Source organism: Oncorhynchus keta, unplaced genomic scaffold, assembly GCF_023373465.1.
Source record: "Oncorhynchus keta strain PuntledgeMale-10-30-2019 unplaced genomic scaffold, Oket_V2 Un_contig_1585_pilon_pilon, whole genome shotgun sequence".
Taxonomy (NCBI): domain Eukaryota; kingdom Metazoa; phylum Chordata; class Actinopteri; order Salmoniformes; family Salmonidae; genus Oncorhynchus; species Oncorhynchus keta.
This window is the reverse complement of record NW_026279560.1, coordinates 139875-211963: the sequence shown is the minus strand read 5'-3', so window position 1 is coordinate 211963 and position 72089 is coordinate 139875. Positions and strand designations below refer to the sequence as shown.

At 44.9% G+C, this 72089-nt stretch overlaps 1 protein-coding gene and 2 long non-coding RNA genes across 5 annotated transcripts in view; 2 read left to right on the top strand and 1 right to left on the bottom strand.

Moving 5' to 3' along the window:
- The window catches only part of LOC127919138 (plexin-B2-like), a 19999-nt gene extending 12746 nt beyond the window's left edge, over positions 1–7253 (top strand). The window contains exons 8-11 of the mRNA XM_052502551.1: positions 2255–2467; positions 2665–2740; positions 2849–2923; positions 4584–7253. Coding sequence (XP_052358511.1) covers positions 2255–2467; positions 2665–2740; positions 2849–2923; positions 4584–4688 — 469 coding nt within the window. The 3' untranslated portion in view covers positions 4689–7253. The remainder of the gene's footprint in view (positions 1–2254; positions 2468–2664; positions 2741–2848; positions 2924–4583) is intronic.
- On the bottom strand, positions 2935–4461 carry LOC127919139 (uncharacterized). 3 transcript variants are annotated; one of them, XR_008102002.1, is made up of 5 exons: positions 4276–4461; positions 3934–4218; positions 3388–3558; positions 3217–3273; positions 2935–3159 (listed from the first exon to the last, which is right to left on the bottom strand). It is a non-coding gene; the product is annotated as an uncharacterized LOC127919139 (long non-coding RNA). The 3 variants fall into 3 exon arrangements; XR_008102003.1 differs by lacking the exon at positions 3217–3273 and having other exon boundaries at positions 2935–3102; positions 3331–3558; XR_008102001.1 differs by lacking the exon at positions 3217–3273.
- Positions 7254–27125: 19872 nt separating the features above from the next.
- On the top strand, positions 27126–69873 carry LOC127919137 (uncharacterized). Its single transcript, XR_008102000.1, has 5 exons — positions 27126–27457; positions 48533–48560; positions 62463–62498; positions 62731–62807; positions 68714–69873. It is a non-coding gene; the product is annotated as an uncharacterized LOC127919137 (long non-coding RNA).
- The last annotated feature ends 2216 nt before the right edge of the window (positions 69874–72089 follow it).

Genomic DNA, 72089 nt, shown 5'->3' with positions numbered 1-72089 from the left:
GGAGATCAGATTACCCCTGCAGGCTCCCCCAGTCAGCGTGATTCAGATGGAGATCAGATTACCCCTGCAGGCTCCACCAGTCAGCGTGATTCAGATGGAGATCAGATTACCCCTGCAGGCTCCCCCAGTCAGCGTGATTCAGATGGAGATCAGATTACCCCTGCAGGCTCCACCAGTCAGCGTGATTCAGATGGAGATCAGATTACCCCTGCAGGCTCCCCCAGTCAGCGTGATTCAGATGGAGATCAGATTACCCCTGCAGGCTCCCCAGTCAGCGTGATTCAGATGGAGATCAGATTACCCCTGCAGGCTCCCCAGTCAGCGTGATTCAGATGGAGATCAGATTACCCCTGCAGGCTCCCCAGTCAGCGTGATTCAGATGGAGATCAGATTACCCCTGCAGGCTCCCCCAGTCAGCGTGATTCAGATGGAGATCAGATTACCCCTGCAGGCTCCACCAGTCAGCGTGATTCAGATGGAGATCAGATTACCCCTGCAGGCTCCCCAGTCAGCGTGATTCAGATGGAGATCAGATTACCGCTGCAGGCTCCCCCAGTCAGCGTGATTCAGATGGAGATCAGATTACCCCTGCAGGCTCCCCCAGTCAGCGTGATTCAGATGGAGATCAGATTACCCCTGCAGGCTCCCCAGTCAGCGTGATTCAGATGGAGATCAGATTACCCCTGCAGGCTCCCCAGTCAGCGTGATTCAGATGGAGATCAGATTACCCCTGCAGGCTCCCCAGTCAGCGTGATTCAGATGGAGATCAGATTACCCCTGCAGGCTCCCCAGTCAGGGTGATTCAGATGGAGATCAGATTACCCCTGCAGGCTCCCCCAGTCAGCGTGATTCAGATGGAGATCAGATTACCCCTGCAGGCTCCACCAGTCAGCGTGATTCAGATGGAGATCAGATTACCCCTGCAGGCTCCCCCAGTCAGCGTGATTCAGATGGAGATCAGATTACGCCTGCAGGCTCCCCCAGTCAGCGTGATTCAGATGGAGATCAGATTACGCCTGCAGGCTCCCCCAGTCAGCGTGATTCAGAGGTAGATGGAGATCAGATTACCCCTGCAGGCTCCCCCAGTCAGCGTGATTCAGATGGAGATCAGATTACCCCTGCAGGCTCCCCCAGTCAGCGTGATTCAGAGGTAGATGGAGATCAGATTACCCCTGCAGGCTCCCCCAGTCAGCGTGATTCAGATGGAGATCAGATTACCCCTGCAGGCTCCCCCAGTCAGCGTGATTCAGATGGAGATCAGATTACCCCTGCAGGCTCCCCCAGTCAGCGTGATTCAGATGGAGATCAGATTACCCCTGCAGGCTCCACCAGTCAGCGTGATTCAGATGGAGATCAGATTACCCCTGCAGGCTCCCCCAGTCAGCGTGATTCAGATGGAGATCAGATTACCCCTGCAGGCTCCACCAGTCAGCGTGATTCAGATGGAGATCAGATTACCCCTGCAGGCTCCCCCAGTCAGCGTGATTCAGATGGAGATCAGATTACCCCTGCAGGCTCCCCCAGTCAGCGTGATTCAGATGGAGATCAGATTACCCCTGCAGGCTCCCCCAGTCAGCGTGATTCAGATGGAGATCAGATTACCCCTGCAGGCTCCCCCAGTCAGCGTGATTCAGATGGAGATCAGATTACCCCTGCAGGCTCCCCCAGTCAGCGTGATTCAGATGGAGATCAGATTACCCCTGCAGGCTCCCCCAGTCAGCGTGATTCAGATGGAGATCAGATTACCCCTGCAGGCTCCCCCAGTCAGCGTGATTCAGATGGAGATCAGATTACCCCTGCAGGCTCCCCCAGTCAGCGTGATTCAGATGGAGATCAGATTACCCCTGCAGGCTCCCCCAGTCAGCGTGATTCAGATGGAGATCAGATTACCCCTGCAGGCTCCCCCAGTCAGTGTTTTAATAACACAGCACTTCTAGTCCTTCTCAGAGGAGGAGCATCACACCACTAACAGGATTTATTTTTGGACTGAGGCTGCTTTATTAGGCTTCATTCAGCCATACACCTGTTTAGTTGTGCTTTCCTGGGTTGAGTTCAGATGTCTGGGTTTGAGTGACTCAGCTTGTCTGTGAGGCAAAAGGAAAAGGGATCTGTGATCTTGTTAAATTAGATGGGAAGGAGTTGGCTTTTAGTTTGGATAGCCTGCGACTGTTGCACCTTGCTCTCATGCTGGGTTGCTCTGCGCGGTGCGGTGTGTGCTGGTGTGTATGCTAATGTGTGTGTTCTCTATCCCCAGCCTGCCCATGCGTTTCTGGGTGAACATCCTGAAGAACCCTCACTTCATCTTTGACGTGCACGTGACTGAGGTGGTGGACGCCTCGCTGTCCGTCATCGCTCAGACCTTCATGGACGCCTGCACCAAGACGGAACACAAACTGAGCCGGGAATCTCCCAGCAACAAGCTGCTCTATGCAAAGGAGATCTCCACCTATAAGAAGATGGTGGACGAGTGAGTTCTCTCATATTCATCCCTTTTCATGATTGACTGCCCATCAAATGAGCCGATACTGCAGTACTCTTGGCCGATATAGAGAATAGGTTGCAGTCAGAACACACCAGAAGTACTCTCTTCTCGTGCATCAGAAACAGGTAGGACCTGGCAGCCAATCAGACAGCTCATCTCTCTATCATTCTGTCTCTCCTCAGTTACTACAAGGGAATCAAGCAGATGGTCCCAGTCAGTGACCAGGACATGAACACACACCTGGCTGAGGTTTCCAGGGTACGTACACGTGACCTCACATCTGTTTGTGCTTGTGTGTGGGATGTCTTCTATTGCATCATCAGAATACAACAATAAGATTCATCCTTTCTTCTTTGTGCTCTCCAGGAACACACAGACACGCTGAATACCCAGGCAGCCTTGCACCAGCTCTACCAGTATGCCAGCAAATACTATGACGGGGTAAAAACCTTACGACTCACTTCCTTGTTTGGTGGTTTGAAGGCCCTATCCACTTGGTTAAGAACCTTAGGACTCACTTCCTTGTCTGGTGGTTTGAAGGCCCTATCCACTTGGTTAAGAACCTTAGGACTCACTTCCTTGTCTGGTGGTTTGAAGGCCCTATCCACTTGGTTAAGAACCTTAGGACTCACTTCCTTGTCTGGTGGTTTGAAGGCCCTATCCACTTGGTTAAGAACCTTAGGACTCACTTCCTTGTTTGGTGGTTTGAAGGCCCTATCCACTTGGTTAAGAACCTTAGGACTCACTTCCTTGTCTGGTGGTTTGAAGGCCCTATCCACTTGGTTAAGAACCTTAGGACTCACTTCCTTGTTTGGTGGTTTGAAGGCCCTATCCACTTGGTTAAGAACCTTAGGACTCACTTCCTTGTTTGGTGGTTTGAAGGCCCTATCCACTTGGTTAAGAACCTTAGGACTCACTTCCTTGTCTGGTGGTTTGAAGGCCCTATCCACTTGGTTAAGAACCTTAGGACTCACTTCCTTGTCTGGTGGTTTGAAGGCCCTATCCACTTGGTTAAGAACCTTAGGACTCACTTCCTTGTCTGGTGGTTTGAAGGCCCTATCCACTTGGTTAAGAACCTTAGGACTCACTTCCTTGTTTGGTGATTTGAAGGCCCGATCCACTTGGTTAAGAACCTTAGGACACACTTCCTTGTTTGGTGATTTGAAGGCCCGATCCACTTGGTTAAGAACCTTAGGACTCACTTCCTTGTTTGGTGATTTGAAGGCCCTATCCACTTGGTTAAGAACCTTAGGACTCACTTCCTTGTTTGGTGGTTTGAAGGCCCTATCCACTTGGTTAAGAACCTTAGGACTCACTTCCTTGTTTGGTGGTTTGAAGGCCCTATCCACTTGGTTAAGAACCTTAGGACTCACTTCCTTGTCTGGTGGTTTGAAGGCCCTATCCACTTGGTTAAGAACTCACTTCCTTGGACTATCCACTTGGTTAAGAACCTTAGGACTCACTTCCTTGTCTGGTGGTTTGAAGGCCCTATCCACTTGGTTAAGAACCTTAGGACTCACTTCCTTGTCTGGTGGTTTGAAGGCCCTATCCACTTGGTTAAGAACCTTAGGACTCACTTCCTTGTCTGGTGGTTTGAAGGCCCTATCCACTTGGTTAAGAACCTTAGGACTCACTTCCTTGTCTGGTGGTTTGAAGGCCCTATCCACTTGGTTAAGAACCTTAGGACTCACTTCCTTGTCTGGTGGTTTGAAGGCCCTATCCACTTGGTTAAGAACCTTAGGACTCACTTCCTTGTTTGGTGGTTTGAAGGCCCTATCCACTTGGTTAAGAACCTTAGGACTCACTTCCTTGTCTGGTGGTTTGAAGGCCCTATCCACTTGGTTAAGAACCTTAGGACTCACTTCCTTGTCTGGTGGTTTGAAGGCCCTATCCTCTTGGTTGACTACATCCTGTAGGAAATTAGACAAATTAATGTCACTTGCTGTCTCAGGAAAATCTGTTTACTAGTGTCTCTTTTGTGTCCTCTCTCATTTTTTCCCTCCCTCCCTCCCTCCCTCCCTCCCTCCCTCCCTCCCTCCCTCCCTCCCTCCCTCCCTCCCTCCCTCCCTCCCTCCCTCCCTCCCTCCCTCCCTCCCTACAGATCATCCAGTCTTTAGATGAGGACCCAGCCGCCCAGAGTAAACAGCTGACCCTGCGGCTGCAGCAGATAGCCGCCGCCCTCGAGAACAAAGTCACCGACCTTTAACCTCTGACCCCTAGAGAAAGGGGACCAAAATGAGGGGGACCGGAGACTGAGACAGACTTCAGACTATTACAGTATCAACCATGAAGAGCTACACATATCTCTTCCCCCTAGAGACATGAGAAGTTGTGGGAAACTATTGCGTTTTGGCCAAAATACTTGTAAAGGAGCAGAGCTACTGGGCCAAAGTTGGACAGGGTGATCCCTAATCATCAGTCTCCCTCTCTCTCTCTCTCTCTGACTCTATGGATCCTATAGACTGAAAGAGCAAGGGCCTTCAGTATAGTCCCTGAGTGAGCTAGCAGACTGTAAACCCAGCCTACAGAGGATATACGGTACACCACCACTGACCAACCATAGCAACTATACCCGTCAGTCCCATGATATACAACCTGGTGTTGATGACTAACAGCTTGCACAGAGAATCAGATGTTTAATGTGCTCCAGAGTAGACCCGAGTTAGGAGAGTGGTGTTGTATGTAAATATATTTTTATGGCACAGGCTTTATGCAAAAGACGCTTTACATACCAAGATGAAATTATTTTTTAAAAGGATGGATGGGCACAACTAAGTTTGTTAATTTGTGTTTTTAAAAAGTTTATAGAAGCGAAGAAGCAGGGTGTTCCATGATGTCATATCCTGTGTTTAATCGATTGTTTGCTTACTGTGTAATCTGCATTGCCATTGGCTAGTTATGACTGGTTAATCACTTTGTTTTTGTCATGATTTGTATTTGTCGCTGATATATTTTTAATGTGGGTTCTCAGTGTAGTGCATTATGCAGGGGATTAGGGTGCAGCCTTGAACCACTTCACCTGATGACTGTGTCCCTATTCAGGGTCAGCTCTCCCCTATACGGTAGTAAAACAAGCGGACTAAAAGATGAAGCACATTCATACTGTACCATTGATATCAACGTCTCACTGAAACTAACTGGTGGACATAGTTAGAGCTCTCACACACGTTAGGTTTTGGCTTCACTAAGTGCCAATACACAGTAGAGCTGAAGTTGAACATCTTTTCATTTTTATACAATAAATAAATAATTTGTCTTCATTTTTCCATCTTGGGTCCAGATGTGGAAAGTATGTGGGTACGTATGTGGAAAGATGAATCAGGGCTCTGTTTATCTGAAATAGTACTATGTGGATAGATGAATCAGGGCTCTGTTTATCTGAAATAGTACTATGTGGATAGATGAATCAGGGCTCTGTTTATCTGAAATAGTACTATGTGGATAGATGAATCAGGGCTCTGTTTATCTGAAATAGTACTATGTGGATAGATGAATCAGGGCTCTGTTTATCTGAAATAGTACTATGTGGATAGATGAATCAGGGCTCTGTTTATCTGAAATAGTACTATGTGGATAGATGAATCAGGGCTCTGTTTATCTGAAATAGTACTATGTGGATAGATGAATCAGGGCTCTGTTTATCTGAAATAGTACTATGTGGATAGATGAATCAGGGCTCTGTTTATCTGAAATAGTACTATGTGGATAGATGAATCAGGGCTCTGTTTATCTGAAATAGTACTATGTGGATAGATGAATCAGGGCTCTGTTTATCTGAAATAGTACTATGTGGATAGATGAATCAGGGCTCTGTTTATCTGAAATAGTACTATGTGGATAGATGAATCAGGGCTCTGTTTATCTGAAATAGTACTATGTGGATAGATGAATCAGGGCTCTGTTTATCTGAAATAGTACTATGTGGATAGATGAATCAGGGCTCTGTTTATCTGAAATAGTACTATGTGGATAGATGAATCAGGGCTCTGTTTATCTGAAATAGTACTATGTGGATAGATGAATCAGGGCTCTGTTTATCTGAAATAGTACTATGTGGATAGATGAATCAGGGCTCTGTTTATCTGAAATAGTACTATGTGGATAGATGAATCAGGGCTCTGTTTATCTGAAATAGTACTATGTGGATAGATGAATCAGGGCTCTGTTTATCTGAAATAGTACTATGTGGATAGATGAATCAGGGCTCTGTTTATCTGAAATAGTAATATGTGGATAGATGAATCAGGGCTCTGTTTATCTGAAATAGTACTATGTGGATAGATGAATCAGGGCTCTGTTTATCTGAAATAGTAACCACTTTAGCTCAATGCTGATAGTATAGAATGTTTGCTGGTATGTTCTATGCCATAATTGTTTTTCTGTATCATTTTTTTAAACCGTTTATTTCAAAATGGCTGTTATTGTCGTTGTAGACCATTGCCTGTGTGTGAAACATGAGACTAGATATGGAAAAGAGAAATGCTAAAATGATCATTACTTCTGTATATAATTGAATGGTACTTGTGTAAATCATTGAGCTGTGAACCACCATGACTTGTGGAGGTTGTCTACAGCACACAGGTACTGCCTTTCTCTAGTGATCCCTGTCACAACTGTCAATTCTTCTGAAACCATGACGATGGATTTCCAACATCATCCTTAAATCATTTTGCCAAATAGTTTTCACGTCGTCATCAGCTCGTTTGTTTCTTCTGCTATGCAACTGTTTCATTTTGAATCACTCCTCAAATATATTTTAATACTAAACCAATGTGTTGCTGTGTTGTCATGCTGAAGCTATAGGGGGTAGATGAATAGAATGTCTCTATGGTACATGATGTGATGCTGTGTTGTCATGCTGAAGCTATAGGGGGTAGATGAATAGAATGTCTCTATGGTACATAATGTGTTGCTGTGTTGTCATGCTGAAGCTATAGGGGGTAGATGAATAGACTGTCTCTATGGTACATGATGTGTTGCTGTGTTGTCATGCTGAAGCTATAGGGGGTAGATGAATAGACTGTCTCTATGGTACATGATGTGATGCTACATATATCCTCACATATTGACCTGGTTATGTCTTTAAGGTGCATCCAAAATGCTCCTTATATAGTGTGCTACCCCCAAAAAGTGCACTATAAAGGCAATAGTGGTATTTGGGGCGCTGCCTAAGTGTGTCTGAGTTAATCTGAGCATTGTTAGGTTGCTCCTTACTGCGTTCACCACTCATAGGGTCAAATGGGGACACTTGTGCAACTCTGATAAATATTAATGCGTCTTTTGAATTGAAGTTCAAGTCTTTCCTCAACTACAGGATTAGTCTCAGTTCATCTGAGGATGCTGGGTTCTCCTTGCTTGCCAGCTTTATGGGTGAATGAGGACCAATCCTAATATGGGATATGACTTAGCACCTAACTCAGATACTTGGTTGAATGAGGACTAATCCTAATATGGGATATGACTTAGCACCTAACTCAGATACTTGGTTGAATGAGGACTAATCCTAATATGGGATATGATTTAGCACCTAACTCAGACACTTGCACAACTCTGTCATTAATATTAACAGGAATTGAGACTCTAACGGCACCCTATTCCCTATAGGGCCCTGGTAAAAAAAATAGTGCCTTATATAGGGTGCCTAGGAGGTAGATGGCATCAGCAGACTGTCTGGTGTTGCTATGGCTGCCAGTCACATACCCCGTCTCTGCCCACTCTAGAGGACCCACACCAGCCAGACAGACGGACACAGCAGGGGAACTCCTTTGATCTCTAATTACAATCAGACTGCACAAGTCATCACTGACTGACTCATTTATGCATTCTCTCTTTTCATTTTCTTTGTCACTTTCTCTCTTGTTCTCCATGGTTCTTTCTCACTCTTCTCCTCTTATGTATGTCCCTCTCGCGTTCTCTCTCTCCTCTCTCTCTCTCTCTCGTTCTCTCTCTCCTCTCTCTCTCTCTCTCTCTCTCTCTCTCTCTTCTCTCTCTCCTCTCGTTCTCTCTCTCCTCTCGTTCTCTCTCTCCTCTCGTTCTCTCTCTCCTCTCTTGTTCTCTCTCTCCTCTCTCGTTCTCTCTCTCCTCTCTCGTTCTCTCTCTCTCCTCTCTCGTTCTCTCTCTCTCCTCTCTCGTTCTCTCTCTCTCCTCTCTCGTTCTCTCTCTCTCCTCTCTCGTTCTCTCTCTCTCCTCTCTCGTTCTCTCTTCTCTCTCTCGTTCTCTCTCCTCTCGTTCTCTCTTCTCTCTCTCGTTCTCTCTCCTCTCTTGTTCTCTCTCCTCTCGTTCTCTCTTCTCTCCTCTCTTGTTCTCTCTCCTCTCGTTCTCTCTCTTCTCTCTCATGCTGACAGTATTGCAGAGGTTTAATTCTCTTAATGAATAGAGGATTGGTGGTAATAAAGGTAGTGATGATGGGCGGAGGAAAGAGAAGAAGTGGTTATTTGATTTATTATCAGAGAATTAGGGTGTCCCTCAAATGGTACCCTGTACATTACACTGTAATGGGTAAAACCATTGACGCGGTCAACACTGTAATGGGTAAAACCATTGACACTTTCAACACTGTAATGGGTAAAACCATGTCACGGTCAACACTGTAATGGGTAAAACCCTGACACGGTCAACACTGTAATGGGTAAAACCATTGACACGGTCAACACTGTAATGGGTAAAACCCTGACACGGTCAACACTGTAATGGGTAAAACCATTGACACGGTCAACACTGTAATGGGTAAAACCATTGACACGGTCAACACTGTAATGGGTAAAACCATGACACGGTCAACACTGTAATGGGTAAAACCCTGACACGGTCAACACTGTAATGGGTAAAACCATTGACACGGTCAACACTGTAATGGGTAAAACCATTGACACCGTCAACACTGTAATGGGTAAAACCATTGACACGGTCAACACTGTAATGGGTAAAACCATTGACACGGTCAACACTGTAATGGGTAAAACCATTGACACGGTCAACACTGTAATGGGTAAAACCCTGACACGGTCAACACTGTAATGGGTAAAACCATTGACACGGTCAACACTGTAATGGGTAAAACCATTGACACGGTCAACACTGTAATGGGTAAAACCATTGACACGGTCAACACTGTAATGGGTAAAACCATTGACACGGTCAACACTAATGGTTAAAACACACACACACACACACACACACACACACACACACACTGCATCAATGTTACTGTACAGTATATTAGATTACACTATAGTAGGTTTCCCAAACTCTGTCCTGCCAGACACTGTAATGGGAGATGGCCAAAACCTGATAGAGATAGCCAGAGAGAGGGGTGGACACTGTAGAGATAGCCAGAGAGAGGGTGGACACTGTAATGGGTAAATGGCCAGAGAGAGGGTGGAACACTGATGGGAAATGGCCAGAAAACACTGATAGAGATAGCCAGAGAGAGGGGTGGACACATAGAGATAGCCAGAGAGACACACTGATGGGAAATGGCCAGAGGGAACACTGATCTGATGGGAAATGGCCAGAGAGAGGGGTGGACACTGATCTGATGGGAGATGGCCAGAGAGAGGGGTACACCAGAGATAGCCAGAGAGAGGGGTGGACACTGTCAACAGAGAGAGGGGTGGACACTGATCTGATGGGAAATGGCCAGAGGGAGGGGTGGACACTGATCTGATGGGAAATGGCCAGAGAGAGGGGTGGACACTGATAGAGATAGCCAGAGAGAGGGGTGGACACTGATCTGATGGGAGATAGCCAGAGAGAGGGGTGGACACTGATCTGATGGGAGATGGCCAGAGAGAGGGGTGGACACTGATCTGATGGGAGATGGCCAGAGGGAGGGGTGGACACTGATAGAGATAGCCAGAGAGAGGGGTGGACACTGATCTGATGGGAGATGGCCAGAGGGAGGGGTGGACACTGATAGAGATAGCCAGAGGGAGGGGTGGACACTGATAGAGATAGCCAGAGAGAGGGGTGGACACTGATCTGATGGGAGATGGCCAGAGGGAGGGGTGGACACTGATCTGATGGGAGATGGCCAGAGAGAGGGGTGGACACTGATCTGATGGGAGATGGCCAGAGAGAGGGGTGGACACTGATAGAGATAGCCAGAGGGAGGGGTGGACACTGATCGAGATAGCCAGAGAGAGGGGTGGACACTGATCTGATGGGAGATAGCCAGAGAGAGGGGTGGACACTGATCTGATGGGAGATGGCCAGAGGGAGGGGTGGACACTGATCTGATGGGAGATGGCCAGAGGGAGGGGTGGACACTGATAGAGATAGCCAGAGAGAGGGGTGGACACTGATAGAGATAGCCAGAGAGAGGGGTGGACACTGATCTGATGGGAGATGGCCAGAGAGAGGGGTGGACACTGATAGAGATAGCCAGAGAGAGGGGTGGACACTGATCTGATGGGAGATGGCCAGAGGGAGGGGTGGACACTGATAGAGATAGCCAGAGGGAGGGGTGGACACTGATATGATGGGAGATAGCCAGAGAGAGGGGTGGACACTGATCTGATGGGAGATGGCCAGAGAGAGGGGTGGACACTGATCTGATGGGAGATAGCCAGAGAGAGGGGTGGACACTGATGGAGATAGCCAGAGAGAGGGGTGGACACTGATCTGATGGGAGATGGCCAGAGGGAGGGGTGGACACTGATCTGATGGGAGATGGCCAGAGAGAGGGGTGGACACTGATAAGATGGGAGATAGCCAGAGAGAGGGGTGGACACTGTTGGAGACAGCCAGAGAGAGGGTGGACACTGATAGAGATAGCCAGAGAGAGGGGTGGACACTGTTGGAGACAGCCAGAGAGAGGGGTGGACACTGATAGAGATAGCCAGAGAGAGGGGTGGACACTGTTGGAGACAGCCAGAGAGAGGGGTGGACACTGATCTGATGGGAGATAGCCAGAGAGGGGTGGACACTGATCTGATGGGAGATGGCCAGAGAGAGGGGTGGACACTGATAGAGATAGCCAGAGAGAGGGGTGGACACTGATAGAGATAGCCAGAGAGAGGGGTGGACACTGATCTGATGGGAAATGGCCAGAGAGAGGGGTGGACACTGATCTGATGGGAAATGGCCAGAGAGAGGGTGGACACTGATAGAGATAGCCAGAGAGAGGGGTGGACACTGATAGAGATAGCCAGAGAGAGGGGTGGACACTGATCTGATGGGAAATGGCCAGAGGGAGGGGTGGACACTGATCTGATGGGAGATGGCCAGAGAGAGGGGTGGACACTGATCTGATGGGAGATGGCCAGAGAGAGGGGTGGACACTGATAGAGATAGCCAGAGAGAGGGGTGGACACTGATAGAGATAGCCAGAGAGAGGGGTGGACACTGATCTGATGGGAGATGGCCAGAGGGAGGGGTGGACACTGATCTGATGGGAGATGGCCAGAGGGAGGGGTGGACACTGATAGAGATAGCCAGAGGGAGGGGTGGACACTGATAGAGATAGCCAGAGAGAGGGGTGGACACTGATCTGATGGGAGATGGCCAGAGAGAGGGGTGGACACTGATCTGATGGGAGATGGCCAGAGAGAGGGGTGGACACTGATAGAGATAGCCAGAGAGAGGGGTGGACACTGATCTGATGGGAGATGGCCAGAGGGAGGGGTGGACACTGATAGAGATAGCCAGAGAGAGGGGTGGACACTGATGGAGATAGCCAGAGAGAGGGGTGGACACTGATCTGATGGGAGATGGCCAGAGAGAGGGGTGGACACTGATCTGATGGGAGATAGCCAGAGAGAGGGGTGGACACTGATAGAGATAGCCAGAGAGAGGGGTGGACACTGATCTGATGGGAGATAGCCAGAGGGAGGGGTGGACACTGATCTGATGGGAGATAGCCAGAGAGAGGGGTGGACACTGATGGAGATAGCCAGAGAGAGGGGTGGACACTGATGGAGACAGCCAGAGAGAGGGGTGGACACTGATAGAGATAGCCAGAGAGAGGGGTGGACACTGATGGAGATAGCCAGAGAGAGGGGTGGACACTGATGGAGATAGCCAGAGAGAGGGGTGGACACTGATGGAGATAGCCAGAGAGAGGGGTGGACACTGATCTGATGGGAGATAGCCAGAGAGAGGGGTGGACACTGATCTGATGGGAGATAGCCAGAGAGAGGGGTGGACACTGATGGAGATAGCCAGAGAGAGGGGTGGACACTGATGGAGATAGCCAGAGAGAGGGGTGGACACTGATAGAGATAGCCAGAGAGAGGGGTGGACACTGATGGAGATAGCCAGAGAGAGGGGTGGACACTGATGGAGATAGCCAGAGAGAGGGGTGGACACTGATGGAGATAGCCAGAGAGAGGGGTGGACACTGATCTGATGGGAGATGGTAGCCAGAGGGAGGGGGTGGACACTGATCTGATGGGAGATGGTAAGAGGGAGGGGTGGACACTGATCAGATGGGAGATGGCCAGAGAGAGGGGTGGACACTGATCTGATGGGAGATGGCCAGAGGGAGGGGTGGACACTGATCTGATGGGAGATGGCCAGAGAGAGGGGTGGACACTGATCTGATGGGAGATAGCCAGAGAGAGGGGTGGACACTGATCTGATGGGAGATGGCCAGAGGGAGGGGTGGACACTGATCTGATGGGAGATGGCCAGAGGGAGGGGTGGACACTGATCAGATGGGAGATGGCCAGAGAGAGGGGTGGACACTGATCTGATGGGAGATGGCCAGAGAGAGGGGTGGACACTGATCAGATGGGAGATAGCCAGAGAGAGGGGTGGACACTGATCTGATGGGAGATGGCCAGAGGGAGGGGTGGACACTGATCTGATGGGAGATGGCCAGAGGGAGGGGTGGACACTGATCTGATGGGAGATGGCCAGAGGGAGGGGTGGACACTGATCTGATGGGAGATAGCCAGAGGGAGGGGTGGACACTGATCTGATGGGAGATAGCCAGAGAGGGGTGGACACTGATCTGATGGGAGATAGCCAGAGAGAGGGGTGGACACTGATGGAGATCGCCAGAGAGAGGGGTGGACACTGATGGAGATAGCCAGAGAGAGGGGTGGACACTGATGGAGATTGCCAGAGAGAGGGGTGGCCACTGATGGAGATAGCCAGGGAAGTGGGTGACTATTGGAGGATGTCAACATCCCACCATCACAACAGCTCTCCATCTTAATAGTCACACCCTATTCCCTATGTAGTGCAGTAATTGTAGGCGCCATGTAGGGAATAGGGTGCCATTTGGAGCATAATCACTGTCATTCTCCTGCTAACTGATTTATTTCACTGCCATACCACACTAGTAAAGCACTTAGAATGAAGTAATGTATTGGTCATTCATTCTGTGCTGTCCTAGTGCGGATACTGGAATGTAGTACTTGTCTCCTTTGGAAGTCCTATGTGATCCTGAGGAGTCGCTGTTGGGAGGTTCTCTTTTCCCTCGTCAGCCCACTGATTACGACACCTCGAGAGGGAGGGCAGCATCTCTGAAGGAGTTAAGTAATCAGACCAACCCACATGAGAAATTCTTTAGTGTCTGCAGATGTGGCTTGGCTTCATCATAACAGCAGCATTGTGTGTGTGGACACCTCGAGTCACGTGGACAAGCCATAAGACCGATGAGTAGCTAATCAAATGGCTCGCCGCTGCTGCTGATGATCTATCCTGTTACCTATTCTCTTTACCCCTACCTATATGTCCATACTGTATCTACCTTCATTACCTCGTACCCCTGCACATCATCTCTTTACCCCTACCTATATGTCCATACTGTATCTACCTTCATTACCTCGTACCCCTGCACATCATCTCTTTACCCCTACCTATATGTCCATACTGTATCTACCTTCATTACCTCGTACCCCTGCACATCATCTCTTTACCCCTACCTATATGTCCATACTGTATCTACCTTCATTACCTCGTACCCCTGCACATCATCTCTTTACCCCTACCTATATGTCCATACTGTATCTACCTTCATTACCTCGTACCCCTGCACATCATCTCTTTACCCCTACCTATATGTCCATACTGTATCTACCTTCATTACCTCGTACCCCTGCACATCATCTCTTTACCCCTACCTATATGTCCATACTGTATCTACCTTCATTACCTCGTACCCCTGCACATCATCTCTTTACCCCTACCTATATGTCCATACTGTATCTACCTTCATTACCTCGTACCCCTGCACATCATCTCTTTACCCCTACCTATATGTCCATACTGTATCTACCTTCATTACCTCGTACCCCTGCACATCATCTCTTTACCCCTACCTATATGTCCATACTGTATCTACCTTCATTACCTCGTACCCCTGCACATCATCTCTTTACCCCTACCTATATGTCCATACTGTATCTACCTTCATTACCTCGTACCCCTGCACATCATCTCTTTACCCCTACCTATATGTCCATACTGTATCTACCTTCATTACCTCGTACCCCTGCACATCATCTCTTTACCCCTACCTATATGTCCATACTGTATCTACCTTCATTACCTCGTACCCCTGCACATCATCTCTTTACCCCTACCTATATGTCCATACTGTATCTACCTTCATTACCTCGTACCCCTGCACATCATCTCTTTACCCCTACCTATATGTCCATACTGTATCTACCTTCATTACCTCGTACCCCTGCACATCATCTCTTTACCCCTACCTATATGTCCATACTGTATCTACCTCATCTTTGCACATCATCTCTTTACCCCTACCTATATGTCCATACTGTATCTACCTTCATTACCTCGTACCCCTGCACATCATCTCTTTACCCCTACCTATATGTCCATACTGTATCTACCTTCATTACCTCGTACCCCTGCACATCATCTCTTTACCCCTACCTATATGTCCATACTGTATCTACCTTCATTACCTCGTACCCCTGCACATCATCTCTTTACCCCTACCTATATGTCCATACTGTATCTACCTTCATTACCTCGTACCCCTGCACATCATCTCTTTACCCCTACCTATATGTCCATACTGTATCTACCTTCATTACCTCGTACCCCTGCACATCATCTCTTTACCCCTACCTATATGTCCATACTGTATCTACCTTCATTACCTCGTCCCCTGCACATCATCTCTTTACCCCTACCTATATGTCCATACTGTATCTACCTTCATTACCTCGTACCCCTGCACATCATCTCTTTACCCCTACCTATATGTCCATACTGTATCTACCTTCATTACCTCGTACCCCTGCACATCATCTCTTTACCCCTACCTATATGTCCATACTGTATCTACCTTCATTACCTCGTACCCCTGCACATCATCTCTTTACCCCTACCTATATGTCCATACTGTATCTACCTTCATTACCTCGTACCCCTGCACATCATCTCTTTACCCCTACCTATATGTCCATACTGTATCTACCTTCATTACCTCGTACCCCTGCACATCATCTCTTTACCCCTACCTATATGTCCATACTGTATCTACCTTCATTACCTCGTACCCCTGCACATCATCTCTTTACCCCTACCTATATGTCCATACTGTATCTACCTTCATTACCTCGTACCTGCACATCATCTCTTTACCCCTACCTATATGTCCATACTGTATCTACCTTCATTACCTCGTACCCCTGCACATCATCTCTTTACCCCTACCTATATGTCCATACTGTATCTACCTTCATTACCTCGTACCCCTGCACATCATCTCTTTACCCCTACCTATATGCCCATACTGTATCTACCTTCATTACCTCGTACCCCTGCACATCATCTCTTTACCCCTACCTATATGTCCATACTGTATCTACCTTCATTACCTCGTACCTGCACATCATCTCTTTACCCCTACCTATATGTCCATACTGTATCTACCTTCATTACCTCGTACCCCTGCACATCATCTCTTTACCCCTACCTATATGTCCATACTGTATCTACCTTCATTACCTCGGCACATCATCTCTTTACCCCTACCTATATGTCCATACTGTATCTACCTTCATTACCTCGTACCCTGCACATCATCTCTTTACCCCTACCTATATGTCCATACTGTATCTACCTTCATTAACATCATCTGTATGCACATCATCTCTTTACCCCTGTCCATACTGTATCTACCTTCATTACCTCGTACCCTGCACATCATCTCTTTACCCCTACCTATATGTCCATACTGTATCTACCTTCATTACCTCGTACCCCTGCATCTCATCTCTTTACCCCTACCTATATGTCCATACTGTATCTACCTTCATTACCTCGTACCCCTGCACATCATCTCTTTACCCCTACCTATATGTCCATACTGTATCTACCTTCATTACCTCGCACCCTGCACATCATCTCTTTACCCCTACCTATATGTCCATACTGTATCTACCTTCATTACCTCGTACCCCTGCACATCATCTCTTTACCCCTACCTATATGTCCATACTGTATCTACCTTCATTACCTCGGCACATCATCTCTTTACCCCTACCTATATGTCCATACTGTATCTACCTTCATTACCTCGTACCCCTGCACATCATCTCTTTACCCCTACCTATATGCCCATACTGTATCTACCTTCATTACCTCGTACCCTGCACATCATCTCTTTACCCCTACCTATATGTCCATACTGTATCTACCTTCATTACCTCGTACCCCTGCACATCATCTCTTTACCCCTACCTATATGTCCATACTGTATCTACCTTCATTACCTCGTACCCCTGCACATCATCTCTTTACCCCTACCTATATGTCCATACTGTATCTACCTTCATTACCTCGTACCCCTGCACATCATCTCTTTACCCCTACCTATATGTCCATACTGTATCTACCTTCATTACCTCGTACCCCTGCACATCATCTCTTTACCCCTACCTATATGTCCATACTGTATCTACCTTCATTACCTCGTACCCCTGCACATCATCTCTTTACCCCTACCTATATGTCCATACTGTATCTACCTCATTACCTCGTACCCCTGCACATCATCTCTTTACCCCTACCTATATGTCCATACTGTATCTACCTTCATTACCTCGTACATCCTGCACATCATCTCTTTACCCCCTACCTATATGTCCATACTGTATCTACCTTCATTACCTCGTACCCTGCACATCATCTCTTTACCCCTACCTATATGTCCATACTGTATCTACCTTCATTACCTCGTACCCCTGCACATCATCTCTTTACCCCTACCTATATGTCCATACTGTATCTACCTTCATTACCTCGTACCCCTGCACATCATCTCTTTACCCCTACCTATATGTCCATACTGTATCTACCTTCATTACCTCGTGCCCCTGCACATCATCTCTTTACCCCTACCTATATGTCCATACTGTATCTACCTTCATTACCTCGACTGCACATCATCTCTTTACCCCTACCTATATGTCCATACTGTATCTACCTTCATTACCTCGGCACATCATCTCTTTACCCCTACCTATATGTCCATACTGTATCTACCTTCATTACCTCGTACCCCTGCACATCATCTCTTTACCCCTACCTATATGTCCATACTGTATCTACCTTCATTACCTCGTACCCCTGCACATCATCTCTTTACCCCTACCTATATGTCCATACTGTATCTACCTTCATTACCTCGTACCCCTGCACATCATCTCTTTACCCCTACCTATATGTCCATACTGTATCTACCTTCATTACCTCGTACCCCTGCACATCATCTCTTTACCCCTACCTATATGTCCATACTGTATCTACCTTCATTACCTCGTACCCCTGCACATCATCTCTTTACCCCTACCTATATGTCCATACTGTATCTACCTTCATTACCTCGTACCCCTGCACATCATCTCTTTACCCCTACCTATATGTCCATACTGTATCTACCTTCATTACCTCGTACCCCTGCACATCATCTCTTTACCCCTACCTATATGTCCATACTGTATCTACCTTCATTACCTCGTACCCCTCTCTCTTTACCCCTACCTATATGTCCATACTGTATCTACCTTCATTACCTCGTACCCCTGCACATCATCTCTTTACCCCTACCTATATGTCCATACTGTATCTACCTTCATTACCTCGTACCCTGCACATCATCTCTTTACCCCTACCTATATGTCCATACTGTATCTACCTTCATTACCTCGTACCCCTGCACATCATCTCTTTACCCCTACCTATATGTCCATACTGTATCTACCTTCATTACCTCGTACCCTGCACATCATCTCTTTACCCCTACCTATATGTCCATACTGTATCACTTCATTACTTTGTTATCATCTCTTTACCCCTACCTATATGTCCATACTGTATCTACCTTCATTACCTCGTACCCCTGCACATCATCTCTTTACCCCTACCTATGTCCATACTGTATCTACCTTCATTACCTCGTACCCCTGCACATCATCTCTTTACCCCTCCTATCCATCTTATCTACCTTCATTACCTACCATTCCATACTGTATCTACCTTCATTACCTCGTTATGTACATCATCTCTTTACCCCTACCTATATGTCCATAAGAAGTCAGTCGTTGCACATCATCTCTTTACCCCTACCTATATGTCCATACTGTATCTATAGTTAGATACATCATCTTTACCCCTACCTATTATTATGCAAGATTTGTCAAAAAGCACTCACAAACTTCTACAGATGCACAATCGAGAGCATCCTGTCGGGCTGTATCACCGCCTGGTACGGCAACTGCTCCGCCTCAACCGTAAGGCTCTCCAGAGGGTAGTGAGGTCTGCACAACGCATCACCGTACCTGTGACCTCCAGGACACCTACACCACCCGATGTTACAGGAAGGCCATAAAGATCATCAAGGACATCAACCACCCGAACCACTGCCTGTTCACCCCGCTATCATCCAGAAGGCGAGGTCAGTACAGGTGCATCAAAGCTGGGACCGAGAGACTGAAAAACAGCTTCTATCTCAAGGCCATCAGACTGTTAAACAGCCACCACTAACATTGAGTGGCTGGCCAACACACTGTCATTGACACTGACCCAACTCCAGCCACTTTAATAATGGGAATTGATGGGAAATGATGTAAATATATCACTAGCCACTTTAAACAATGCTACCTTATATAATGTTACTTACCCTACATTATTCATCTCATATGCATACGTATATACTGTACTCTACATCATCGACTGCATCCTTATGTAATACATGTATCACTAGCCACTTTAACTATGCCACTTTGTTTACTTTGTTGTATATACTGTACTCGATACCATCTACTGTATGCTGCTCTGTACCATCACTCATTCATATATCCTTATGTACATATTCTTTATCCCCTTACACTGTGTATAAGACAGTAGTTTTGGAATTGTTAGTTAGATTACTTGTTGGTTATCACAAGCATTTCGCTACACTCGCATTAACATCTGCTAACCATGTGTATGTGACAAATAACATTTGATTTGATTTGTAGTTGGGTCTCTCGTAGGGCTGGTGTGGGTGTAGATGTAGTTGGGTCTCTCGTAGGGCTGGTGTAGATGTCGTTGGGTCTCTGGGTGGGGCTGGTGTGGGTGTAGATGTAGTTGGGTCTCTGGGTAGGGCTGGTGTGGTTGTAGATGTAGTTGGGTCTCTCGTAGGGCTGGTGCGGGTGTAGATGTAGTTGGGTCTCTCGTAGGGCTGGTGGAGATGTAGTTGGGTCCCTCGGTAGGGCTGGTGTGGGTGTAGATGTAGTTGGGTCTCTCATAGGGCTGGTGTGGTTGTAGATGTAGTTGGGTCTCTCGGTAGGGCCTGTGTGGGTGTAGATGTAGTTGGGTCCCTCGGTAGGGCTGGTGTGGGTGTAGATGTAGCTGGGTCTCTCGTAGGGCTGGTGTAGATGAAGTTGCTTGACAAAGCTGCCCTCACATGGTCAAAAGTAGAATAACAACCAACAATCACTGCCATGGACATACATACTCCAAGTCCATTTTACATGAGCAAATGAATGACTCTGGGATATGAGGTAACAACAAGGCCTTTGTTAAAAGTGTTTTAAATTATTAGAATACAACAAAAAAAACTATTGTGTTGAATTGTCTTTGGGAAATAAAGAGAGACCTGGTTTAAAAAAGATAGTGGTAATATTTCAGAAATGTGTAGGCAGCATAACTTACTCTGTCTCACAGCTTAATGTACCCTGTCTCACAGCTTAATGTACCCTGTCTCACAGCTTAATGTACCCTGTCTCACAGCTTAATGTACCCTGTCTCACAGCTTAATGTACCCTGTCTCACAGCTTAATGTACCCTGTCTCACAGCTTAATGTACCCTGTCTCACAGCTTAATGTACCCTGTCTCACAGCTTAATGTACCCTGTCTCACAGCTCCCTGTCACAGCTTAATGTACCCTGTCTCACAGCTTAATGTACCCTGTCTCACAGCTTAATGTACCCTGTCTCACAGCTTAATTTACCCTGTCTCACAGCTTAATGTACCCTGTCTCACAGCTTAATGTACCCTGTCTCACAGCTTAATGTACCCTGTCTCACAGCTTAATGTACCCTGTCTCACAGCTTTTAATGTACCCTGTCTCACAGCTTAATGTACCCTGTCTCACAGCTTAATGTACCCTGTCTCACAGCTTAATTTACCCTGTCTCACAGCTTAATGTACCCTGTCTCACAGCTTAATGTACCCTGTCTCACAGCTTAATGTACCCTGTCTCACAGCTTAATGTACCCTGTCTCACAGCTTAATTTACCCTGTCTCACAGCTTAATGTACCCTGTCTCACAGCTTAATGTACCCTGTCTCACAGCTTAATGTACCCTGTCTCACAGCTTAATGTACCCTGTCTCACAGTTTAATGTACCCTGTCTCACAGCTTAATTTACCCTGTCTCACAGCTTAATGTACCCTGTCTCACAGCTTAATGTACCCTGTCTCACAGCTTAATGTACCCTGTCTCACAGCTTAATTTACCCTGTCTCACAGTTTAACTTACCCTGTCTCACAGCTTAACTTACCCTGTCTCACAGCTTAATTTACCCTGTCTCACAGCTTAACTTACCCTGTCTCACAGCTTAATGTACCCTGTCTCACAGCTTAATGTACCCTGTCTCACAGCTGTCTCACAGCTTAACTTACCCTGTCTCAAGCTGTACCCTGTCTCACAGCTTAATGTACCCTGTCTCACAGCTTAACTTACCCTGTCTCACAGCTTAATTTACCCTGTCTCACAGCTTAATGTACCCTGTCTCACAGCTTAATTTACCCTGTCTCACAGCTTAATTTACCCTGTCTCACAGCTTAACTTACCCTGTCTCACAGCTCAACTTACCCTGTCTCACAGCTCAACTTACCCTGTCTCACAGCTCAACTTACCCTGTCTCACAGCTCAACTTACCCTGTCTCACAGCTCAACTTACCCTGTCTCACAGCTTAATGTACCCTGTCTCACAGCTTAACTTACCCTGTCTCACAGCTTAACGTACCCTGTCTCACAGCTTAACGTACCCTGTCTCACAGCTTAACGTACCCTGTCTCACAGCTTAACGTACCCTGTCTCACAGCTTAACGTACCCTGTCTCACAGCTTAACGTACCCTGTCTCGCAGCTTAACGTACCCTGTCTCGCAGCTTAACGTACCCTGTCTCACAGCTTAACGTACCCTGTCTCACCCTGTCTCACAGCTTAACGTACCCTGTCTCACAGCTTAACGTACCCTGTCTCACAGCTTAACGTACCCTGTCTCACAGCTTAACGTACCCTGTCTCACAGCTTAACGTACCCTGTCTCACAGCTTTACCCTGTCTCACAGCTTAACGTACCCTGTCTCACAGCTTAACGTACCCTGTCTCACAGCTTAACGTACCCTGTCTCACAGCTTAACGTGTCTCACATCTTAACGCCCTGTCTCAAGCTTACGTACCTCTTAACGTCTGTCTCACAGCTTAACGTACCCTGTCTCACAGCTTAACGTACCCTGTCTCACAGCAACGTACCCTGTCTCACAGTTTAACGTACCCTGTCTCACAGTTTAACGTACCCTGTCTCACAGCTAACGTACCCTGTCTCACAGCTTAATGTACCCTGTCTCACAGCTTAATTTGTCTCACAGCCGTACCCTGTCTCACAGCTTAATGTACCCTGTCTCACAGCTTAATGTACCCTGTCTCACAGCTTAATGTACCCTGTCTCACAGCTTAACTTACCCTGTCTCACAGCTTAATGTACCCTGTCTCACAGCTTAATGTACCCTGTCTCACAGCTTAATTTACCCTGTTTCACAGCTTAACCTCACAGCTCAACTTACCCAAGAGACCACTTTTTTGAGGACAATTTTCGAAACTGTAATGTTTACATGAATTCTGATTATTTCCAAAGACACACAACATTGTGAAATATATGTAGATACCCTTGTCAGAAAGAATAGTATATTTCCTTTGACGGCATGATGCTGTATGTGAAAACGTACCCCACTCTCTCCTACAGTTGGTGCATTCATCTTAAAGGGCAAATCTGTGGTAGAAAAAAATAATTTTTGACATGACTCTGTCTATGAATTTGAGAGGTGACATTTCTCTATCCCTCGGCTTTTTAGCAAAACAGTGGCAGGGAGTTCACTTTGTTATTGTTTCAACTGCTGATTGGCACTTGAAGGTCGTTAGGTGAGACAATACAATTGTGATATGTGGTTAAGTACAAGTGCGGAGGGCACATTGGGGTTTATTTAAGATACTCTTCAAAGAGGTAGGGTTACAGAAGATGGGCTAGGACTCCGCTGTCCTGACGTAAGGGGAACCTTGTTCCACCATTGGGGTCCCAGGACAGAGAAGAGCTTGGGCTGTGTGGGAGTTAAACCCCTGTAGGGTAGGGAGGACCAGTAGACCAGAGATGGCAGAATGGAGTGCTTGGGTTGGGATGTAGGGTTTGAGCTGAGCCTGAAGGAAGAGAAGGGCAGTTTCCCATGGTCTTAAAGTGGATGTGAGCTTTGACAGACAGCAGTCCCAACCAGGGGCGTCATGCACCTTAAAATCTGACGGGGCATAAAGTACATGAAGATGGCTGGGGGGTGGCCCCCCATTGTAAATTTGATAATTTTGCAATTTTCAAACACTTATTCCTGCAATCTGAAGTCATGGTCATTATTCTTAATTCTATGTAAAAAATATATATATATATATATTTCGACATATCTAAGCATTCATCTTGGATCTTTTTTTAAAGAAACTAAATATGCTTCTCTGCACATCTGCTACAATCTGTGTAAAAGATTGAGTCTTATTCAGTAAATATGTTTCTAATGTCTACCAACCTGGCAGCTAAGATTGTTAGACAAGCTAGCTACTCTAACTTGATTGATAGCCTGAAATTGGAACAGGACCAATGTGAGGGGGGACATTGGACTTATGTCTCTGTCCCTGCTTGGAGTATGGTACACACTTTTACTGCAAAGAATGACTCATTCCTCCAAGTGTTTTTTGTTTGTTTTGTGAAACTGTAGTTACGGTCGGATATATATATATATATACACACACACACATGTATATATATATATATATATATATATATATATATATATATATATATATATATATATATATATATATACACACACACACACACACACACACACACACACACACACACACACACATATATATATATATATATATATATATATATATATATGTATATATATAGCATTATAAGAGCTATGGCGAGGACACACAAGTCATAATCGCTGTTCTGCTGCTAGTCTTGGTCTTTGTGGAAAATAACAGTGTTATTGTCTAAACGTATGGTGTTCCGGTCCATTAAATATATATGCCATTAATGAACTGAGGCAAATAACTCCAATTGGTGCCATCATGGTTGTTCCGGTGCCACTGGGACGTCTTCATCCTGGTCAGATTAAGTACCAAAGCCTAGATGACAGGGTACTGTGAAAGCACACACACAGGATGCCTCTGAGTCATAGCCATTACGGGTTAGAATGGATAACATGAACAACCAAACAGCCGTGATTGAATGACTACCATGTGCACCTGAAATAGACTAATGATAGACAACCGGAGTGAATATACAGCCCACCTTGCGGCTGTTTATTCAGAATCTAGTTCTACAGAATCTAGTCACACGCATGACGTTTTCTAAAGATCCATCTTTCTGATTTCTTCTTCTTCTAAAATACTCTTAATTGAAGGCAATACAGCAGTTGTGTGTGTTCGTGTGGTCCTTCTGTAGCTCAGTTGGTAGAGCATGGCGCTTGTAACGCCAGGGTAGTGGGTTCGATCCCCGGGACCACCCATACGTAGAATGTATGCACACATGACTGTAAGTCGCTTTGGATAAAAGCGTCTGCTAAATGGCATATTTCTTTCTTTCTTTATTTCTTTCGTGCTTGACATGTTTTCTCTAATTTTGTCTGGCCTTCATTTTAAACTTTCGATATTGACGACACTCAGGGCCCATCCACGGCTGCATCCAGTAGCTAATGCCCTGGTAACCTTCCCTCACCCCTCCTTCAACTTTCTCGCAACCTTCCCCTGACGCAATCAACAGCACGTGCTTCATAAACAGTGAACTGTGTCAGAAAGGTATGCTCAGGGAGGGCTGGAGACATGGATACTCAAACATTAAAAGCGCATTATGTGTAAGATTAGTCCCTGAGCCCAAGAACACTAAGGTAACCTGCCTAAATGACTACTGACCCGTAGCACTCACGTCTGTAGCCATGAAGTGCCTCGAAAGGCTGGTCATGGCTCACATCAACACCATTATCCCAGAAACACTAGACCCACTCCAATTTGCATACCACCCCAACAGATCCACAGATGATGTAATCTTTTCTTATAAAACATTTTTTTTAGTATCCAGTTGGTAGTTACAGTCTTGTCTCATCGCTGCAACTCCCATACGAACACCAAAGTGTCGGACGAAACACCATACACCTGGCGACTGTGTCAGCGTGCACTGTGCCCGGCCAGCCACAGGAGTTACTAGTGCGCGATAGGACAAGGACATCCTGGCCGGCCAAACCCTCCCCTAACCCCGGACGCACACTGGGCCAATTGCGCGCTGCCCCATGGGTCTCCCAGTCGCGGCCAGTTGCTACAGAGCATGGACTCGAACCCAGAATCTCTAGTGGCACAGCTAGCACTGCGATGCAGTGCCTGAGGCCACTGCGCCACTCAGAAGGCCACAGGTGATGCAATCTCTATTGCACTCTGCACTGCCCTGTCATACCTGGACAAAAGGAACACCTATGTGAGAATGCTATTCGTTAACTACAGCTCAGCATTCAACACCATAGTGCCCTCAAAGCTCACCACTAAGCTATGGAGCCTGGGACTGATCACCTCCCTCTGCAACTGGATCCTGGACTTCCTGACGGGCCACCCCCAGGTGGTATGGGTAGGTAACAACACATCCGCCACGCTGATCCTCAACACGGGAGCCCCTCAGGGGCGCGTGCTCAGTCCCCTCCTGCACTCCCTGTTCACTCATAACTGCACAGCCAGGCACAACTCCAACACCATCATTAAGTTTTCCAATGACACAACAGTGTTTGCATTACCCCCCCTCTCTTCTACACTGCTGCGACTCTCTGATATTATCTATGCATAGTCACTTTAATAACTCTACCTACATCTACATATTACCGGTATCTCCTGTATACAGCCTCACTATTGTTATTTTACTGCTGCTCTTTAATTGTTTGTTAAGTGAATTTATTTTTTGTGATATTTTTAAAAAAATTGCATTGTTTGTAAAGGACTTGTAAGTAAGCATTTCACTCTAAGGTATGTAGCGCATGTGACAAATACGATTTGATATTATATTGATGATATAGCACGGTTCAGGAATATTATATTGGTGATATAGCACGGTTCAGTAAGATTATATTGATGATATAGCATAGTTCAGTAAGATTATGTTGACGATGTAGCCCGGTTCAGTAAGATTATATTGGTGATATAGCACGGTTCAGTAAGATTATGTTGACGATGTAGCCCAGGTTCAGTGAGATTATATTGGTGATATAGCACGGTTCAGTAAGATTATATTGATGATATAGCATAGTTCAGTAAGATTATGTTGACGATGTAGCCCGGTTCAGTAAGATTATATTGGTGATATAGCACGGTTCAGTAAGATTATGTTGACGATGTAGCCCAGGTTCAGTGAGATTATATTGGTAATATAGCACGGTTCAGTAAGATTATATGGCCATCAGACCTGTACAGATGTGGATGTAGTCCTTTAAAGGCAGTTATTCCTTGCAAGTAAGCTTTTGGTGTGTTGAGCTTTTTGATTAGGTTGAAATAGATTGATTAAATTGCTTCAACGGGCTGGTTGTCTCAAGACGGAAGTAGAGAACAAGGAAACACACACACACACACACACACAGCCCTCTCATTGGCTGAGCCCCCTCCCTGACATGCCCACTCCTTGTTACCTGGGCAACCCCACCAGGGAGAGGAATATACCCACTCTCCCCTCTTCTCCATCGCCACCTCTCTCTCTCTTTCTCTCCACACACACACACACACACACACACACACACACACACACACACACACACACACACACACACACACACACACACACACACACACACACACACACACACACACACACACACACACACACACACACACACACACACACACACACACACACACACACACAAACAGTGTTACAACAGTTAACCTATCTCTTCCTCCCTCGCTCTCTCCTCCTCCCCTCTCTTTAAGTTTCCTCCCCCAATCCTTGACTTAACATGCTGCTTCAGTCTCACAGTGGAGACACTCAGAGAGCACCACAGAGAGAGACAGCAGCAGCAAACCAAAGAACGCACTGCTACTGTCCCCCTCTCCACCTCTTCTCTCCACTACTACTGTCCACCTCTTCTCCACTTCTTCTCTCTCTCTGTGTCTCCCTTGTTCATCTTGTCAGGTCAGTGTGGATGTGAGATGGGTTGTGGATATTCCTCAACGACCAGCACGGCTGGAGGAGGTGAGTGTGCCATCGATCTATAATATAAAGTTGTGGAAACAGGGATTTACAATATAAAGTTGTGGAAACAGGGCTTTACAATAGAGAGTTGTGGAAACAGGGGTTTACAATAGAGAGTTGTGGAAACAGGGCTTTACAATAGAGAGTTGTGGAAACAGGGCTTTACAATAGAGAGTTGTGGAAACAGGGATTTATAATTATGGAGAGTTATTGAGTTTTTTATGAATAGAGCTGTAGGGTACAGAAGTACCTTCTGTGTACAGTATGTGGGCAATGATTTGTGTGTGTGTGTGTGTTTGTGTTTGTTTGTGTGTATGCGCTTGCTCATTCAAGTGCAACCGTGTGTGCGTGCTTGCCTGGCGTGTGTGAGCGTGTGTGTTGATCTGAAGCTAAACTAGTTGAATCAGACACACTGTCAGTTTGAATCAAAGCAGCAGTCTTGATATCATTGATACGTCAACACTCTGAGGGAGAGAGAGAGACTTTCAGAAATCAAAGCCAATAGACATTACCCTTGGAATGCTTTCCCCTGACATGATCATTATGAAAAGAGAAACCCTTATGAAAGCAGATGTTCTTTGTTAGTCTGTTATATTCAATATGTTTGGCCAATGTGCCGTGGGTTTGATGTTCAATAGAAGTCATTTTCAACCTCTAATTCAACATGTAATGTTGTGTATGGAAAATGGATAACGAGAATACCATAGACAGACACCATGTCCTACTGATGTACTGGTTAACATCTACTACAGTTAACATATTATCAACTGTCACATGAACAACACCATCATATGGCTTGTTTACCTTGACTAACAGTAGACCACTAGTATAGCTGAGGTTGAGGATATGACTTGTTTACCTTGACTAACAGTAGACCACTAGTATAGCTGAGGTTGAGGATATGACTTGTTTACCTTGACTAACAGTAGACCACTAGTATAGCTGAGGTTGAGGATATGACTTGTTTACCTTGACTAACAGTAGACCACTAGTATAGCTGAGGTTGAGGATATGACTTGTTTACCTTGACTAACAGTAGACCACTAGTATAGCTGAGGTTGAGGATATGACTTGTTTACCTTGACTAACAGTAGACCACTAGTATAGCTGAGGTTGAGGATATGACTTGTTTACCTTGACTAACAGTAGACCACTAGTATAGCTGAGGTTGAGGATATGACTTGTTTACCTTGACTAACAGTAGACCACTAGTATAGCTGAGGTTGAGGATATGACTTGTTTACCTTGACTAACAGTAGACCACTAGTATAGCTGAGGTTGAGGATATGACTTGTTTACCTTGACTAACAGTAGACCACTAGTATAGCTGAGGTTGAGGATATGACTTGTTTACCTTGACTAACAGTAGACCACTAGTATAGCTGAGGTTGAGGATATGACTTGTTTACCTTGACTAACAGTAGACCACTAGTATAGCTGAGGTTGAGGATATGACTTGTTTACCTTGACTAACAGTAGACCACTAGTATAGCTGAGGTTGAGGATATGACTTGTTTACCTTGACTAACAGTAGACCACTAGTATAGCTGAGGTTGAGGATATGACTTGTTTACCTTGACTAACAGTAGACCACTAGTATAGCTGAGGTTGAGGATATGACTTGTTTACCTTGACTAACAGTAGACCACTAGTATAGCTGAGGTTGAGGATATGACTTGTTTTGACCTTGACTAACAGTAGACCACTAGTATAGCTGAGGTTGAGGATATGACTTGTTTACCTTGACTAACAGTAGACCACTAGTATAGCTGAGGTTGAGGATATGACTTGTTTACCTTGACTAACAGTAGACCACTAGTATAGCTGAGGTTGAGGATATGACTTGTTTACCTTGACTAACAGTAGACCACTAGTATAGCTGAGGTTGAGGATATGACTTGTTTACCTTGACTAACAGTAGACCACTAGTATAGCTGAGGTTGAGGATATGACTTGTTTACCTTGACTAACAGTAGACCACTAGTATAGCTGAGGTTGAGGATATGACTTGTTTACCTTGACTAACAGTAGACCACTAGTATAGCTGAGGTTGAGGATATGACTTGTTTACCTTGACTAACAGTAGACCACTAGTATAGCTGAGGTTGAGGATATGACTTGTTTACCTTGACTAACAGTAGACCACTAGTATAGCTGAGGTTGAGGATATGACTTGTTTACCTTGACTAACAGTAGACCACTAGTATAGCTGAGGTTGAGGATATGACTTGTTTACCTTGACTAACAGTAGACCACTAGTATAGCTGAGGTTGAGGATATGACTTGTTTACCTTGACTAACAGTAGACCACTAGTATAGCTGAGGTTGAGGATATGACTTGTTTACCTTGACTAACAGTAGACCACTAGTATAGCTGAGGTTGAGGATATGACTTGTTTACCTTGACTAACAGTAGACCACTAGTATAGCTGAGGTTGAGGATATGACTTGTTTACCTTGACTAACAGTAGACCACTAGTATAGCTGAGGTTGAGGATATGACTTGTTTACCTTGACTAACAGTAGACCACTAGTATAGCTGAGGTTGAGGATATGACTTGTTTACCTTGACTAACAGTAGACCACTAGTATAGCTGAGGTTGAGGATATGACTTGTTTACCTTGACTAACAGTAGACCACTAGTATAGCTGAGGTTGAGGATATGACTTGTTTACCTTGACTAACAGTAGACCACTAGTATAGCTGAGGTTGAGGATATGACTTGTTTACCTTGACTAACAGTAGACCACTAGTATAGCTGAGGTTGAGGATATGACTTGTTTACCTTGACTAACAGTAGACCACTAGTATAGCTGAGGTTGAGGATATGACTTGTTTACCTTGACTAACAGTAGACCACTAGTATAGCTGAGGTTGAGGATATGACTTGTTTACCTTGACTAACAGTAGACCACTAGTATAGCTGAGGTTGAGGATATGACTTGTTTACCTTGACTAACAGTAGACCACTAGTATAGCTGAGGTTGAGGATATGACTTGTTTACCTTGACTAACAGCAGACCACTAGTATAGCTGAGGTTGAGGATATGACTTGTTTACCTTGACTAACAGTAGACCACTAGTATAGCTGAGGTTGAGGATATGACTTGTTTACCTTGACTAACAGTAGACCACTAGTATAGCTGAGGTTGAGGATATGACTTGTTTACCTTGACTAACAGCAGACCACTAGTATAGCTGAGGTTGAGGATATGACTTGTTTACCTTGACTAACAGCAGACCACTAGTATAGCTGAGGTTGAGGATATGACTTGTTTACCTTGACTAACAGTAGACCACTAGTATAGCTGAGGTTGAGGATATGACTTGTGTACCTTGACTAACAGCAGACCACTAGTATAGCTGAGGTTGAGGATATGACTTGTTTACCTTGACTAACAGTAGACCACTAGTATAGCTGAGGTTGAGGATATGACTTGTTTACCTTGACTAACAGTAGACCACTAGTATAGCTGAGGTTGAGGATATGACTTGTTTACCTTGACTAACAGTAGACCACTAGTATAGCTGAGGTTGAGGATATGACTTGTTTACCTTGACTAACAGTAGACCACTAGTATAGCTGAGGTTGAGGATATGACTTGTTTACCTTGACTAACAGTAGACCACTAGTATAGCTGAGGTTGAGGATATGACTTGTTTACCTTGACTAACAGTAGACCACTAGTATAGCTGAGGTTGAGGATATGACTTGTTTACCTTGACTAACAGTAGACCACTAGTATAGCTGAGGTTGAGGATATGACTTGTTTACCTTGACTAACAGTAGACCACTAGTATAGCTGAGGTTGAGGATATGACTTGTTTACCTTGACTAACAGTAGACCACTAGTATAGCTGAGGTTGAGGATATGACTTGTTTACCTTGACTAACAGTAGACCACTAGTATAGCTGAGGTTGAGGATATGACTTGTTTACCTTGACTAACAGTAGACCACTAGTATAGCTGAGGTTGAGGATATGACTTGTTTACCTTGACTAACAGTAGACCACTAGTATAGCTGAGGTTGAGGATATGACTTGTTTACCTTGACTAACAGTAGACCACTAGTATAGCTGAGGTTGAGGATATGACTTGTTACCTTGACTAACAGTAGACCACTAGTATAGCTGAGGTTGAGGATATGACTTGTTTACCTTGACTAACAGTAGACCACTAGTATAGCTGAGGTTGAGGATATGACTTGTTTACCTTGACTAACAGTAGACCACTAGTATAGCTGAGGTTGAGGATATGACTTGTTTACCTTGACTAACAGTAGACCACTAGTATAGCTGAGGTTGAGGATATGACTTGTTTACCTTGACTAACAGCAGACCACTAGTATAGCTGAGGTTGAGGATATGACTTGTTTACCTTGACTAACAGTAGACCACTAGTATAGCTGAGGTTGAGGATATGACTTGTTTACCTTGACTAACAGTAGACCACTAGTATAGCTGAGGTTGAGGATATGACTTGTTTACCTTGACTAACAGTAGACCACTAGTATAGCTGAGGTTGAGGATATGACTTGTTTACCTTGACTAACAGTAGACCACTAGTATAGCTGAGGTTGAGGATATGACTTGTTTACCTTGACTAACAGTAGACCACTAGTATAGCTGAGGTTGAGGATATGACTTGTTTACCTTGACTAACAGTAGACCACTAGTATAGCTGAGGTTGAGGATATGACTTGTTTACCTTGACTAACAGTAGACCACTAGTATAGCTGAGGTTGAGGATATGACTTGTTTACCTTGACTAACAGTAGACCACTAGTATAGCTGAGGTTGAGGATATGACTTGTTTACCTTGACTAACAGTAGACCACTAGTATAGCTGAGGTTGAGGATATGACTTGTTTACCTTGACTAACAGTAGACCACTAGTATAGCTGAGGTTGAGGATATGACTTGTTTACCTTGACTAACAGTAGACCACTAGTATAGCTGAGGTTGAGGATATGACTTGTTTTGACTAACTTGACTAACAGACTAGACCACTAGTATAGCTGAGGTTGAGGATATGACTTGTTTACCTTGACTAACAGTAGACCACTAGTATAGCTGAGGTTGAGGATATGACTTGTTTACCTTGACTAACAGTAGACCACTAGTATAGCTGAGGTTGAGGATATGACTTGTTTACCTTGACTAACAGTAGACCACTAGTATAGCTGAGGTTGAGGATATGACTTGTTTACCTTGACTAACAGTAGACCACTAGTATAGCTGAGGTTGAGGATATGACTTGTTTACCTTGACTAACAGTAGACCACTAGTATAGCTGAGGTTGAGGATATGACTTGTTTACCTTGACTAACAGTAGACCACTAGTATAGCTGAGGTTGAGGATATGACTTGTTTACCTTGACTAACAGTAGACCACTAGTATAGCTGAGGTTGAGGATATGACTTGTTTACCTTGACTAACAGTAGACCACTAGTATAGCTGAGGTTGAGGATATGACTTGTTTACCTTGACTAACAGTAGACCACTAGTATAGCTGAGGTTGAGGATATGACTTGTTTACCTTGACTAACAGTAGACCACTAGTATAGCTGAGGTTGAGGATATGACTTGTTTACCTTGACTAACAGTAGACCACTAGTATAGCTGAGGTTGAGGATATGACTTGTTTACCTTGACTAACAGTAGACCACTAGTATAGCTGAGGTTGAGGATATGACTTGTTTACCTTGACTAACAGTAGACCACTAGTATAGCTGAGGTTGAGGATATGACTTGTTGACTTGTTTACCTTGACTAACAGTAGACCACTAGTATAGCTGAGGTTGAGGATATGACTTGTTTACCTTGACTAACAGTAGACCACTAGTATAGCTGAGGTTGAGGATATGACTTGTTTACCTTGACTAACAGTAGACCACTAGTATAGCTGAGGTTGAGGATATGACTTGTTTACCTTGACTAACAGTAGACCACTAGTATAGCTGAGGTTGAGGATATGACTTGTTTACCTTGACTAACAGTAGACCACTAGTATAGCTGAGGTTGAGGATATGACTTGTTTACCTTGACTAACAGCAGACCACTAGTATAGCTGAGGTTGAGGATATGACTTGTTTACCTTGACTAACAGTAGACCACTAGTATAGCTGAGGTTGAGGATATGACTTGTTTACCTTGACTAACAGTAGACCACTAGTATAGCTGAGGTTGAGGATATGACTTGTTTACCTTGACTAACAGTAGACCACTAGTATAGCTGAGGTTGAGGATATGACTTGTTTACCTTGACTAACAGTAGACCACTAGTATAGCTGAGGTTGAGGATATGACTTGTTTACCTTGACTAACAGTAGACCACTAGTATAGCTGAGGTTGAGGATATGACTTGTTTACCTTGACTAACAGTAGACCACTAGTATAGCTGAGGTTGAGGATATGACTTGTTTACTTGTTTACCTTGACTAACAGTAGACCACTAGTATAGCTGAGGTTGAGGATATGACTTGTTTACCTTGACTAACAGTAGACCACTAGTATAGCTGAGGTTGAGGATATGACTTGTTTACCTTGACTAACAGTAGACCACTAGTATAGCTGAGGTTGAGGATATGACTTGTTTACCTTGACTAACAGTAGACCACTAGTATAGCTGAGGTTGAGGATATGACTTGTTTACCTTGACTAACAGTAGACCACTAGTATAGCTGAGGTTGAGGATATGACTTGTTTACCTTGACTAACAGTAGACCACTAGTATAGCTGAGGTTGAGGATATGACTTGTTTACCTTGACTAACAGTAGACCACTAGTATAGCTGAGGTTGAGGATATGACTTGTTTACCTTGACTAACAGTAGACCACTAGTATAGCTGAGGTTGAGGATATGACTTGTTTACCTTGACTAACAGTAGACCACTAGTATAGCTGAGGTTGAGGATATGACTTGTTTACCTTGACTAACAGTAGACCACTAGTATAGCTGAGGTTGAGGATATGACTTGTTTACCTTGACTAACAGTAGACCACTAGTATAGCTGAGGTTGAGGATATGACTTGTTTACCTTGACTAACAGTAGACCACTAGTATAGCTGAGGTTGAGGATATGACTTGTTTACCTTGACTAACAGTAGACCACTAGTATAGCTGAGGTTGAGGATATGACTTGTTTACCTTGACTAACAGCAGACCACTAGTATAGCTGAGGTTGAGGATATGACTTGTTTACCTTGACTAACAGTAGACCACTAGTATAGCTGAGGTTGAGGATATGACTTGTTTACCTTGACTAACAGTAGACCACTAGTATAGCTGAGGTTGAGGATATGACTTGTTTACCTTGACTAACAGTAGACCACTAGTATAGCTGAGGTTGAGGATATGACTTGTTTACCTTGACTAACAGTAGACCACTAGTATAGCTGAGGTTGAGGATATGACTTGTTTACCTTGACTAACAGTAGACCACTAGTATAGCTGAGGTTGAGGATATGACTTGTTTACCTTGACTAACAGTAGACCACTAGTATAGCTGAGGTTGAGGATATGACTTGTTTACCTTGACTAACAGTAGACCACTAGTATAGCTGAGGTTGAGGATATGACTTGTTTACCTTGACTAACAGTAGACCACTAGTATAGCTGAGGTTGAGGATATGACTTGTTTACCTTGACTAACAGTAGACCACTAGTATAGCTGAGGTTGAGGATATGACTTGTTTACCTTGACTAACAGTAGACCACTAGTATAGCTGAGGTTGAGGATATGACTTGTTTACCTTGACTAACAGTAGACCACTAGTATAGCTGAGGTTGAGGATATGACTTGTTTACCTTGACTAACAGTAGACCACTAGTATAGCTGAGGTTGAGGATATGACTTGTTTACCTTGACTAACAGTAGACCACTAGTATAGCTGAGGTTGAGGATATGACTTGTTTACCTTGACTAACAGTAGACCACTAGTATAGCTGAGGTTGAGGATATGACTTGTTTACCTTGACTAACAGTAGACCACTAGTATAGCTGAGGTTGAGGATATGACTTGTTTACCTTGACTAACAGTAGACCACTAGTATAGCTGAGGTTGAGGATATGACTTGTTTACCTTGACTAACAGTAGACCACTAGTATAGCTGAGGTTGAGGATATGACTTGTTTACCTTGACTAACAGTAGACCACTAGTATAGCTGAGGTTGAGGATATGACTTGTTTACCTTGACTAACAGTAGACCACTAGTATAGCTGAGGTTGAGGATATGACTTGTTTACCTTGACTAACAGTAGACCACTAGTATAGCTGAGGTTGAGGATATGACTTGTTTACCTTGACTAACAGTAGACCACTAGTATAGCTGAGGTTGAGGATATGACTTGTTTACCTTGACTAACAGTAGACCACTAGTATAGCTGAGGTTGAGGATATGACTTGTTTACCTTGACTAACAGTAGACCACTAGTATAGCTGAGGTTGAGGATATGACTTGTTTACCTTGACTAACAGTAGACCACTAGTATAGCTGAGGTTGAGGATATGACTTGTTTACCTTGACTAACAGTAGACCACTAGTATAGCTGAGGTTGAGGATATGACTTGTTTACCTTGACTAACAGTAGACCACTAGTATAGCTGAGGTTGAGGATATGACTTGTTTACCTTGACTAACAGTAGACCACTAGTATAGCTGAGGTTGAGGATATGACTTGTTTACCTTGACTAACAGTAGACCACTAGTATAGCTGAGGTTGAGGATATGACTTGTTTACCTTGACTAACAGTAGACCACTAGTATAGCTGAGGTTGAGGATATGACTTGTTTACCTTGACTAACAGTAGACCACTAGTATAGCTGAGGTTGAGGATATGACTTGTTTACCTTGACTAACAGTAGACCACTAGTATAGCTGAGGTTGAGGATATGACTTGTTTACCTTGACTAACAGTAGACCACTAGTATAGCTGAGGTTGAGGATATGACTTGTTTACCTTGACTAACAGTAGACCACTAGTATAGCTGAGGTTGAGGATATGACTTGTTTACCTTGACTAACAGTAGACCACTAGTATAGCTGAGGTTGAGGATATGACTTGTTTACCTTGACTAACAGTAGACCACTAGTATAGCTGAGGTTGAGGATATGACTTGTTTACCTTGACTAACAGTAGACCACTAGTATAGCTGAGGTTGAGGATATGACTTGTTTACCTTGACTAACAGTAGACCACTAGTATAGCTGAGGTTGAGGATATGACTTGTTTACCTTGACTAACAGTAGACCACTAGTATAGCTGAGGTTGAGGATATGACTTGTTTACCTTGACTAACAGTAGACCACTAGTATAGCTGAGGTTGAGGATATGACTTGTTTACCTTGACTAACAGTAGACCACTAGTATAGCTGAGGTTGAGGATATGACTTGTTTACCTTGACTAACAGTAGACCACTAGTATAGCTGAGGTTGAGGATATGACTTGTTTACCTTGACTAACAGTAGACCACTAGTATAGCTGAGGTTGAGGATATGACTTGTTTACCTTGACTAACAGTAGACCACTAGTATAGCTGAGGTTGAGGATATGACTTGTTTACCTTGACTAACAGTAGACCACTAGTATAGCTGAGGTTGAGGATATGACTTGTTTACCTTGACTAACAGTAGACCACTAGTATAGCTGAGGTTGAGGATATGACTTGTTTACCTTGACTAACAGTAGACCACTAGTATAGCTGAGGTTGAGGATATGACTTGTTTACCTTGACTAACAGTAGACCACTAGTATAGCTGAGGTTGAGGATATGACTTGTTTACCTTGACTAACAGTAGACCACTAGTATAGCTGAGGTTGAGGATATGACTTGTTTACCTTGACTAACAGTAGACCACTAGTATAGCTGAGGTTGAGGATATGACTTGTTTACCTTGACTAACAGCAGACCACTAGTATAGCTGAGGTTGAGGATATGACTTGTTTACCTTGACTAACAGTAGACCACTAGTATAGCTGAGGTTGAGGATATGACTTGTTTACCTTGACTAACAGTAGACCACTAGTATAGCTGAGGTTGAGGATATGACTTGTGTACCTTGACTAACAGTAGACCACTAGTATAGCTGAGGTTGAGGATATGACTTGTTTACCTTGACTAACAGTAGACCACTAGTATAGCTGAGGTTGAGGATATGACTTGTTTACCTTGACTAACAGTAGACCACTAGTATAGCTGAGGTTGAGGATATGACTTGTTTACCTTGACTAACAGTAGACCACTAGTATAGCTGAGGTTGAGGATATGACTTGTTTACCTTGACTAACAGTAGACCACTAGTATAGCTGAGGTTGAGGATATGACTTGTTTACCTTGACTAACAGTAGACCACTAGTATAGCTGAGGTTGAGGATATGACTTGTTTACCTTGACTAACAGTAGACCACTAGTATAGCTGAGGTTGAGGATATGACTTGTTTACCTTGACTAACAGTAGACCACTAGTATAGCTGAGGTTGAGGATATGACTTGTTTACCTTGACTAACAGTAGACCACTAGTATAGCTGAGGTTGAGGATATGACTTGTTTACCTTGACTAACAGTAGACCACTAGTATAGCTGAGGTTGAGGATATGACTTGTTTACCTTGACTAACAGTAGACCACTAGTATAGCTGAGGTTGAGGATATGACTTGTTTACCTTGACTAACAGTAGACCACTAGTATAGCTGAGGTTGAGGATATGACTTGTTTACCTTGACTAACAGTAGACCACTAGTATAGCTGAGGTTGAGGATATGACTTGTTTACCTTGACTAACAGTAGACCACTAGTATAGCTGAGGTTGAGGATATGACTTGTTTACCTTGACTAACAGTAGACCACTAGTATAGCTGAGGTTGAGGATATGACTTGTTTACCTTGACTAACAGTAGACCACTAGTATAGCTGAGGTTGAGGATATGACTTGTTTACCTTGACTAACAGTAGACCACTAGTATAGCTGAGGTTGAGGATATGAGGCTGAGGTGAGGATATGACTTGTTTACCTTGACTAACAGTAGACCACTAGTATAGCTGAGGTTGAGGATATGACTTGTTTACCTTGACTAACAGTAGACCACTAGTATAGCTGAGGTTGAGGATATGACTTGTTTACCTTGACTAACAGTAGACCACTAGTATAGCTGAGGTTGAGGATATGACTTGTTTACCTTGACTAACAGTAGACCACTAGTATAGCTGAGGTTGAGGATATGACTTGTTTACCTTGACTAACAGTAGACCACTAGTATAGCTGAGGTTGAGGATATGACTTGTTTACCTTGACTAACAGTAGACCACTAGTATAGCTGAGGTTGAGGATATGACTTGTTTACCTTGACTAACAGTAGACCACTAGTATAGCTGAGGTTGAGGATATGACTTGTTTACCTTGACTAACAGTAGACCACTAGTATAGCTGAGGTTGAGGATATGACTTGTGTACCTTGACTAACAGCAGACCACTAGTATAGCTGAGGTTGAGGATATGACTTGTTTACCTTGACTAACAGTAGACCACTAGTATAGCTGAGGTTGAGGATATGACTTGTTTACCTTGACTAACAGTAGACCACTAGTATAGCTGAGGTTGAGGATATGACTTGTTTACCTTGACTAACAGTAGACCACTAGTATAGCTGAGGTTGAGGATATGACTTGTTTACCTTGACTAACAGTAGACCACTAGTATAGCTGAGGTTGAGGATATGACTTGTTTACCTTGACTAACAGTAGACCACTAGTATAGCTGAGGTTGAGGATATGACTTGTTTACCTTGACTAACAGTAGACCACTAGTATAGCTGAGGTTGAGGATATGACTTGTTTACCTTGACTAACAGTAGACCACTAGTATAGCTGAGGTTGAGGATATGACTTGTTTACCTTGACTAACAGTAGACCACTAGTATAGCTGAGGTTGAGGATATGACTTGTTTACCTTGACTAACAGTAGACCACTAGTATAGCTGAGGTTGAGGATATGACTTGTTTACCTTGACTAACAGCAGACCACTAGTATAGCTGAGGTTGAGGATATGACTTGTTTACCTTGACTAACAGTAGACCACTAGTATAGCTGAGGTTGAGGATATGACTTGTTTACCTTGACTAACAGTAGACCACTAGTATAGCTGAGGTTGAGGATATGACTTGTTTACCTTGACTAACAGTAGACCACTAGTATAGCTGAGGTTGAGGATATGACTTGTTTACCTTGACTAACAGTAGACCACTAGTATAGCTGAGGTTGAGGATATGACTTGTTTACCTTGACTAACAGTAGACCACTAGTATAGCTGAGGTTGAGGATATGACTTGTTTACCTTGACTAACAGCAGACCACTAGTATAGCTGAGGTTGAGGATATGACTTGTTTACCTTGACTAACAGTAGACCACTAGTATAGCTGAGGTTGAGGATATGACTTGTTTACCTTGACTAACAGTAGACCACTAGTATAGCTGAGGTTGAGGATATGACTTGTTTACCTTGACTAACAGTAGACCACTAGTATAGCTGAGGTTGAGGATATGACTTGTTTACCTTGACTAACAGTAGACCACTAGTATAGCTGAGGTTGAGGATATGACTTGTTTACCTTGACTAACAGTAGACCACTAGTATAGCTGAGGTTGAGGATATGACTTGTTTACCTTGACTAACAGTAGACCACTAGTATAGCTGAGGTTGAGGATATGACTTGTTTACCTTGACTAACAGTAGACCACTAGTATAGCTGAGGTTGAGGATATGACTTGTTTACCTTGACTAACAGTAGACCACTAGTATAGCTGAGGTTGAGGATATGACTTGTTTACCTTGACTAACAGTAGACCACTAGTATAGCTGAGGTTGAGGATATGACTTGTTTACCTTGACTAACAGTAGACCACTAGTATAGCTGAGGTTGAGGATATGACTTGTTTACCTTGACTAACAGTAGACCACTAGTATAGCTGAGGTTGAGGATATGACTTGTTTACCTTGACTAACAGTAGACCACTAGTATAGCTGAGGTTGAGGATATGACTTGTTTACCTTGACTAACAGTAGACCACTAGTATAGCTGAGGTTGAGGATATGACTTGTTTACCTTGACTAACAGTAGACCACTAGTATAGCTGAGGTTGAGGATATGACTTGTTTACCTTGACTAACAGCAGACCACTAGTATAGCTGAGGTTGAGGATATGACTTGTTTACCTTGACTAACAGTAGACCACTAGTATAGCTGAGGTTGAGGATATGACTTGTTTACCTTGACTAACAGTAGACCACTAGTATAGCTGAGGTTGAGGATATGACTTGTTTACCTTGACTAACAGTAGACCACTAGTATAGCTGAGGTTGAGGATATGACTTGTTTACCTTGACTAACAGTAGACCACTAGTATAGCTGAGGTTGAGGATATGACTTGTTTACCTTGACTAACAGTAGACCACTAGTATAGCTGAGGTTGAGGATATGACTTGTTTACCTTGACTAACAGTAGACCACTAGTATAGCTGAGGTTGAGGATATGACTTGTTTACCTTGACTAACAGTAGACCACTAGTATAGCTGAGGTTGAGGATATGACTTGTTTACCTTGACTAACAGTAGACCACTAGTATAGCTGAGGTTGAGGATATGACTTGTTTACCTTGACTAACAGTAGACCACTAGTATAGCTGAGGTTGAGGATATGACTTGTTTACCTTGACTAACAGTAGACCACTAGTATAGCTGAGGTTGAGGATATGACTTGTTTACCTTGACTAACAGTAGACCACTAGTATAGCTGAGGTTGAGGATATGACTTGTTTACCTTGACTAACAGTAGACCACTAGTATAGCTGAGGTTGAGGATATGACTTGTTTACCTTGACTAACAGTAGACCACTAGTATAGCTGAGGTTGAGGATATGACTTGTTTACCTTGACTAACAGTAGACCACTAGTATAGCTGAGGTTGAGGATATGACTTGTTTACCTTGACTAACAGTAGACCACTAGTATAGCTGAGGTTGAGGATATGACTTGTTTACCTTGACTAACAGTAGACCACTAGTATAGCTGAGGTTGAGGATATGACTTGTTTACCTTGACTAACAGTAGACCACTAGTATAGCTGAGGTTGAGGATATGACTTGTTTACCTTGACTAACAGTAGACCACTAGTATAGCTGAGGTTGAGGATATGACTTGTTTACCTTGACTAACAGTAGACCACTAGTATAGCTGAGGTTGAGGATATGACTTGTTTACCTTGACTAACAGTAGACCACTAGTATAGCTGAGGTTGAGGATATGACTTGTTTACCTTGACTAACAGTAGACCACTAGTATAGCTGAGGTTGAGGATATGACTTGTTTACCTTGACTAACAGTAGACCACTAGTATAGCTGAGGTTGAGGATATGACTTGTTAACCTTGACTAACAGTAGACCACTAGTATAGCTGAGGTTGAGGATATGACTTGTTTACCTTGACTAACAGTAGACCACTAGTATAGCTGAGGTTGAGGATATGACTTGTTTACCTTGACTAACAGTAGACCACTAGTATAGCTGAGGTTGAGGATATGACTTGTTTACCTTGACTAACAGTAGACCACTAGTATAGCTGAGGTTGAGGATATGACTTGTTTACCTTGACTAACAGTAGACCACTAGTATAGCTGAGGTTGAGGATATGACTTGACCACTTTACCTTGACTAACAGTAGACCACTAGTATAGCTGAGGTTGAGGATATGACTTGTTTACCTTGACTAACAGTAGACCACTAGTATAGCTGAGGTTGAGGATATGACTTGTTTACCTTGACTAACAGTAGACCACTAGTATAGCTGAGGTTGAGGATATGACTTGTTTACCTTGACTAACAGTAGACCACTAGTATAGCTGAGGTTGAGGATATGACTTGTTTACCTTGACTAACAGTAGACCACTAGTATAGCTGAGGTTGAGGATATGACTTGTTTACCTTGACTAACAGTAGACCACTAGTATAGGAGGTTGAGGATATGACTTGTTTACCTTGACTAACAGTAGACCACTAGTATAGCTGAGGTTGAGGATATGACTTGTTTACCTTGACTAACAGTAGACCACTAGTATAGCTGAGGTTGAGGATATGACTTGTTTACCTTGACTAACAGTAGACCACTAGTATAGCTGAGGTTGAGGATATGACTTGTTTACCTTGACTAACAGTAGACCACTAGTATAGCTGAGGTTGAGGATATGACTTGTTTACCTTGACTAACAGTAGACCACTAGTATAGCTGAGGTTGAGGATATGACTTGTTTACCTTGACTAACAGTAGACCACTAGTATAGCTGAGGTTGAGGATATGACTTGTTTACCTTGACTAACAGTAGACCACTAGTATAGCTGAGGTTGAGGATATGACTTGTTTACCTTGACTAACAGTAGACCACTAGTATAGCTGAGGTTGAGGATATGACTTGTGACTACCTTGACTAACAGTAGACCACTAGTATAGCTGAGGTTGAGGATATGACTTGTTTACCTTGACTAACAGTAGACCACTAGTATAGCTGAGGTTGAGGATATGACTTGTTATACCTTGACTAACAGTAGACCACTAGTATAGCTGAGGTTGAGGATATGACTTGTGCCTTGACTAACAGTAGACCACTAGTATAGCTGAGGTTGAGGACTATGACCAGATATAGCTGTTATACCTTGACTAACAGTAGACCACTAGTATAGCTGAGGTTGAGGATATGACTTGTTTACCTTGACTAACAGTAGACCACTAGTATAGCTGAGGTTGAGGATATGACTTGTGCTCTACTACTTGACTAACAGTAGACCACTAGTATAGCTGAGGTTGAGGATATGACTTGTTTACCTTGACTAACAGTAGACCACTAGTATAGCTGAGGTTGAGGATATGACTTGTTGGTGCCTTGACTAACAGTAGACCACTAGTATAGCTGAGGTTGAGGATATGACTTGTTGACTACCTTGACTAACAGTAGACCACTAGTATAGCTGAGGTGAGGATATGACTACCTGACCAGTATGACTTGTTGACTACCTTGACAGATAACAGTTAGACCACTAGTATAGCTGAGGTTGAGGATACCTGACTTGTTAACCTTGACTAACAGTAGACCACTAGTATAGCTGAGGTTGAGGATATGACTGGGGAGAGTTACCTGATGACTAACAGTAGACCACTAGTATAGCTGAGGTTGAGGATATGACTACCTGACCTATGATAACAGGGGAGACCACTAGTACTAGCTGAGGTTGAGGATATGACTTGTGGTACCTTGACTAACAGTGACCAGATATATAACTGTATAGCTGAGGTTGAGCTTGTGACCTGACTAGTGGTGCCAGACTGACCAGATATATCTGTTATAGCTGAGGTTGAGAGTGGTACTTGTTATACCTTGACTACCTGACCACTAGTATAGCTGAGGTTGAGGATATGCTCTGTGACTACCTTGACTAACAGTAGACCACTGTATAGCTGAGGTTGAGGATATGACTTGTTTACCTTGACTAACAGTAGACCACTAGTATAGCTGAGGTTGAGGATACCTGACTTGTTATACCTTGATAACAGTAGACCACTGTGACTACCTGACCAGTTGAGGATATGGTGCTCTGATGACTACCTGACTTGTTTACCTTGACTAACAGTAGACCACTAGTATAGCTGAGGTTGAGGATATGACTTGTTATACCTTGACTAACAGATAGACCACTAGTATAGCTGAGGTTGAGGATATGACTTGTTTACCTTGACTAACAGTAGACCACTAGTATAGCTGAGGTTGAGGATATGACTTGTTTACCTTGACTAACAGTGACCACTAGTTATAGCTGAGGTTGCTCTGGATACCTGACCAGATATGTTTACCTTGACTAACAGTAGACCACTAGTATAGCTGAGGTTGAGGATATGCTTGACTACCTGACCAGATATATCTTTATAACTAACAGTGGTGCTCTGAGACCACCTGACCAGTATAGCTGAGGTTGAGGATATGACTTGTTAACCTTGACTAACAGTGACCAGATAGTATAGCTGAGGTTGAGGATATGACCAGATGTTCCTTGACTAACAGTAGGAGAGTGGTGCCACTAGATAGCTGAGGTTGAGGATATGACCAGATTGTTTACCTTGACTAACACCTAGCTGAGGTTGCTCTGGACTACCTGACCAGATTGTTGTTATGACTGACTAACAGTAGACCACTAGTATATAACTGAGGTTGAGGATATGACTTGTTTACCTTGACTAACAGTGACCAGATAGTATAGCTGAGGTTGAGGATATGACTTGTTGACTACCTGACCAGATAACAGTAGACTGGGGTTACTAGTATGCTGAGGACTACCTGACCAGATATATCTGTTATAACTGGGGAGAGTGGTGCTCTGATGACTACCTGACCAGATATATCAGATATGGTGCTCTGTTACCTGACCAGATAGACCTGAGGTTGAGATATGGTGACTGACTAACAGTGACCAGATAGTATAGCTGGGGAGGTGGTGAGGATATGACTTGTTAACCTTGACTAACAGTAGACCACTAGTATATCTGTTAGGTTGAGGATATGCTCTGATGACTACCTGACCAGATAATCAGTTATACCACTAGGGATAGCTGGTGCTCTGAGGACTACCTGACCAGATATATCTGTTATAACTAACAGTGCTCTGAGACCACCTGACCAGATATAGCTGAGGTACCTGACCAGATACCATGAGGATATGGTGCTCTGTGACTACCTGACCAGATAACTGTTATAACTAGGGATAGCTGGTGCTCTGAGGACTACCTGACCAGATATATCTGTTATAACTGGGGAGAGTGGTGCTTGACTACCTGACCAGATATATCTGTTATAACTGAGGTTGAGGATGACTTGACCAGATTGTTATAACTACCTTGACTAACAGTAGATAACTGGTATAGCTGAGGCTTGAGGATATGACTATATCTGTTATACCTTGACTAACAGTAGACCACTAGTATAGCTGAGGTTGAGGATATGACTTGTTACCTGACCAGATGACTAACAGTAGACCAGATATATCTGTTGTTTACCTTGATAACTGGGGGAGGTTGAGGATACCTGACTTGATTGGTACCTGATGACTAACAGTGACCAGATAGTATAGGGGGAGGTGCTCTGATGATATGACCAGATATATCTGTTATGACTAACAGTGGTGCTCTGATGACTACCTGACCAGATGAGGATATGACTTGGGAGAGTGGTGCTCTGATGACTAACAGTAGACCACTAGTATAGCTGAGGGAGGAGAGTGGTGCTCTTGACTACCTGACCAGATATATCTGTTAGACCACTAGTAGAGCTGAGGTTGAGGATATGACCAGTTATATCTGTGACTAACAGACTAGACCACTAGTGGGGAGAGTGGTGCTCTGATGACTACCTGACCAGATATATCTGTTATGACTGGGGAGAGTGGTGCTCTGATGACTACCTGACCAGATGGGGAGAGTGGTGCTCTGATGACTACCTGACCAGATATATCTGTTATAACTGGGGAGAGTGGTGCTCTGATGACTACCTGACCAGATGGGGAGAGTGGTGCTCTGATGACTACCTGACCAGATGGGGAGAGTGGTGCTCTGATGACTACCTGACCAGATATATCTGACTATAACCAGATGGTACCTGACCAGATATATCTGTGGTGGTGCTCTGATGACTACCTGACCAGATGGGGAGAGTGGTGCTCTGATGACTACCTGACCAGATATATCTGTTATAACTGGGAGAGTGGTGCTCTGATGACTACCTGACCAGATATATCTGTTATAACTGGGGAGAGTGGTGCTCTGATGACTACCTGACCAGATATATCTGTTATAACTGGGGAGAGTGGTGCTCTGATGACTACCTGACCAGATATATCTGTTATAACTGGGGAGAGTGGTGCTCTGATGACTACCTGACCAGATATATCTGTTATAACTGGGGAGAGTGGTGCTCTGATGACTACCTGACCAGATATATCTGTTATAACTGGGGAGAGTGGTGCTCTGATGACTACCTGACCAGATATATCTGTTATAACTGGGGAGAGTGGTGCTCTGATGACTACCTGACCAGATATATCTGTTATAACTGGGGAGAGTGGTGCTCTGATGACTACCTGACCAGATGTACCAGATATATCTGTTATAACTGGGGAGAGTGGTGCTCTGATGACTACCTGACCAGATATATCTGTTATGACTGGGGAGAGTGGTGCTCTGATGACTACCTGACCAGATATATCTGTTATGACTGGGGAGAGTGGTGCTCTGATGACTACCTGACCAGATATATCTGTTATAACTGGGGAGAGTGGTGCTGATGACTACCTGACCAGATATATCTGTTATAACTGGGGACCTGATGACTACCTGACCAGATATATCTGTTATAACTGGGGAGAGTGGTGCTCTGATGACTACCTGACCAGATGGGGAGAGTGGTGCTCTGATGACTACCTGACCAGATATATCTGTTATAATTGGGGAGAGTGGTGCTCTGATGACTACCTGACCAGATATATCTGTTATAACTGGGGAGAGTGGTGCTCTGATGACTACCTGACCAGATATATCTGTTATAACTGGGGAGAGTGGTGCTCTGATGACTACCTGACCAGATATATCTGTTATAACTGGGGAGAGTGGTGCTCTGATGACTACCTGACCAGATATATCTGTTATAACTGGGGAGAGTGGTGCTCTGATGACTACCTGACCAGATATATCTGTTATAACTGGGGAGAGTGGTGCTCTGATGACTACCTGACCAGATGGGGAGAGTGGTGCTCTGATGACTACCTGACCAGATATATCTGTTATGACTGGGGAGAGTGGTGCTCTGATGACTACCTGACCAGATATATCTGTTATAACTGGGGAGAGTGGTGCTCTGATGACTACCTGACCAGATATATCTGTTATAACTGGGGAGAGTGGTGCTCTGATGACTACCTGACCAGATATATCTGTTATAACTGGGGAGAGTGGTGCTCTGATGACAGCCTGAGTACAGAATCGATAGGTGACTCACGTACAAGATGCTGTCAACAGCACTCACAATGGGACAATGGCCAAGCTCATGAACACTGAAAGCAGTCAAGGCTTCTCTGTTTCTCTGTTTTAAAAGGTTTTAAACACACACACACACACACACGGCAGTGGATGGGAGAAATGCACACACACACACACACACACACACACACACACACACACACACACACACACACACACACACACATACACACACACACACACACACACACACACACACACACACACACACATACACACACACACACACACACACACACACACAGGGGAGCAATATCCATAGCTATTTTCTCTCATAGCTGCAACTCCCCAACGGGCTCAGGAGAGGCGAAGGTCAAGTCATGAGTCCTCCAAAACATGACCGCTTCTTAACACCCGCCTGCTTAACCCGGAAGCCAGCCGCACCAATGTGTCGGAGGAAACACTATTCAACTCATGACCGGAGTCAGCCTGCAGGCGCCCGGCCCACCACCAGAGCACACTAGAACACACGCGATGAGCCAAGTAAAGCCCCCCCGGACAAACCCTCCCCTAACCCGGACAACGCTGGGCCAATTGTGCACGCCCTATGGGACTCCCGGTCATGGCCGGTTGTGACACAGCCTGGGATCAAAGCCGGGTCTGTAGTGACGCCTCAAGCACTGTGATGAAGTGCCTTACACCTCTGAGCCACTCAGGAGGCCCATTCCTTTTATTTTTTATCCTGAAAAACTCCCCAGTCCTTAACGATTACAAGCATACCCATAACATGATGCAGCCACCACTATGCTTGAAAATATGGTACTCAGCAATGTTTTGTATTGTATTGGTCCTTAACACAACACCTTGTAGGCCAGTGACAAAAAAAATCTCAATTTAATCAATTTTACATTCAGGCTGTAGCACAACAAAATGTGGAAAAGGTTAAGGGGTGTGAGGACCGTTCAACCATCTTAAATGAATATACCTTTGTTCTCACAGGTCCAGCCGAAGCCTCCAAAGAAGAAGTGTGAGTATGGTTGTCTCTCTCTCTCTCTGGCCCCAAGCCCATATTTCTCTCACTAATCCACTGCTTTTCAATTCTTAAAGGGGCACAAACGAGTGTACACATTATTTGGGGAGTAGGGGGAATCGGCATTGAACCCATGTTGTTATTGTTGTTGTTGTCAGTATGACAGCTGTAGGTGGAGAATGTGCTGTTGTTGTCAGTATGACAGCTGTAGGTGGAGAATGTGCTGTTGTTGTCAGTATGACAGCTGTAGATGGAGAATGTGCTGTTGTTGTCAGTATGACAGCTGTAGATGGAGAATGTGCTGTTGTTGTCAGTATGACAGCTGTAGGTGGAGAATGTGCTGTTGTTGTCAGTATGACAGCTGTAGATGGAGAATGTGCTGTTGTTGTCAGTATGACAGCTGTAGGTGGAGAATGTGCTGTTGTTGTCAGTATGACAGCTGTAGGTGGAGAATGTGCTGTTGTTGTCAGTATGACAGCTGTAGATGGAGAATGTGCTGTTGTTGTCAGTATGACAGCTGTAGGTGGAGAATGTGCTGTTGTTGTCAGTATGACAGCTGTAGGTGGAGAATGTGCTGTTGTTGTCAGTATGACAGCTGTAGGTGGAGAATGTGCTGTTGTTGTCAGTATGACAGCTGTAGGTGGAGAATGTGCTGTTGTTGTCAGTATGACAGCTGTAGGTGGAGAATGTGCTGTTGTTGTCAGTATGACAGCTGTAGGTGGAGAATGTGCTGTTGTTGTCAGTATGACAGCTGTAGGTGGAGAATGTGCTGTTGTTGTCAGTATGACAGCTGTAGAATGTGGAGAATGTGCTGTTGTTGTCAGTATGACAGCTGTAGATGGAGAATGTGCTGTTGTTGTCAGTATGACAGCTGTAGGTGGAGAATGTGCTGTTGTTGTCAGTATGACAGCTGTAGATGGAGAATGTGCTGTTGTTGTCAGTATGACAGCTGTAGATGGAGAATGTGCTGTTGTTGTCAGTATGACAGCTGTAGGTGGAGAATGTGCTGTTGTTGTCAGTATGACAGCTGTAGGTGGAGAATGTGCTGTTGTTGTCAGTATGACAGCTGTAGGTGGAGAATGTGCTGTTGTTGTCAGTATGACAGCTGTAGGTGGAGAATGTGCTGTTGTTGTCAGTATGACAGCTGTAGATGGAGAATGTGCTGTTGTTGTCAGTATGACAGCTGTAGATGGAGAATGTGCTGTTGTTGTCAGTATGACAGCTGTAGATGGAGAATGTGCTGTTGTTGTCAGTATGACAGCTGTAGGTGGAGAATGTGCTGTTGTTGTCAGTATGACAGCTGTAGGTGGAGAATGTGCTGTTGTTGTCAGTATGACAGCTGTAGATGGAGAATGTGCTGTTGTTGTCAGTATGACAGCTGTTGTTGTCAGTATGACAGCTGTAGATGGAGAATGTGCTGTTGTTGTCAGTATGACAGCTGTAGATGGAGAATGTGCTGTTGTTGTCTGTATGACAGCTGTAGATGGAGAATGTGCTGTTGTTGTCAGTATGACAGCTGTAGGTGGAGAATGTGCTGTTGTTGTCAGTATGACAGCTGTAGGTGGAGAATGTGCTGTTGTTGTCAGTATGACAGCTGTAGGTGGAGAATGTGCTGTTGTTGTCAGTATGACAGCTGTAGGTGGAGAATGTGCTGTTGTTGTCAGTATGACAGCTTAGTGGAGAATGTGCTGTTGTTGTCAGTATGACAGCTGTAGGTGGAGAATGTGCTGTTGTTGTCAGTATGACAGCTGTAGGTGGAGAATGTGCTGTTGTTGTCAGTATGACAGCTGTAGGTGGAGAATGTGCTGTTGTTGTCAGTATGACAGCTGTAGATGGAGAATGTGCTGTTGTTGTCAGTATGACAGCTGTAGGTGGAGAATGTGCTGTTGTTGTCAGTATGACAGCTGTAGGTGGAGAATGTGCTGTTGTTGTCAGTATGACAGCTGTAGATGGAGAATGTGCTGTTGTTGTCAGTATGACAGCCTGTTGTCGTCAGTGACAGAATGGAGAATGTGCTGTTGTTGTCTGTATGACAGCTGTAGATGGAGAATGTGCTGTTGTTGTCAGTATGACAGCTGTAGGTGGAGAATGTGCTGTTGTTGTCAGTATGACAGCTGTAGATGGAGAATGTGCTGTTGTTGTCAGTATGACAGCTGTAGATGGAGAATGTGCTGTTGTTGTCAGTATGACAGCTGTAGATGGAGAATGTGCTGTTGTTGTCAGTATGACAGCTGTAGGTGGAGAATGTGCTGTTGTTGTCAGTATGACAGCTGTAGGTGGAGAATGTGCTGTTGTTGTCTGTATGACAGCTGTAGATGGAGAATGTGCTGTTGTTGTCAGTATGACAGCTGTAGATGGAGAATGTGCTGTTGTTGTCAGTATGACAGCTGTAGGTGGAGAAATGTGCTGTTGTTGTCAGTATGACAGCTGTAGGTGGAGAATGTGCTGTTGTTGTCAGTATGACAGCTGTAGATGGAGAATGTGCTGTTGTTGTCAGTATGACAGCTGTAGATGGAGAATGTGCTGTTGTTGTCAGTATGACAGCTGTAGATGGAGAATGTGCTGTTGTTGTCAGTATGACAGCTGTAGGTGGAGAATGTGCTGTTGTTGTCAGTATGACAGCTGTAGGTGGAGAATGTGCTGTTGTTGTCAGTATGACAGCTGTAAGTGGAGAATGTGCTGTTGTTGTCAGTATGACAGCTGTAGATGGAGAATGTGCTGTTGTTGTCAGTATGACAGCCGTTGGTGTAGAATGTGCTGTTGTTGTCAGTATGACAGCCGTTGGTGGAGAATGTGCTGTTGTTGTCAGTATGACAGCTGTAGGTGGAGAATGTGCTGTTGTCAGTATGACAGCTGTTGGTGGAGAATGTGCTGTTGTTGTCAGTATGACAGCTGTAGGTGGAGAATGTGCTGTTGTTGTCAGTATGACAGCTGTAGATGGAGAATGTGCTGTTGTTGTCAGTATGACAGCTGTAGGTGGAGAATGTGCTGTTGTTGTCAGTATGACAGCTGTAGTGGAGAATGTGCTGTTGTTGTCAGTATGACAGCTGTAGATGGAGAATGTGCTGTTGTTGTCAGTATGACAGCTGTAGGTGGAGAATGTGCTGTTGTTGTCAGTATGACAGCTGTAGATGGAGAATGTGCTGTTGTTGTCAGTATGACAGCTGTAGGTGGAGAATGTGCTGTTGTTGTCAGTATGACAGCTGTAGATGGAGAATGTGCTGTTGTTGTCAGTATGACAGCTGTAGATGGAGAATGTGCTGTTGTTGTCAGTATGACAGCTGTAGGTGGAGAATGTGCTGTTGTTGTCAGTATGACAGCTGTAGGTGGAGAATGTGCTGTTGTTGTCAGTATGACAGCTGTAGGTGGAGAATGTGCTGTTGTTGTCAGTATGACAGCTGTAGATGGAGAATGTGCTGTTGTTGTCAGTATGACAGCTGTAGATGGAGAATGTGCTGTTGTTGTCAGTATGACAGCTGTAGATGGAGAATGTGCTGTTGTTGTCAGTATGACAGCTGTAGATGGAGAATGTGCTGTTGTTGTCAGTATGACAGCTGTAGGTGGAGAATGTGCTGTTGTTGTCAGTATGACAGCTGTAGATGGAGAATGTGCTGTTGTTGTCAGTATGACAGCTGTAATGGAGAATGTGCTGTTGTTGTCAGTATGACAGCTGTAGATGGAGAATGTGCTGTTGTTGTCAGTATGACAGCTGTAGATGGAGAATGTGCTGTTGTTGTCTGTATGACAGCTGTAGATGGAGAATGTGCTGTTGTTGTCAGTATGACAGCTGTAGGTGGAGAATGTGCTGTTGTTGTCAGTATGACAGCTGTAGGTGGAGAATGTGCTGTTGTTGTCAGTATGACAGCTGTAGGTGGAGAAATGTGCTGTTGTTGTCTGTATGACAGCTGTAGGTGGAGAATGTGCTGTTGTTGTCAGTATGACAGCCGTTGGTGGAGAATGTGCTGTTGTTGTCAGTATGACAGCTGTAGGTGGAGAATGTGCTGTTGTTGTCAGTATGACAGCTGTAGGTGGAGAATGTGCTGTTGTTGTCAGTATGACAGCTGTAGATGGAGAATGTGCTGTTGTTGTCAGTATGACAGCTGTAGATGGAGAATGTGCTGTTGTTGTCAGTATGACAGCTGTAGGTGGAGAATGTGCTGTTGTTGTCAGTATGACAGCTGTAGATGGAGAATGTGCTGTTGTTGTCAGTATGACAGCTGTAGATGGAGAATGTGCTGTTGTTGTCAGTATGACAGCTGTAGTGGAGAATGTGCTGTTGTTGTCTGTATGACAGCTGTAGATGGAGAATGTGCTGTTGTTGTCAGTATGACAGCTGTAGGTGAGAATGTGCTGTTGTTGTCAGTATGACAGCTGTAGATGGAGAATGTGCTGTTGTTGTCAGTATGACAGCTGTAGATGGAGAATGTGCTGTTGTTGTCAGTATGACAGCTGTAGATGGAGAATGTGCTGTTGTTGTCAGTATGACAGCTGTAGGTGGAGAATGTGCTGTTGTTGTCAGTATGACAGCTGTAGGTGGAGAATGTGCTGTTGTTGTCAGTATGACAGCTGTAAGTGGAGAATGTGCTGTTGTTGTCAGTCAGCTATGACTGTTGTTGCTGTGTAGGTGGAGAATGTGCTGTTGTTGTCAGTATGACAGCTGTAGATGGAGAATGTGCTGTTGTTGTCAGTATGACAGCTGTAGGTGGAGAATGTGCTGTTGTTGTCAGTATGACAGCTGTAGATGGAGAATGTGCTGTTGTTGTCAGTATGACAGCTGTAGATGGAGAATGTGCTGTTGTTGTCAGTATGACAGCTGTAGATGGAGAATGTGCTGTTGTTGTCAGTATGACAGCTGTAGATGGAGAATGTGCTGTTGTTGTCAGTATGACAGCTGTAGAGGAGAATGTGCTGTTGTTGTCAGTATGACAGCTGTAGTGGAGAATGTGCTGTTGTTGTCAGTATGACAGCTGTAGATGGAGAATGTGCTGTTGTTGTCATGTATGACAGCTGTAGGTGGAGAATGTGCTGTTGTTGTCAGTATGACAGCTGTAGATGGAGAATGTGCTGTTGTTGTCAGTATGACAGCTGTAGGTGGAGAATGTGCTGTTGTTGTCAGTATGACAGCTGTAGGTGGAGAATGTGCTGTTGTTGTCAGTATGACAGCTGTAGATGGAGAATGTGCTGTTGTTGTCAGTATGACAGCTGTAGATGGAGAATGTGCTGTTGTTGTCAGTATGACAGCTGTAGATGGAGAATGTGCTGTTGTTGTCAGTATGACAGCTGTAGATGGAGAATGTGCTGTTGTTGTCAGTATGACAGCTGTAGATGGAGAATGTGCTGTTGTTGTCAGTATGACAGCTGTAAGTGGAGAATGTGCTGTTGTTGTCAGTATGACAGCTGTAGATGGAGAATGTGCTGTTGTTGTCAGTATGACAGCTGTAGATGGAGAATGTGCTGTTGTCGTCTGTATGACAGCTGTAGATGGAGAATGTGCTGTTGTTGTCAGTATGACAGCTGTAGGTGGAGAATGTGCTGTTGTTGTCAGTATGACAGCTGTAGGTGGAGAATGTGCTGTTGTTGTCAGTATGACAGCTGTTGGTGGAGAATGTGCTGTTGTCGTCTGTATGACAGCTGTAGGTGGAGAATGTGCTGTTGTTGTCAGTATGACAGCCGTTGGTGGAGAATGTGCTGTTGTCGTCTGTATGACAGCTGTAGGTGGAGAATGTGCTGTTGTTGTCAGTATGACAGCTGTAGGTGGAGAATGTGCTGTTGTTGTCAGTATGACAGCCGTTGGTGGAGAATGTGCTGTTGTTGTCAGTATGACAGCTGTAGATGGAGAATGTGCTGTTGTTGTCAGTATGACAGCTGTAGGTAGAGAATGTGCTGTTGTTGTCAGTATGACAGCTGTAGGTGGAGAATGTGCTGTTGTCGTCTGTATGACAGCTGTAGATGGAGAATGTGCTGTTGTTGTCAGTATGACAGCCGTTGGTGGAGAATGTGCTGTTGTCGTCTGTATGACAGCTGTAGATGGAGAATGTGCTGTTGTTGTCAGTATGACAGCTGTAGGTAGAGAATGTGCTGTTGTTGTCAGTATGACAGCTGTAAGTGGAGAATGTGCTGTTGTTGTCAGTATGACAGCTGTAGATGGAGAATGTGCTGTTGTTGTCAGTATGACAGCTGTAGATGGAGAATGTGCTGTTGTTGTCAGTATGACAGCTGTAGGTAGAGAATGTGCTGTTGTTGTCAGTATGACAGCTGTAGGTGGAGAATGTGCTGTTGTCGTCTGTATGACAGCTGTAAGTGGAGAATGTGCTGTTGTTGTCAGTATGACAGCTGTAGATGGAGAATGTGCTGTTGTTGTCAGTATGACAGCTGTAGGTGGAGAATGTGCTGTTGTTGTCAGTATGACAGCTGTAGGTGGAGAATGTGCTGTTGTTGTCAGTATGACAGCTGTAGATGGAGAATGTGCTGTTGTTGTCAGTATGACAGCTGTAGATGGAGAATGTGCTGTTGTTGTCAGTATGACAGCTGTAGATGGAGAATGTGCTGTTGTTGTCAGTATGACAGCTGTAGGTGGAGAATGTGCTGTTGTTGTCAGTATGACAGCTGTAGATGGAGAATGTGTTGTTGTTGTCAGTATGACAGCTGTAAGTGGAGAATGTGCTGTTGTTGTCAGTATGACAGCTGTAGATGGACAATGTGCTGTTGTCGTCTGTATGACAGCCGTTGGTGGAGAATGTGCTGTTGTCGTCTGTATGACAGCTGTAGATGGAGAATGTGCTGTTGTTGTCAGTATGACAGCTGTAGGTGGAGAATGTGCTGTTGTTGTCTGTATGACAGCTGTAGGTGGAGAATGTGCTGTTGTTGTCAGTATGACAGCTGTAGATGGAGAATGTGCTGTTGTTGTCAGTATGACAGCTGTAGATGGAGAATGTGCTGTTGTTGTCAGTATGACAGCTGTAGGTGGAGAATGTGCTGTTGTTGTCAGTATGACAGCTGTAGGTGGAGAATGTGCTGTTGTTGTCAGTATGACAGCTGTAGATGGAGAATGTGCTGTTGTTGTCAGTATGACAGCTGTAGGTGGAGAATGTGCTGTTGTTGTCAGTATGACAGCTGTAGGTGGAGAATGTGCTGTTGTTGTCAGTATGACAGCTGTAGGTGGAGAATGTGCTGTTGTTGTCAGTATGACAGCTGTAGGTGGAGAATGTGCTGTTGTTGTCAGTATGACAGCTGTAGATGGAGAATGTGCTGTTGTTGTCAGTATGACAGCTGTAGATGGAGAATGTGCTGTTGTTGTCTGTATGACAGCTGTAAGTGGAGAATGTGCTGTTGTTGTCAGTATGACAGCTGTAGATGGAGAATGTGCTGTTGTTGTCAGCATGACAGCTGTAGATGGAGAATGTGCTGTTGTTGTCAGTATGACAGCTGTAGGTGGAGAATGTGCTGTTGTTGTCAGTATGACAGCTGTAGATGGAGAATGTGCTGTTGTTGTCAGTATGACAGCTGTAGATGGAGAATGTGCTGTTGTTGTCAGTATGACAGCTGTAGGTGGAGAATGTGCTGTTGTTGTCAGTATGACAGCTGTAGATGGAGAATGTGCTGTTGTTGTCAGTATGACAGCTGTAGGTGGAGAATGTGCTGTTGTTGTCAGTATGACAGCTGTAGGTGGAGAATGTGCTGTTGTTGTCAGTATGACAGCTGTAGGTGGAGAATGTGCTGTTGTTGTCAGTATGACAGCTGTAGGTGGAGAATGTGCTGTTGTTGTCAGTATGACAGCTGTAGATGGAGAATGTGCTGTTGTTGTCAGTATGACAGCTGTAGGTGGAGAATGTGCTGTTGTTGTCAGTATGACAGCTGTAGGTGGAGAATGTGCTGTTGTTGTCAGTATGACAGCTGTAGGTGGAGAATGTGCTGTTGTTGTCAGTATGACAGCTGTATGACAGCTGTAGATGGAGAATGTGCTGTTGTTGTCAGTATGACAGCTGTAGGTAGAGAATGTGCTGTTGTTGTCAGTATGACAGCTGTAGGTGGAGAATGTGCTGTTGTTGTCTGTATGACAGCTGTAGATGGAGAATGTGCTGTTGTTGTCAGTATGACAGCCGTTGGTGGAGAATGTGCTGTTGTCGTCTGTATGACAGCTGTAGATGGAGAATGTGCTGTTGTTGTCAGTATGACAGCTGTAGGTAGAGAATGTGCTGTTGTTGTCAGTATGACAGCTGTAAGTGGAGAATGTGCTGTTGTTGTCAGTATGACAGCTGTAGATGGAGAATGTGCTGTTGTTGTCAGTATGACAGCTGTAGATGGAGAATGTGCTGTTGTTGTCAGTATGACAGCTGTAGGTAGAGAATGTGCTGTTGTTGTCAGTATGACAGCTGTAGGTGGAGAATGTGCTGTTGTTGTCTGTATGACAGCTGTAGAGTGGAGAATGTGCTGTTGTTGTCAGTATGACAGCTGTAGATGGAGAATGTGCTGTTGTTGTCAGTATGACAGCTGTAGGTGGAGAATGTGCTGTTGTTGTCAGTATGACAGCTGTAGGTGGAGAATGTGCTGTTGTTGTCAGTATGACAGCTGTAGATGGAGAATGTGCTGTTGTTGTCAGTATGACAGCTGTAGATGGAGAATGTGCTGTTGTTGTCAGTATGACAGCTGTAGATGGAGAATGTGCTGTTGTTGTCAGTATGACAGCTGTAGGTGGAGAATGTGCTGTTGTTGTCAGTATGACAGCTGTAGATGGAGAATGTGCTGTTGTTGTCAGTATGACAGCTGTAAGTGGAGAATGTGCTGTTGTTGTCAGTATGACAGCTGTAGATGGACAATGTGCTGTTGTCGTCTGTATGACAGCCGTTGGTGGAGAATGTGCTGTTGTTGTCTGTATGACAGCTGTAGATGGAGAATGTGCTGTTGTTGTCAGTATGACAGCTGTTGGTGGAGAATGTGCTGTTGTCGTCTGTATGACAGCTGTAGGTGGAGAATGTGCTGTTGTTGTCAGTATGACAGCTGTAGAATGGAGAATGTGCTGTTGTTGTCAGTATGACAGCTGTAGATGGAGAATGTGCTGTTGTTGTCAGTATGACAGCTGTAGGTGGAGAATGTGCTGTTGTTGTCAGTATGACAGCTGTAGGTGGAGAATGTGCTGTTGTTGTCAGTATGACAGCTGTAGATGGAGAATGTGCTGTTGTTGTCAGTATGACAGCTGTAGATGGAGAATGTGCTGTTGTTGTCAGTATGACAGCTGTAGATGGAGAATGTGCTGTTGTTGTCAGTATGACAGCTGTAGGTGGAGAATGTGCTGTTGTTGTCAGTATGACAGCTGTAGATGGAGAATGTGCTGTTGTTGTCAGTATGACAGCTGTAATGGAGAATGTGCTGTTGTTGTCAGTATGACAGCTGTAGATGGAGAATGTGCTGTTGTTGTCAGTCAGCTGTATATGACAGCTGTTGTTGTCGTATGACAGTGGAGAGAATGTGCTGTTGTTGTCTGTATGACAGCTGTAGATGGAGAATGTGCTGTTGTTGTCAGTATGACAGCTGTTGGTGGAGAATGTGCTGTTGTCGTCTGTATGACAGCTGTAGGTGGAGAATGTGCTGTTGTTGTCAGTATGACAGCTGTAGATGGAGAATGTGCTGTTGTCGTCTGTATGACAGCTGTAATGGAGAATGTGCTGTTGTTGTCAGTATGACAGCTGTAGATGGAGAATGTGCTGTTGTTGTCAGTATGACAGCTGTAGATGGAGAATGTGCTGTTGTTGTCAGTATGACAGCTGTAGATGGAGAATGTGCTGTTGTTGTCAGTATGACAGCTGTAGGTGGAGAATGTGCTGTTGTTGTCAGTATGACAGCTGTAGGTGGAGAATGTGCTGTTGTTGTCAGTATGACAGCTGTAGATGGAGAATGTGCTGTTGTTGTCAGTATGACAGCTGTAGATGGAGAATGTGCTGTTGTTGTCAGTATGACAGCTGTAGGTGGAGAATGTGCTGTTGTTGTCAGTATGACAGCTGTAGATGGAGAATGTGCTGTTGTTGTCAGTATGACAGCTGTTGTTGTCAGAGAATGTGCTGTTGTTGTCAGTATGACAGCTGTAGATGGAGAATGTGCTGTTGTTGTCAGTATGACAGCTGTAGGTGGAGAATGTGCTGTTGTTGTCAGTATGACAGCTGTAGATGGAGAATGTGCTGTTGTTGTCAGTATGACAGCTGTAGGTGGAGAATGTGCTGTTGTTGTCAGTATGACAGCTGTAGGTGGAGAATGTGCTGTTGTTGTCAGTATGACAGCTGGAGAATGTGCTGTTGTTGTCAGTATGACAGCTGTAGGTGGAGAATGTGCTGTTGTTGTCAGTATGACAGCTGTAGATGGAGAATGTGCTGTTGTTGTCAGTATGACAGCTGTAGGTGGAGAATGTGCTGTTGTTGTCAGTATGACAGCTGTAGTGGAGAATGTGCTGTTGTTGTCAGTATGACAGCTGTAGGTGGAGAATGTGCTGTTGTTGTCAGTATGACAGCTGTAGGTGGAGAATGTGCTGTTGTTGTCAGTATGACAGCTGTAGATGTGCTGTTGTTGTCAGTATGACAGCTGTAGATGGAGAATGTGCTGTTGTTGTCAGTATGACAGCTGTAGGTGGAGAATGTGCTGTTGTTGTCAGTATGACAGCTGTAGGTGGAGAATGTGCTGTTGTTGTCAGTATGACAGCTGTAGATGGAGAATGTGCTGTTGTTGTCAGTATGACAGCTGTAGGTGGAGAATGTGCTGTTGTTGTCAGTATGACAGCTGTAGATGGAGAATGTGCTGTTGTTGTCAGTATGACAGCTGTAGATGGAGAATGTGCTGTTGTTGTCAGTATGACAGCTGTAGATGGAGAATGTGCTGTTGTTGTCAGTATGACAGCTGTTGGTGGAGAATGTGCTGTTGTCAGTCAGTATGACAGCTGTAGGTGGAGAATGTGCTGTTGTTGTCAGTATGACAGCTGTAGATGGAGAATGTGCTGTTGTTGTCAGTATGACAGCTGTAGGTGGAGAATGTGCTGTTGTTGTCAGTATGACAGCTGTAGATGGAGAATGTGCTGTTGTTGTCAGTATGACAGCTGTAGATGGAGAATGTGCTGTTGTTGTCAGTATGACAGCTGTAGGTGGAGAATGTGCTGTTGTTGTCAGTATGACAGCCGTTGGTGGAGAATGTGCTGTTGTTGTCAGTATGACAGCTTGGTGGAGAATGTGCTGTTGTTGTCAGTATGACAGCTGTAGATGGAGAATGTGCTGTTGTTGTCAGTATGACAGCCGTTGGTGTAGAATGTGCTGTTGTTGTCAGTATGACAGCCGTTGGTGTAGAATGTGCTGTTGTTGTCAGTATGACAGCTGTAGATGGAGAATGTGCTGTTGTCAGTATGACAGTATGACAGCCGTTGGTGTAGAATGTGCTGTTGTTGTCAGTATGACAGCTGTAGATGGAGAATGTGCTGTTGTCAGTATGACAGCCGTTGGTGGAGAATGTGCTGTTGTTGTCAGTATGACAGCTGTAGGTGGAGAATGTGCTGTTGTTGTCAGTATGACAGCTGTAGGTGGAGAATGTGCTGTTGTTGTCAGTATGACAGCTGTAGGTGGAGAATGTGCTGTTGTTGTCAGTATGACAGCTGTAGGTGGAGAATGTGCTGTTGTCGTCAGTATGACAGCTGTAGGTGGAGAATGTGCTGTTGTTGTAAGCTAATAGGTCATGTTCTTTCATTAAAGGTGAAGAACCTTCCACGTCACTGCTCTGTTTATCCCAGCCAGGCACCACAAACATCTCCATCCGGTCTCACTCACACTCAGTCCTCACCTTGCCCACAGGGCCCTGCCTCTCAACTATAAAAGGAAAAACACAATTTCCTAGAATTAATGAGTCGGACATTAGTCAAATACTGTGGACTACTTCCTGATAAGCATATCAGTTAGGCAGAGTTCTCAACAAGCTGCCTGATAAACATATCAGTTAGGCAGAGTTCTCAACAAGCTGCCTGATAAACATATTGACAGTTAGGCAGAGTTCTCAACAAGCTGCCTGATAAACATATTGACAGTTAGGCAGAGTTCTCAACAAGCTGCCTGATAAACATATTGACAGTTAGGCAGAGTTCTCAACAAGCTGCCTGATAAACATATTGACAGTTAGGCAGAGTTCTCAACAAGCTGCCTGATAAACATATTGACAGTTAGGCAGAGTTCTCAACAAGCTGCCTGATAAACATATTGACAGTTAGGCAGAGTTCTCAATAAACATATTGACAGTTAGGCAGAGTTCTCAACAAGCTGCCTGATAAACATATTGACAGTTAGGCAGAGTTCTCAACAAGCTGCCTGATAAACATATTGACAGTTAGGCAGAGTTCTCAACAAGCTGCCTGATAAACATATTGACAGTTAGGCAGAGTTCTCAACAAGCTGCCTGATAAACATATTGACAGGCAAGTCAAGTTCTCAACAAGCCTAGCGGGTCCCATGTGGCTCAGTTGGTTGAGCATGGTGCTTGCAATGCCAGGGTTGTGGGAGAATATGGGTTCGATTCCCACGGAGGACCAGTACGAAGTAAAAAAAAGTGTGACTGAAAGTCGCTCTGGATAAGAGCCTCTGCTAAATGACTGAAAATAATGATAGCCAGGTCATCAATGAGACTGGTTTCGCCACTGCTACAGAGCTTCAAACAGGTCTCTGGTGGAGAAAAGACCCCTAGACGGTGAACACCCATGAACACGCACATTTACATATTGGACAGACCTGTTGATCATGCCATTCATTAACCTTTGTTTGATGTGACCGTGTGTTTGACCGTGTGTCAGAGCTCCCGGGGGTGATGGACTTATCACTGACTGACTGACTGAGTTATGACTGACTGACTGAGTTATGACTGACTGACTGAGTTATGACTGACTGACTGAGTTATGACTGACTGACTGAGTTATGACTGACTGACTGAGTTATGACTGACTGAGTTATGACTGACTGAGTTATGACTGACTGACTGAGTTATGACTGACTGAGTTATGACTGACTGACTGTGTTATGACTGACTGAGTTATGACTTATTACTGACTGACTGAGTTATGACTGACTGACAGAGTTATTACTGACTGACTGAGTTGTGAGTTATGACTGACTGACTGAGTTATGACTGACTGAGTTATGAGTTGACTGACTGAGTTATGACTGACTGAGTTATGATTGACTGAGACTGAGTTTATGACTGACTGACTGAGTTATGACTGACTGACTGAGTTATGACTGACTGAGTTATGACTGACTGACAGTTATGACTTAGTTATGACTGACTGAGTTATGACTGACTGAGTTATGACTGACTGAGTTATGACTGACTGAGTTATGATTGACTGAGTGAGTTATGACTGACTGACTGAGTTATGACTGACTGACTGAGTTATGACTGACTGACTGAGTTATGACTGACTGACTGAGTTATGACTGACTGACTGAGTTATGACTGACTGACTGAGTTATGACTGACTGAGTTATGACTGAGTTATGACTGACTGAGTTATGACTGACTGAGTTATGACTGACTGAGTTATGACTGACTGAGTTATGACTGACTGACTGAGTTATGACTGACTGACTGAGTTATGACTGACTGAGTTATGACTGACTGAGTTATGACTGACTGACTGAGTTATGACTGACTGACTGAGTTATGACTGACTGACTGAGTTATGACTGACTGACTGAGTTATGACTGACTGACTGAGTTATGACTGACTGACTGAGTTATGACTGACTGAGTTGAGTTATGACTGACTGACTGAGTTATGACTGACTTACTGAGTTATTACTGAGTGACTGAGTTATTACAGACTGACTGAAGTATTACTGACTGACTGAATTGTTACTGACTATTACTGACTGATGATGTCATTTACAGCACAGAGGAGTCTGCACGAGAAGAAGAAAAAAGGATGTGAGTAACATGGCCTGTGTGTGTGTGTCACTTTGTTTGCTTGAAGGTCACTGTGATCAAGACCTGTCTATCTATGTCTTTCTCACTCTCTCTCTGTGTGTGTGTGTGTGTGTGTGTGTGTGTGTGTGTGTGTGTGTGTGTGTGTGTGTGTGTGTGTGTGTGTGTGTGTGTGTGTGTGTGTGTGTGTGTGTGTGTGTGTGTGTGTGTGTGTGTGTGTGTCCTATTCTCTCAGGAACTATGGAGGTGTGTATGTGGGACTACCAGCAGACCTGAGCATTATGCCTCCTATCCAGATGGGAACACACCAAGGTAACAGTCATACACAGATAGGCTGAGTATTGTTCTTACACAAGATGTGCTGGGTTTGGATGTGAGTTTGAGAGGATGTCCACGTCTCAATGTGTTTCTCAGCCTCCGTTATAGACACAAAGACTCTCAATTTCCTGTCAGGCCTTAGAGGTCAGGAGGAAGCATGAGAGAGTTCTGGTTAAAATACTTCTGACTGAGGAGGATCATTCTGAGAGAGAGAGGGATGTGGATATGGTGCTGTGGAACTGATCTGGTTGTGTGTTAGCAATCTGGTGCTGCGGGAGTGATCTGGCTGTGTGTTAGTGATCTGGTGGTGTGTTAGTGATCTGGTGGTGTGTTAGTGATCTGGTGGTGTGTTAGTGATCTGACACCTGAAACCCCACCTCTTTAAGGAATACCTAGGATAGGATAAGTAATCCTTCTCACCCCCCCTTTAAGATTTAGATGCACTATTGTAAAGTGACTATTCTACTGGATGTCATAAGGTGAATGCACCAATTTGTAAGTCGCTCTGGATAAGAGCGTCTGCTAAATGACTTAAATGTAAATGTAATGTAAATGTGGTGTGTTGTGATCTGGCTGTGTGTTAGTGATCTGGTGGTGTGTTAGTGATCTGGTGGTGTGTTAGTGATCTGGCTGTGTGTTAGTGATCTGGCTGTGTGTTAGTGATCTGGCTGTGTGTTAGTGATCTGGTGGTGTGTTAGTGATCTGGTGGTGTGTTAGTGATCTGGTGGTGTGTTAGTGATCTGGTGGTGTGTTAGTGATCTGGTGGTGTGTTAGTGATCTGGTGGTGTGTTAGTGATCTGGCTGTGTGTTAGTGATCTGGCTGGTGTGTTAGTGATCTGGCTGTGTGTTAGTGATCTGGCTGTGTGTTAGTGATCTGGCTGTGTGTTAGTGATCTGGCTGTGTGTTAGTGATCTGGCTGTGTGTTAGTGATCTGGTGGTGCGTTAGTGATCTGGTGGTGCGTTAGTGATCTGGTGGTGCGTTAGTGATCTGGTGGTGCGTTAGTGATCTGGTGGTGTGTTAGTGATCTGGTGGTGTTAGTGATCTGGTGGTGTGTTAGTGATCTGGTGGTGTGTTAGTGATCTGGTGGTGTGTTAGTGATCTGGTGGTGTGTTAGTGATCTGGTGGTGTGTTAGTGATCTGGTGTGTGTTAGTGATCTGGCTGTGTGTTAGTGATCTGGTGGTGTGTTAGTGATCTGGTGGTGTGTTAGTGATCTGGTGGTGTGTTGTGATCTGGTGGTGTGTTGTGATCTGGTGGTGTGTTAGTGATCTGGTGGTGTGTTAGTGATCTGGTGGTGTGTTAGTGATCTGGTGGTGTGTTAGTGATCTGGTGGTGTGTTAGTGATCTGGTGGTGTGTTGTGATCTGGTGGTGTGTTGTGATCTGGTGGTGTGTTAGTGATCTGGTGGAGTGTTAGTGATCTGGTGGTGCGTTAGTGATCTGGTGGTGCGTTAGTGATCTGGTGGTGCGTTAGTGATCTGGTGGTGCGTTAGTGATCTGGTGGTGTGTTAGTGATCTGGTGGTGTGTTAGTGATCTGGTGGTGTGTTAGTGATCTGGCTGTGTGTTAGTGATCTGGCTGTGTGTTAGTGATCTGGTGGTGTGTTAGTGATCTGGTGGTGCCAGAGTGATCTGGTGGTGTGTTGTGATCTGGCTGTGTGTTAGTGATCTGGTGGTGTGTTAGTGATCTGGTGGTGTGTTAGTGATCTGGTGGTGTGTTGTGATCTGGTGGTGTGTTGTGATCTGGTGGTGTGTTAGTGATCTGGTGGTGTGTTAGTGATCTGGTGGTGTGTTAGTGATCTGGTGGTGCCAGAGTGATCTGGTGGTGTGTTAGTGATCTGGTGGTGTGTTAGTGATCTGGTGGTGTGTTAGTGATCTGGTGGTGTGTTGTGATCTGGTGGTGCATTAGTGATCTGGTGGAGCATTAGTGATCTGGTGGAGTGGGAGTGATCTGGTGGTGCGTTAGTAATCTGGTGGAGTGGGAGTGATCTGGTGGTGCGTTAGTGATCTGGTGGAGTGGGAGTGATCTGGTGGAGTGGGAGTGATCTGGTGGTGTGTTAGTGATCTGGTGGTGCCAGAGTGATCTGGTGGTGCATTAGTAATCTGGTGGAGTGGGAGTGATCTGGTGGAGTGGGAGTGATCTGGTGGTGTGTTAGTGATCTGGTGGTGCGTTAGTGATCTGGTGGAGTGGGAGTGATCTGGTGGTGCGTTAGTGATCTGGTGGTGTGGGAGTGATCTGGTGGTGCGTTAGTGATCTGGTGGTGTGGGAGTGATCTGGTGGTGCGTTAGTGATCTGGTGGTGCGTTAGTGATCTGGTGGTGCGTTAGTGATCTGGTGGTGCGGGAGTGATCTGGTGGTGCGTTAGTGATCTGGTGGTGTGTGAGTGATCTGGTGGTGTGTTAGTGATCTGGTGGTGCGTTAGTGATCTGGTGGTGCGTTAGTGATCTGGTGGAGTGGGAGTGATCTGGTGGTGCGTTAGTGATCTGGTGGAGTGGGAGTGATCTGGTGGTGTGTTAGTGATCTGGTGGTGCCAGAGTGATCTGGTGGTGCCAGAGTGATCTGGTGGTGCCAGAGTGATCTGGTGGTGCGTTAGTGATCTGGTGGAGTGCGAGTGATCTGGTGGTGTGTTAGTGATCTGGTGGTGTGTTGTTATCTGGTGGTGTGTTGTGATCTGGTGGTGTGTTAGTGATCTGGTGGTGTGTTAGTGATCTGGTGGTGTGTTGTGATCTGGTGGTGCGTTAGTGATCTGGTGGTGCGTTAGTGATCTGGTGGTGGGAGTGATCTGGTGGTGCGTTAGTAATCTGGTGGAGTGGGAGTGATCTGGTGGTGCGTTAGTGATCTGGTGGTGTGTTAGTGATCTGGTGGTGTGTTAGCGATCTGGTGGTGTGTTAGTGATCTGGTGGTGCCAGTGATCTGGTGGTGCCAGTTAGTGATCTGGTGGTGTGTTGTGATCTGGTGGTGTGTTGTGATCTGGTGGTGTGTTAGTAATCTGGTGGTGTGGGAGTGATCTGGTGGTGTGTTAGTGATCTGGTGGTGCGTTAGTGATCTGGTGGTGTGTTAGTGATCTGGTGGTGCGTTAGTGATCTGGTGGAGTGGGAGTGATCTGGTGGTGCGTTAGTGATCTGGTGGTGGGAGTGATCTGGTGGTGTGTTAGTGATCTGGTGGTGTGTTAGTGATCTGGTGGTGGGAGTGATCTGGTGGTGCGTTAGTGATCTGGTGGTCTGGTGGTGTGTTAGTAATCTGGTGGTGTGGGAGTGATCTGGTGGTGCGTTAGTGATCTGGTGGTGGGAGTGATCTGGTGGTGCGTTAGTGATCTGGTGGAGTGGGAGTGATCTGGTGGTGTGTTAGTGATCTGGTGGTGCCAGAGTGATCTGGTGGTGCGTTAGTAATCTGGTGGAGTGGGAGTGATCTGGTGGAGTGTGAGTGATCTGGTGGAGTGGGAGTGATCTGGTGGTGCGTTAGTGATCTGGTGGAGTGGGAGTGATCTGGTGGTGTGTTAGTGATCTGGTGGTGTGTTAGTGATCTGGTGGTGTGTTAGTGATCTGGTGGTGTGTTAGTGATCTGGTGGTGGGAGTGATCTGGTGGTGTGTTAGTGATCTGGTGGTGCGTTAGTGATCTGGTGGAGTGGGAGTGATCTGGTGGTGCGTTAGTGATCTGGTGGAGTGGGAGTGATCTGGTGGTGCGTTAGTGATCTGGTGGAGTGGGAGTGATCTGGTGGTGTGTTAGTGATCTGGTGGTGTGTTAGTGATCTGGTGGTGCCAGAGTGATCTGGTGGTGCGTTAGTAATCTGGTGGTGCGTTAGTAATCTGGTGGAGTGGGAGTGATCTGGTGGAGTGGGAGTGATCTGGTGGTGCATTAGTGATCTGGTGGAGTGGGAGTGATCTGGTGGTGTGTTAGTGATCTGGTGGTGCCAGAGTGATCTGGTGGTGCGTTAGTAATCTGGTGGAGTGGGAGTGATCTGGTGGTGTGTTAGTGATCTGGTGGAGTGGGAGTGATCTGGTGGTGCGTTAGTGATCTGGTGGAGTGGGAGTGATCTGGTGGTGCGTTAGTGATCTGGTGGTGCGTTAGTGATCTGGTGGTGCGTTAGTGATCTGGTGGTGCGTTAGTGATCTGGTGGAGTGGGAGTGATCTGGTGGTGTGTTAGTGATCTGGTGGTGCGTTAGTGATCTGGTGGAGTGGGAGTGATCTGGTGGAGTGGGAGTGATCTGGTGGTGCGTTAGTGATCTGGTGGAGTGGGAGTGATCTGGTGGTGTGTTAGTGATCTGGTGGTGCCAGAGTGATCTGGTGGTGCGTTAGTAATCTGGTGGAGTGGGAGTGATCTGGTGGAGTGGGAGTGATCTGGTGGTGCGTTAGTGATCTGGTGGTGGGAGTGATCTGGTGGTGCATTAGTGATCTGGTGGTGCATTAGTGATCTGGTGGTGCGTTAGTGATCTGGTGGTGTGGGAGTGATCTGGTGGTGTGTTAGTGATCTGGTGGTGCCTGAGTGATCTGGTGGTGCGTTAGTGATCTGGTGGTGTGGGAGTGATCTGGTGGTGCGTTAGTGATCTGGTGGTGTGTTAGTGATCTGGTGGTGCGTTAGTGATCTGGTGGTGCGTTAGTAATCTGTTGGAGTGGGAGTGATCTGGTGGTGCGTTAGTAATCTGGTGGAGTGGGAGTGATCTGGTGGTGCGTTAGTGATCTGGTGGTGCGTTAGTGATCTGGTGGTGCGTTAGTAATCTGATGGAGTGGGAGTGATCTGGTGGTGTGTTAGTGATCTGGTGGTGCCAGAGTGATCTGGTGGTGCGTTAGTAATCTGGTGGAGTGGGAGTGATCTGGTGGTGCATTAGTGATCTGGTGGAGTGGGAGTGATCTGGTGGTGTGTTAGTGATCTGGTGGTGCCAGAGTGATCTGGTGGTGTGTTAGTGATCTGGTGGAGTGGGAGTGATCTGGTGGTGTGTTAGTGATCTGGTGGTGCCAGAGTGATCTGGTGGTGCGTTAGTAATCTGGTGGAGTGGGAGTGATCTGGTGGTGCGTTAGTGATCTGGTGGTGCGTTAGTAATCTGGTGGAGTGGGAGTGATCTGGTGGTGCGTTAGTAATCTGGTGGAGTGGGAGTGATCTGGTGGTGCGTTAGTGTTCTGGTGGAGTGGGAGTGATCTGGTGGTGCGTTAGTGATCTGGTGGTGCGGGAGTGATCTGGTGGTGCGGGAGTGATCTGGTGGTGTGGGAGTGATCTGGTGGTGTGGGAGTGATCTGGTGGTGCGGGAGTGATCTGGTGGTGTGTTAGTGATCTGGGGTGCTGGAGTGATCTGGGGGTGCTTGAGTGATCTGGTGGTGTGGGAGTGATCTGGTGGTGCGAGAGTGATCGGGCGGTGTGTTAGTGATCTGGTGGTGCGGGAGTGATTTGGTGGTGTGTTAGTGATCTGATGTGTGTGATATTGATGCAACAGATACAGGTTATACACAGTGAAGATGGGTAAGAAAACGGGTTAGGTTTAGGGGTTAGGGAAAATAGGATTTTGATTGGGACTGAATTGTGTATGTGTGTGCGTGCGTGAGAGTACACATTTGTGTGGTCGTGTGTGTGTTTGTGTGTCCCGTTGGGTGTTATAATGAGGAGACTGAGGTCCTGTGGCAGGTAATTGGTAATGCCACCCTCCCCAGGGACTGGCAGAAGTGATGAGCACCTCAAGGAGGCTAGGGCTTACAGCCTTAATGAAGGTGTGTGTGTGTGTGTGTGTGTGTGTGTGTGTGTGTGTGTGTGTGTGTGTGTGTGTGTGTGTGTGTGTGTGTGTGTGTGTGTGTGTGTGTGTGTGTGTGTGTGTGTGTGTGTGTGTGTGTGTGTGTGTGTGTGTGTGTGTGTGTGTGTGTGTGTGTGCGCGCGCGCGTGCGTGTCAATGTCTAGTCATTTTCTCTTTTCTCCCCACAGATGAGTGAAGCATCATTGAAACACCTTTCACTAAAGGTATGATGTCAACAGCCCCGATCTCAAAAGCAGATGTCAATATCCTATGTTAAACTCTCTGCCTCAATCTCAGAAGTTCATCTTTAGGGACTCTCACACCCACTACAGAGAGAGAGAGAACCTTCAGGATAATGATGATGTCAGCAAGAATGAAGGAATGAATTGTTCTCTTTGATCTCTGATTGGCTCCATGGGACCCAGTAGAACCCCTGGAGGACCAATCATCTCCCTCTCTCGCGCCATAGGAACTGAACTGGGATCAGTTTCTAACGTGAGTAATCAGACAATGGGTCATATGCTCACCATGGATGTGACTGCTCAGGAATCAGCGTTGTGTTTAATAGGCACAAAACAGAAGAAAAAAGTCTAAAACTAAATGAAAGGGAGAGGTACTTGTCCAATAAGAAATACTTGTTTTCATTTGGGTTACACAAAATTTGAAAACAGGCACCCTAATGAACACGACCCAGGTCAAAGGGCATCACGGATGTTGGAGTCGGCATTCACCACTCAGGATCATGAGACAAGATAACCTTCTACTCAGAACTAAATGTCAGACGGGATCAGATAGGCCTATTCAGATCTCAGCAATACCAGGAAACAAAACAAGACCTCTCTCAGAACTCCTATTAAAATATTTCTTGATTTTCTCTCTCTGTCTCTGAGTCAATAGTTCTCAGAAATTCTCTCAATAGGAGCTGGATCAAATGTTCCCCATTGTATCATTGGTCGAATAGAGAAGAATCTTTCTTCACTCAATATGTAGCATATGTATTTGGAGCATCAATATGTAGCATATGTATTTGGAGCATCGATATGTAGCATATGTATTTGGAGCATCGATATGTAGCATATGTATTTGGAGCATCGATATGTAGCATATGTATTTGGAGCATCGATATGTAGCATATGTATTTGGAGCATCGATATGTAGCATATGTATTTGGAGCATCGATATGTAGCATATGTATTTGGAGCATCGATATGTAGCATATGTATTTGGAGCATCGATATGTAGCATATGTATTTGGAGCATCCACGTTTTCTTTTCTTGAATGTATTCCAACATATTAAATATTTTCACAACATAGTTTCCACATTCTTAAATAAATCTCTTGGAAATGCATTGTGTGCTCGTGTGCATATGTCTTCACGTATGATTTCTGTACGTGTGCGTGCATGTGTTGTGTGTCTGTTTCTGTGTGTGTTTTTTTCTGTGTGTAATTGAAAGGCATATTCCTCACCATTCATCTCCTCAGTATGACTAGCTTACACTTCATGTACAGTTTACTTTTTTCAAATGACTATAGACTAGTTTTAGATCGACTCCTTGGAGACTGTAACTATCAGCTCCTCGGAGACCGTAACTACCGACTCCTTGGAGACCGTAACTACCGACTCCTTGGAGACCGTAACTATCGACTTCTTGGAGACCGTAACTACCGACTTCTTGGAGACCGTAACTACTGACTCCTTGGAAAACATAACTATCACTCCTTAACTATCGACTCCTTGAGACCATAACTATCAACTCCTTGGAGACCGTAACTACCCTCCTGGAGACCGTAACTATCCTTGACTAACTATTGACTCCTTGGGGACCGTAACTATTGACTCCTTGGAGACCGTAACTATTGACTCCTTGGAGACCGTAACTATTGACTCCTTGGAGACCGTAACTATTGACTCCTTGGAGACCGTAACTATTGACTCCTTGGAGACCGTAACTATTGACTCCTTGGAGACCGTAACTATTGACTCCTTGGAGACCGTAACTATCGACTCCTTGGAGACCGTAACTACCGACTCCTTGGAGACCGTAACTATCGACTCCTTGGAGACCGTAACTATCGACTCCTTGGAGACCGTAACTATCGACTCCTTGGAGACCGTAACTATCGACTCCTTGGAGACCGTAACTATCGACTCCTTGGAGACCGTAACTACCGACTCCTTGGAGACCGTAACTATCGACTCCTTGGAGACCGTAACTATCGACTCCTTGGAGACCGTAACTACCGACTCCTTGGAGACCGTAACTATCAACTCCTTGGAGACCGTAACTACCGACTTCTTGGAGACCATAACTATCAACTCCTTGGAGACCGTAACTATCAACTCCTCGGAGACCGTAACTATCAACTCCTTGGAGACCGTAACTACCGACTCCTTGGAGACCGTAACTACCGACTTCTTGGAGACCGTAACTACTGACTCCTTGGAAAACATAACTATCAACTCCTTGGAGACCGTAACTACCGACTTCTTGGAGACCATAACTATCAACTCCTTGGAGACCGTAACTACCGACTCCTTGGAGACCGTAACTATCAACTCCTTGGAGACCGTAACTATCAACTCCTTGGAGACCGTAACTATCGACTCCTTGGAGACCGTAACTATCAACTCCTTGGAGACCGTAACTATCAACTCCTTGGAGACCGTAACTATCGACTCCTTGGAGACCGTAACTATCGACTCCTTGGAGACCGTAACTATCGACTCCTTGGAGACCGTAACTATCGACTCCTTGGAGACCGTAACTATCGACTCCTTGGAGACCGTAACTATCGACTCCTTGGAGACCGTAACTATTGACTCCTTGGGGACCGTAACTATTGACTCCTTGGAGACCGTAACTATTGACTCCTTGGAGACCGTAACTATTGACTCCTTGGAGACCGTAACTATTGACTCCTTGGAGACCGTAACTATTGACTCCTTGGAGACCGTAACTATTGACTCCTTGGAGACCGTAACTATTGACTCCTTGGAGACCGTAACTATTGACTCCTTGGAGACCGTAACTATTGACTCCTTGGAGACCGTAACTATTGACTCCTTGGAGACCGTAACTACCGACTCCTTGGAGACCGTAACTACCGACTTCTTGGAGACCGTAACTACTGACTCCTTGGAAACCATAACTATCAACTCCTTGGAGACCGTAACTACCGACTCCTTGGAGACCGTAACTACCGACTCCATGGAGACCGTAACTATCGACTCCTTGGAGAATAACTATCGACTCCTTGGAGACCGTAACTATGGAGACCATAACCTCCTTGGAGACTGTTTTTCCTCTTGTATGATAAATTAAACTACATGCCCAGACTGTTTTTCCTCTTATTCTTGAGTGTAGATACCATAACCTATGTAACAACAGCAACCTACTTACTCTAGGTTGACAGTATGGAAAAATACATGATGAAATTATGAATCTGTGTACGTGTGCGTATGTGTGACACAAGATGTCAATCACCTACAGCACAAGCAGCATCCACACTCTCTTACTGTGTTTGTTGTCCTTGTGGTTCATTACATCAACAAGCTAGCTAAA